The sequence below is a fragment of the Piliocolobus tephrosceles genome, chromosome 1, assembly GCF_002776525.5.
Source record: "Piliocolobus tephrosceles isolate RC106 chromosome 1, ASM277652v3, whole genome shotgun sequence".
NCBI lineage: Eukaryota > Metazoa > Chordata > Mammalia > Primates > Cercopithecidae > Piliocolobus > Piliocolobus tephrosceles.
This window is the reverse complement of record NC_045434.1, coordinates 125849419-125921507: the sequence shown is the minus strand read 5'-3', so window position 1 is coordinate 125921507 and position 72089 is coordinate 125849419.

Here is a 72089-nt window from a genome sequence, read left to right as displayed (position 1 = left end):
TGCATCTAATAATTGAAGTATAGTACATTATAGCAAAGCATTCAGACATACTGCACTTATGTCAGAGTAACTCAAAAGCTCATTCGTTCATATATCCCTTCATTTAATAACTATTCGTTGAGTGTTTGGCATACAATCTTCTGGGGTATGAATGAGGTGGCTTAAGACATGGTTTATGCAAACCAGAGCTGTGAATTTAGATGGAGATGTGCACTGACAATGTGGTGAGGTCAGTGTTGATGAAGACAGTTCTCAGGGCCTGCTACAACACCAAGGATGTGGCGATTAATTAACTAGGGAGGACTTTGGGAATATTTGGAGAAAAAAACGGTTATTGAAAGATCAGTGAGGAATCCTTGTCACACTTTCATCTGTTCAGAGTAAAAACAAGCAATGAAAACTAGGACTGCAGCCCTGCTCTGGGAATCGTATGTGGTGGGCTCATTTCCAAAATCTGGCTGCCATCATGCTCATTTCAATCATTCTGACTACAAAGCTTTGCTCTTGTGCCCATGCCTACTTTCTTCTCTTTCAGCTCTCAATGTTTAGACTCTCCTTTTCAGACACCATTTGGGAACCACTGTTCCCTGGTTCAACCTCAGCTTTTCCTTGTAGTAACCTTTCTGGCCTTTATTTTCTAACTCCACTCACCATATCTACAGGTAGAAACCACATTTGCTTTCTGCCTTACGTTGAAGCAACCTAGAACCACTCCTCTTCCTTGTGACAGGAGAAAGCAGGAGATCTGGAACACTTCTGTTTGGAGGGCGGTGGATGGAGAAGATGGGAGGAAAGCATCCTGGGCAAAGAGAAGAACATTGTTCTTTCTCACTGGGCAGAGAGTTTCAGGAATTTATACTTTGCTTGATCTGTAATAATGCGGATGGGTATACCTGACTTACAGGATATTGTGAGATTGGAATGAAGGACAACATGTAAATATACCCAGCACATAGTAAATATTCAATAAATGTTTTTTTTTTTTTATTCCCATGCCAATTTGATAAGCAGCTTCTGTCAAAGATGTCCTGTTTGCCCCCAGGAGAAGCTGTAGGAGATTCCTTTCACAAATGTGTTCGCCAGAACATCACCTAGATAACAAGACCAATGGCAATTGAAATTACATGATGATTTTGACTTAACTCTCATCTCCTGCCTCTCTCAACATATGCATGGGCAAGGATTTAATCATGAGGGTCGTTTTGACAATCTCATGCTCCGTGGGGAGCTAGCGCATTATTCCATTGGCTAAAATCTTTTAGGACTGAGAATTCCTACTGAAAAGTCTGTGTGTGTGTGTGTCACAATCCATAGGTAGAGTACTATGGTAAAGGGTAGCCAGAAAGGGAGAGAGATTAAGGATGCTGCTGATAGCTCTCAAAATTTCTGTGTAGTTTGGGTCAGAAGTAAATAGTATGTGTGGTAGTTGGCTACTAGCTAAAGTTTCAGAATGTTTTCTTTGGGATTTTGGGAATGGCACATGTCTTCTGCTTGAATAGAAATAGCCTTAGTTCATTTTAAGTCAAAGAATCATTAAATAATAGATTGCCAGGGTCTGAGGAAGGGGCATTTGAATTCAATTAATATAACTATTGTTGATGTTGGATTCACTCTTGAGCATCCCAAACAATTGGATATTCCCTCTTGAGAAAAAATATTTCATCTTTCTAAGACTCTCAGAAAATAAGAGAATGTTTTATATTGTGTCTGATTCAGCTGACTTGATGTTTCCCTCAATTTATCTTAGATTTCCTTTCTGTAGTCATGAGAACACATCTTTGTCACCTTATATGAAAACAATGTAGTTACATAAGCTGTCAGTTTATCAACATTTTTCAAGTGGCTTTTTGGTATGGAATGGGACAGGGTATGGAAACTTTGTGCAAACTCAAAGTTAATTCACCCATTACAGCATATGTAGTATGTCTATAATAAATGAAGGATACTGATTAATTATAAAATTAGTCTCATTGCTACAGCATAATTCTGTACACATAGAACAGATTCACAAGGGACGTGGAAACTTCACGTTTGATAGAACCATCGTGAAAGACTCTGAATCAAAAACAAGTATTTGTGAGCCATTGAAATTCAGAGAATTTCAAAGTTGAGTTCACTTATTTGGCTTGTAGATTACGTAAGACCAGATTTACAATTGCCTTGCCCAAATTTGGAAGTCGCTAATTGCAACTGAATTGTATAAGCTGCTCCCTATTGACTATACGTGTCCATTTTGAATGTCTTTATCTCCAAATCTCTGTGACAGGTTAGGTACCTTTCCTAAATAATTTCCTATGCAGAATTGTGTATTAAAAACAGCTTGTCAAATTGACTAAGAGGGAAACTTGATGTTGCCTGGTCCATCTCCCTACACAGACACATTTTGACACAGGGTATTTGAGTGCTAATAATGACATTAGAAGTTGTTGGAAAAAGATCTAATTCAGCATGCAGAAGTGACTTTGCTGTCATCTCCTATTTTCTGCACAATTGACAGCAGATACTTGGGGCTGAATTTTTATTTCAGGTCAAATTTCCAAGGCATGAGGCTGTCTGTTAGGAACAGATAAGACCAAAACCAATACGAGAGCACTTGTTGGAAGTGTCAGTGGTGCTGAGAATTTGAAAGGGATGCTTCAGTTTTCTGTTTAGGACATGACATAACAACATATGTTTTAGCAGCCAGAAAAACCAACCAGCAGCTCCCTGTCATTTTTCTATGGTTCCTACTGGGAAGATTTCAGAAGAGAAGTCAGATTTCTTTGGGAGAAGAGATGATTTTTTGAAAAAACGCATAGCCTCTTTTGTCATATTGTTTTCCCCTAGCCAATACTGCCTAGAATAATTCAGACAAATGTGACTAACCAGTATTATTTTAGCAGAAAGACCAATAAGCTCTAGTATATGACTTTTATAGCCAAAGAACAAATAGAGCTGTGTAACTATCTAATAAAAAAGTTGGAAATCAATAAAGTTGAGGGTTTATAAAATCATTCAGATGTGTTGACCCACTGAATTAAATGGGAAAACTCAGGTGTGTTTTAAAAGTTCCTTTGTAAATGTTCTGGGTTCGATTCTAGATAATTGATATTCTCCTGGCTGACAAGCATGGGTCCTGCTCCCTTCAGCTTGAATGTGCCAAGTTAGTGTTCACCCAATCAAGCTATAGTTAGCATCACCATTTTATTGCTAAGAGCAATTGATGCCTGGATAATCTTTTGTCATTTTAGCTTTAAATTTGAACTACTTCCACAAAAGTCAAGGGTTTGTTGTATCAATGGAACAAAAGATTCAACATCAAAGTTAAAATTTTGAACATGTTCACAATCCTAAACTTGACAAAAGTCTCTTTTCTGAACAGAATTCTTTGTACACAAAGGTATCCTGTATTTCTTAGACGCCCTCTGAACTAGAATGTAAGTGTATATTTCTCTCCTCCTTTTCTGTACCTGCTTTATTTTTATTTTATTAGTATTACTATTTAAACATTTCCTGTGGCATTTGAATTAAAATTTGTCATTTTATTTTTCTCTTCAAGGAGGAGTGATTTAAAACCCAGCCATGCACATAAAGATATTATTTGATGTATTACCTTCAAACATTCGTCATCATAGATGGTTCGTTCTTTGAAATAGAACCCTTGGGGAACCCTAAATTCCAAACCTGAAACTACCTTACAGCAGACCCGATTTGTAATTTGTAACAAAAGTGAACCCTCCTGGACTCATTAATCTCAGGAGACTCATGTCTCATATTGTTCTCATTTTCCAGCAGCCTGGCCTCCGGGTTGAGCACTTTACTTCTTTTTGCATTTCTTGTATGTAGCTGGATTTCTTTGCAATATTCTACATAAACAAAAGGTTTTACATGATTGCCACAAGGTCTTTCTATGAATAGATCTCTTTCAAGAGTTTGTGAAATTGTCATTGCTTTAGTCTATATTTATTCAACTTGCATAAGGTAAAATTATAAAGCTATGGGCCTTTTTTCTTTTAAACAGGCAGCACTTTTCCTACAACGAAGTATTGCCTTTTAAAAATAGTCTCTTTGGGAAGTCTTTGGGGAGCTGTGTACCAATTCCAGCCATTCTGCCATTGCCCAGACTTTTCAGGAAACTTCTTTATTTGAATTGCCTTTTGTGCCAGGGTGCAATTTTTAAGAAAATATTTCATTATTGTTTAAATTATCAACTCATTAATTAATAGTCACTTACCATTGTTTGCCAATAACACTATTATCCTCTTCTATTAATTATCTGGTTATTAAGAATTGACTGCCAAATGACTATTCATTCCTAAACAATAAAACCTGCCATCAAAGGAAGAATGTAATCTTTTGCATAGTAAAAAGATGGAGTCCTCATCTCCAGGTGCAGTTTTGAGAAAGAACATCCCAAAAGATTTTTATCTGTGAGATCACCACCAGAGTAGGTGAATTGCCTCCCATGGGCCTTTGTAGACCTAAAACTGTGTAAATTATTTAGATAAACTTTTTTTTCATTATTCATTTAACAACATGTCTTGTATTTTATGCAAAATACAGTATTTTTTCCCTTGGCTAATAGTTTTTATTTCACTTTCCAGTGAGCACTCAGAGATATCAGGGGATTACAAGTTACCTAGTTTTCTCAGTTTCATTGCAATTGTTTTCCATAAACCAGCTGCTCCCCAGTAGGTCCAGGTGAACACACACACACACACACACACATACACACATACACACACACACACACACGTTTTCAAAAACATTCTATTTATCAAGAAACCCTTTACTGCCTTGTAAGCCGATTTCTGCATATTCGTGTTGCTGACATCTGTGTCTTCCAATTTCCATGATCCTTTCCTCTTGTGGTAGGCCTTCTCTACATATAGGGAAAGAAAGCAGCAATCATCCGGGAAATGTTTATCATTGGAGTATCCCTGTGTTCTAGGAGCTTAACATAAGCATTTGAATGATGATTCTTTATCTATCTTTTAAGGCATTCTATGAACCCTTTAAAGAAATGATAAAGACAGAACAGGCAACTCTTTTGGGAGAAAAGCAAGATGGAACAGCCTTTATTATGTGAGGTAATGGCTTACAAAGCATTCTCCAACTAGTTAACTGACTATTCTAACTAATGCATAAAGTATAACATGACCTCTATACATTTTTTTTCTTCAGGGCCTGTTGAGAGAGGAGGGGCAAATTAATTGCTCATTCTCATATGACTGTTCCCCACTAGGTACAAGGAGGAGAAAACAGCATATAGGTGACTTATAGGCATTGCCGAGTCATCTTCTAACTAAAACTCTGAAAATCTCTGGCTGTCTTAAACACTGCTGAGCCAGGGATTAAGTCAGGAGGGATTTCTTTGTGTCTCAGATTCAATACTTGTAAACACAGAAGGGATGAGCCTAGTGAGAGAAGAAGTGTAGCTGTGTAGAGAGAGGGCAAATATCCCTGGATGAATTCCTTCTGTGCTGCACACTGTCGTTGCAACTAAGAAATTTCTTTGTTTTGAGTAGAATACCAGATACCTTTACCCTAGTATTAAATCTCTGAGAAAAACAGATTTAGTTCAAGAAACTCTATTGTCCACAGAGACTGTATAAAAGCGTAAACCTTAAACAACTGATGCCATTTGTGATTTTTAACCAGCTAGAGTGGTTTTTTTCAAAAGTTAATATTTATCTTGCCATAATATTTACCTTCACATGGTAAGTGCTGCTATTTTCCCATGACTGCAATGAAGAATTCTGGTAAGATAAACTCACCTCTATAAGATAAATGTCAGATGTTTAATGAAAATCACTGCATGAGCATCTCAGGTTTACTTTGAATTTTCTGAGGGTCTGGCCCTCCAGTAAAATTTAACTCACAAAATTTTCCAAATATAAGTCCCTGTGTTCAAATCGGGGGATTACAAGAAATGAATTTTGAGAGAGCACACACCTTACAGAAGAGATGGTTGGTCTAGGGATGCAGAGATGTGAATTCTCTATGTCTTTTTGACACTTAATGGTTGAGAGATTCTCTTGGCCTCAGTTTCATCTGTAAAATGAGCAGAGTTAACTAGGTAGTCTCCAGGATTCTGTCCCCTTGTATGATTCTATAATTCTGTGTTAATATATGACCGGGCCGAAGTCCATTGTTTATCATAAATGTCATACTCCAGTATTTCAGAAATAAGACATTGGATATAACTTCAAGGATAGAAGAGATCTGAGGTATATCATTTATTGGCAGGAAATAACAAAATATTTGAGAAAATCATATGTATATATATATATATGTATATGTATGTGTGTGTGTGTATATGTATATAAAAACACTGAGTTAGAGCTTACTCTTACTTAAACTTAGGTATTTTCCTAGAAGAAGCTGAAAAGGGATGGGATGCTTGGTTGAGGTGTGACAATTTGGGTTATAATTACAGATATTTTGTTCTATTTTCCATAAGGAGCTCTGATAGACCTCTCTTGGCTCTCTTTGATGAGATATTATAGAGTTGAAATTATAGACTAGAGTGAAGATTTTCTCATCCTCACTTCAAAGGCAAACACCCCATTTTTATCTATTTAATGTATTGTGCTTCCTTGTTGTCCTAGTCTATTCAGGCTACTCTAACAAAGTATCATAGACTGGGTGGCTTAAACAACAGAACTTTATTTCTCACAGTTCTGGAGACTGGGCAGTCCAAGATTAAGGCAGCAGCAGATTTGGTGTATGGTAAGGGTTCCCTTTCTGCTGCATAGATGTCAACTTCTTGCTACATCCTCACCTGGCAAAAGGAATGAACAAGCTCCCTGGGGCATCTTTTATAGGCACAGTAAGCACATTCATAGGGACACCTGACCTTATGACTTAATCACTTCCCTAAATAACTCACCTCTTAATACTGTTGCATTCAGGTTAGGTTTTTAATATATGAATTTAGGAGTAGGGGTGGACACAAGTATTTAGAACACAGTTTTTTTCAAATCTAATTTTAAGGTAAGAGTCTGCTTCTCTAGAGAGTTTTGACATCAGCAAGATGGCAAAACCAGACTTTCTGGAGCTCCTCTTCTGTAGAAACATTAATTTGAATAACCATTCATGCATAAAAATATCTTCACAATAACTAAAAAAACCAAGTGACAAATTATAGCACCTGGCTACAGCACAGAGATAAAAACAGATGCATTGAAAAGGGTAGAGAAGATAGTTTTACATTACGTGTGTCATCTTTACCTCAACCCCAGGCAGAACAGCATAGAGATACACTCTGCTTAGGGGAAGGACAAAAAACAGGAGTGCTGAACATTACCTTAGACTACAACACTGGACCCATGCCAGTAAAACTCAGCACTGGGCAGACCTTCTCACCAGACTATAGGCCAGTACCTACAGACTGACCCGCCAGGCCCACCCCAGCACTGGGTTAGATCTTACAGCCCTAAACTCTAGGCCTGCTTGGCAGACTTTCTGCTGCAACATTTTAGGCCGATTCCAGAGATCCTAGGCTCCAGACAGGCCCTAATGTCAGGTCAATCCCATATATTTAGTCAGTAGGCCTGGCTTAGGCTCTGGACCCATGCCAGCACCAGGCCAACCCCTGCAGCCCTAGTCATGAGCAAGCCCTGTGGCCCAGGCTCCAGATCTGGTTTAGGTCTTAGACCAGCCCAGAGTCAGGTGGGCCCACTTAGTTTCAGGCTTCAGGACTCCTCCAGTGCCAGGTTAGCAACCCTGGCTTCAGTCACCAGGTCAGCACACATGAACAAGATCCAGACCTTCTCAGTGCCAACCTATTCCTGCCTCTCTGCCCTCCAGATCAGCCCCTACAGCCCCATCCTCCAGCAAACCTAGAGTCCAGGCCTGCTCCAGCAAACCCAGAGTCCATGCCTTCCCAGTAGACCCCATCACTGGGCTAGCCCCCATAGACCCAGGCCCCAGGACCACCCCTGAAGCTCTAGGCCAACACCCACATATCCAGACTTCATGCTAGTCCCTGCAGACCCAGAGTCTAGTTCCTATTGCTCCAGTCACCAGGCCAGGCCAGCAACTGTGATCCAAGGCACTAGACCAGCCTTCTTCTGTATGCAGGCTTCATGCCTGCCCTAGGCTCAGGATAGTCCCAGTGGCCCCAGGATTCAGTGGTCCCAGGGTCCAGGACCAACTCAGTAGATCCCAGTGTTAGGCTAGCCTTTAAGGACAGAGGCCCCAGGCCTACCCAGTGGACCCAGGTGCCAGGTCCATCCCAGTGCTAGATCAGCTCTTATAGACTCAAGCTTCAGATTGGCTCCACAAATACAGTCTCTAGGCCCACTTATTTTTTTTTTTTTAGACAGAGCCTCACTCTGTGGCATAAGCTAGAGTGCAGTGGCATGATCTCAGCTCACTGCAGCCTCTGCCTTCTGGGTTCAAGGGATTCTTGTGTCTTAGCCACCCAGGTAGTTGGAATTACAGGCACATGCCACCACACCCAGCTAAGTTTTGAATTTTCAGTAAAAATGGGGTTTCACCATGTTGGCTAGGCTGGTCTTGAACTCCTGGCCTCAAATGATTTGCCTTCCTCTGCCTCCCAAAGTGTTGCAATTGCAGGCTTCTGCCACTGCGCCTGGCCTCTACTCTTATAAACCCAGGCTCTAGACCCACCTCTGTGGACCCAATCAATAGGTCCATCCGAGTGGATCAAGGCTCCAGGTCCAATACTGCAAACCTAGGTGCCAGGCCTACCTACCTGCTCACCCAGACACCAAGTCAGCCTACTCAAGGACTCCAGCAGCAAGCCTGCCTATAGATTACATCAGACAGACTGCCTAGAATTTTTAGACAGGCTTACTGGTAAAGCACTTTACCAGTAAAACAAATAAAGCCAGTCTACAAAGACTTCTTGAATATGTCCCCACTTCTTTAAATGTGCAAACACTAACATCTGGTCACAAGGATCAAGAACAGTCAGGGAAACATGATACCACCAAAGGAACAATATAAAGCACCAGTAACAGATCCTAAAGAAATGGAGATTTGTGAATTGCCTGACAAAAAAAAATTTTAAACTAATTGTCTTAAGGAAGCTCAGTTAACTTCCAGAAAATGCAGAGGAACAATTTGGCAAAATCAGGTAATCAATAAACATCTAAAATTAGAAATTTAACATAGAAATCATAAAAAATTGAACAAAAATTCTAGAGTGGAAAAATACAATGAATGAAATTAAAAATACAATAGAATGTCAACAGAATTGATCAAACAGAAGAAAATCTGTAAACTTGAAGACAGGCTGCTTGAAAGTCCACAGTCAGTGGAGGAAAGACAAAGAATAAAGAGAGCTTTCAGGACATATGAGACAGCATCAAAAGAGCAAATATTTTAATTATAGGTATACAAGAAAAAGAAGATAAAGATTAAAAACTGGAAGACTTTTTTAAAGAAAAAGTAGCAGAAAAATTTTCATATCTGGGGAATAATATAAATATCCAGGTAGAGGAAGTTCTAAGGTCTCTAATTGGATTCAATCCAAATGAGACTACACAAAGATATACTATAATCAAATTGTCAAAAATAAAAAAAACAAAGCAATAATCCTGAAAGTATAGGTTGGTGCAAAGTACAGGTTTGACTTGTACTTTGGCAAACCCTTGTACAATGGCAAAACCCACAATTACTTTTGCACCAAACTAATAGTAAGAGAAAAGAAGTATATCACATATAAGGGAGTTCCAATAAGGCTAGTAGTGGTCTTCTCAGTACAAACCTTATAGGCAAGGAGGGAGTGGGATGATATATTCAAAGTAGTGAAGAAAAAATACTGCCAAGCAAGAATAATGTGTCTAGCAAAACTGTCCTTCGGAAATGAAGAAGTGATAAAAAGTTTTCCAGACAAACAAAAGCTGAAGGAGTTTATCACAGCCAAATTTGTCTTACAAAAAAATGCTAAAAGTATTTCTTCAAGCTGAAAGGAAAAAACGCTAATTAGTAGCACAAAAACATGAAAGTATAAAACTTATTGGTAAAAGCAAGTACATAGCCTATAAAACACATTGATAAAAGTAAGTATGCAGTCAAATTCAGCATAATCTAATACTGTAGAGGTAGTTTATAGATTACTTATATTTTCAGCACAAAGGTTAAATAACAAAACTATTAAAAACAATAACACATATTAATTTATTAATGGATACACACTATAAAAAGATGCAAATTGTGGCATTGAAAAGAGAATGCAAGAGTAGATGTGGAGTAAAAATGTTGATTTTTACTTGCTTAAAGTTAAGTTTTTGTCAGATAATAATAGTGCGTATATTTTATGTAAGCTTTATGCAAACCTCAAAGCAAAAGTCTATAGTGGATACACAAAAGACAAACAGTAAGAGCTAGAGAATAACACTTTATAAATCACCTATTACAAAGGAAGACATAAGAGAGGAAGAAAGGAATAAAGGAGCTACAAAAAATAAAAATAAACAGAAAACCAGAAAATAATTCACAAAATGGCAGTAGTAAGTCCTAAGCTATTAATAATTTATTTGATTGTAAATGGGTTAAATTCTCAAATCAAAAGCATTAGAGTGGCTAAAGGAATTAAAAAAAGAAGACTGTATGCTGTCTACAAGAGACTCATTTCACTTTTAAGAATATATATACATGGAAAGTAAAGAGATATAAATGGATAATCCACACAAATGGAAACCAAAAGAGAGGAGAGTACTAAGTATATCAGACAAAATTGACTTTAAATCAAAAGCTGTAAGACAAAGAAGGTCATGATATCACAACAAAGGGCTCAATTCATCAAGAGGATATAACAATTGTAAATAAATTTTCAGCCAATATTGGAGCACCTAAATATATGAAGGAAACATTAATAGATCTGGAAAGAGACATAGACTGGAATACAGTATCCATATCTTGGCTATTGTGAATGAACATGAGAGTGCAGATATCTTTTCTGCATACTGATTTCAATTATTTTGTATATAATACCCAGAAGTAAGATTGCTGGATCATATGTCAATCCTATTTTTAGTTATCTGAGGAACTTCTGCATTGTTTTCCTTGATGCTTGTACTAATTTATATTCCCACCAATAATGCACAACAGTTGTTTCCTTTTCTTCATACCCTTGCTAATACTTATCTTTCATCTTTTGGATAGTAGTCATTCTAATAGGTGTGATGTAATATCTCATTGTGGTTTTAATATACATTACTCTGATGCTTAGCAATGATGAGCACTTTTTCATATATCCGTTGACCATTTGTATGTCTTCTTTTGAGAAATATCTATTCAGGTTCTCTAACCATTATTTCATTGGATTCTTTGTTTTATTTGTTAGTGAGTTGTTTGAATCTCTTAAATATTTTGGATATTAACCCCTTATCAGATATATGGTTTACAAATATTTTCTTCCAATACATGGATTGTCTCTTCATTCTAATATTTTTTTCTTTTTTTTTCTTTTTGTTGTGTAGAAGACTTTTAGTTGGATGCAATTCCATGTGTTTATTTTTTACATTTGTTGACTGTGCTTTTGAGATCATATTAAAAAAAAATCTTTGCCCAGAACAATGTTTTGGAGTATTTCTCCTATGTTTTCTCCTAATAAGTCTTACAGTTTTAGGTCTTATATTTACATATTTAATTCACTTTTTTAAAGTTAATTTTTGCATATGGTATGAGAAAAGGGTCAAATTTTATTCTTTGGCAGGGGAATCTCCTGTTTTCCCAAGAAAGTTTATTGGAGAGTCTGTACTTTCCCATTGTGTGTTCTTGGCACCTTTGTTGAAAATCAATTGACTGTATGTATAGATTTATTTCTGGGCTCTCTCTTCTATTCTGTTGGTCAATATATCTGTTTTCCTGTTTACCATGCTATTTTATTTACTATGGCTTTGCAGTATATTTTTCATGTCAGGTAGTATAATGCTTCCAGTTTTGCTCTTTTTTAAAAAAATCAAGATCGCTTTGGTTGTTTAGGGTCTTTTGTGGTTCTATACAAATTTTAGGATTTTTTTTCTACTTATGTAAAAATGCCATTGGAATTTTGATAAGAATTGCATTGAATCTGTAGATCACTTTGTTTGGTACAAATATTTAAAAAAATATTAATTCTTCAAATCAATGAACACAAAATACCTTTACGTTTAGCTATCTGTTCTACTCTTTGTTTCATCAGTGTTTTATATTTTTCAGTCTACAGATCCTTCAGGTTGGTAATTAAGTTTAAATGAGGTCATAAGGATGGTGCCCTGATTCAATAAGATAAGTGCCCTTGTAAAAATAAAAATAGGCCCTGAAATACACAGTGGAAAGTTCATTCTGTGTGTGTGCGTGTGTGTATGTGTGTGCATTCACTGAGGAAAGTCTATGTGAGAATGTAGTAAGAAGGTGGCTCTATGCAAGCCAGTAAGAGCACCCTCACCAGAAACAGAATTGACCAGAACTTTGATCTTGGAGTTCCATCCTCCAGAAGTGTAAAAAAAAAAAAAGAAAACAGTTTATTTTGTGTAAGCCACCAGTCTATAGTGTTTTGTTATGATAACCCAGGCAGACTAAGTTAAGAACACAAATACATATCACATGAGGGAAATAGGTGTTTATCTTGAAATAACTTTTTAGACATACGTTTTCTCTATGGTAACTAGTTTTAATTTGCATTACTCTGATGCTTAGCAATGATAAGCATTTTTTCATATATCAGTTGGCCATTTGTGCATCTTCTTTTGAGAAATGTCTATCTCAAGAAGAACTTAAATAAAAACAAAATACAGTGTGTAACTAATTATTAGCAACCACTCTGTATGTGCACATAGTATTTACATGCTGTAGTACCCAGGACTGAGTTGGTAGGAGATGGGGCTAGGAATATGAACTCTGTAGATGTGAATAGTTATAAAAAATGATGTTATCTGTCCTGTGCAAATTAGCTTACCTACAAACTTAAACTCTGAAGAGCAGTATTATCCACACCAGCACATTGTGGAAATGCAACCAAAAAAAAAAAAAAAAAAATCAGCAATAACAAAATTGGTGAGAGGTAGATGGCAAAATCTTATTATCATTTTATAGAGGAGACAAAATGTGCAGCAGAAAGGTCAAATATCTTGTTCAAAGTGACACAGAATAGCAGAGTTGAGCCTCAGAATTATTAACTTCTGTTTTCTAATCTAGTGGACTTGAGGTTATAGAATCCAACTAGGAAGGTCAAGGTATCAGTTTTGTCATGAGACAGTTATGCTACATGGGTCGCTTCTGTTCTTTTGTCCCCTCACCTGGGAACCACTTGATGACTTTAGCCTCAGCAGTTTTCCCCATTCTGGGAAACCTGAATCTGAAACTAGACACTACATTAAACGTTAGTACGTCTGACTGACTGAATTTCAGATCTCCTGAACTCTAGGCTATTCAATATTTTTATTTAATTAGAATTTCTTCATGTTCAATCTGTGTTTTCTTTGTTGGATAATGACCTTGTGATCTCTTCAGAAGAGTATAGGGGCTTCCAGTGGGGGACACCTGGAAACCTGTTCCAAGTCTAAATATTAGTAGTTTGCAGAGCCACTGAAGGGTATGTTGGGCATGATTGGTTTCCCACACTCTGCCCTGAGCCCACAGCTTTTGAGATATTGTGTTCATGTCTAGATCATTTGAAGAAATGAATTGATAAAAAGGTGAACTGATGCCTCCTGAAAATGCTATTGTAATAATTAAGTGGCTGTCTTTTTTTTTTGGTCTCTCCAACGTTTAGGCACTATTGGCCATGCCTTCCTTCACATTCTCTCTTTCATTGGTTCAGGGATCACACATTTACTTCTGCAATAGCCACTTACTCTTTTATTCAATTCTGTCTGCTACCCACCATATGTGAAGAAATTTTTGAATTCAGGGCTTTATGAAAATTACAAAATGATATTGAGAACAACAAAACTCATATTCTCAAATCAGAACTTCATGCCATTTTTTTGCTGTCAAGTTAAATTAGGCATAAATTATACAACTAAATGAAACGGGTTTGCGGTGACATTCTGGTTTCAACTTTCAGTTCTTTCTCACTGGAAATGTGATAAGAAAATTTATCCTTTTTGACTTAGTTAATAAGTGATATTTGTTCTGGTCCAGTTTGTGATTATTTTTTTTCTATATTTTGATAATTCTTTTTGTTTGTACTTTTCTATATTGAGTTTTGTTGCCTCTTTGTTTCAATGATTTTATTACTATTTCCAGATTATTTTCTAATTCTAAGTTAGGTGATCATAAAAAGTTAGAGAACTAAATCTATCTCGGTTGTTTTCCCATATGAATTCTCTGACACTACTTGCGTGTCCCACAATTTTATTTAATTCTACACTAATAACCTAGGGTTAGAACAGATAGCACCGGTTGAGGGATTCAGTAACAGAAGACTTCCCCGACTTTAGATGTCAACTTTCCCAGGTATCCTCAAGGAACCTGAAACTTTTCTCAGTTTACTACAAATTTAGGGGTTCCCACGATCCCCTCTTAGGTTTGATAATTCACTAGAATGACACAAAACTCAGGAAACTACTATACTTATCATTTTAATATTATTACAAAGGTTACAACTCGGGAACAGCCAAATGGAAGAGATTTATAGGGCAAGGTATATGGTTGGGGTGGGGCCTAGAGATTCCATGTTTATAGTTCAGTATCTCTGAAACCCTAGTCAGTGGACCTCTAACCAATTGATATTATGGCTTTTTTTTTTTTTTTTTTTTTTGACGGAGTCTCACTCTGTTGCCCAGGCTGGAGTACAGTGGCGCACTCTCCGCTCACTGCAAGCTCTGCCTCCCGGGTTCAGGCCATTCTTCTGCCTCAGCCTCCAGAGTAGCTGGACCACAGTCGCCCGCCACCTCGCCCGGCTAATATTTTGTATTTTTAGTAGAGATGGGGTTTCACCACGTTAGCCAAGATGGTCACGATCTACTGACCCCATGATCCACCCGCCTCGGCCACCCAAAGTGCTGGAATTACAGGCGTGAGCCACCGTGCCCTGCTGATATTATGGCTTTTTAAAGGAAAACTTGTTAAGCGAGTATTGTGGTAATCTAGGTAAGAGATGATGGTGATGCATACTGGGGTGAAAGAAGTGAAGGTGAAGAGGAGTGGTTATATTCAGGGAAGGTCCAAAGCATTTCCAGACATTGAGTATGAGGGAAAAAGCAGAATCAAGAGTGACTTCAAAGTTTGTGGGCTGAGAGGTTAGAAAGATGGAGTTGCCATCAATTACAGTATGAAAAGCTGCGATTGTGCAGTTTGGGGTGGGTCGGAGGGAGTGCTCATGTGGAGGAAGATCAGAGCTCAGTTTTTAATATACTGAATCTGAGAAATTAGTAACATCCAAGTCAAGTAGATACTGACACCAGTCTGGAAATAGAGGGGAGAGATGTCTGGGCTGTAGACATACTTTTGAAACTTGATGGCAAGTTAATGTCACTTAAAACTGGGACACTGAATTAAATCACTGTATTTTTAAATATCCAAAAAGAATAGAAGTCCAGGGATTTATCCCTGTGGCAGTCCAACATTGAGAAGTCAAGAAGAAGTAAAGGAAATGCATAGGAGTCTGAAAAGCAGTGACTAGTGGAGTAGGAGGAAAACCAAGGAAGCTTTGATTTCCTTTGAAGTCAGGTGAAGAGAAATGTGTTGTGGAAAGAGTGATCACCTCTTTTAAATGTTGCTTAATAGTTCCAATAAATGAGGACCAGAATTAACCACGTGATGTAAGAATGTAAATGTCATTGGTGACAATTATAAAAGCATGTTTGGTGGAGTGGTGGGTGATTGGAGTGACTTTAAAAAAGAATGGAGAAAGAAAATTAAGAGACAAGTATTTACAGTTTTGCAAATGAATTTTGTTTGCAGAGCAGTAGTTAATGAAAGGAGTGAAGTAATATATGTCAGTTTGCTTATTTTTAAGATGGGAGAGAAAATGGGACATGACTAGTGGAAGAAATGGGATAATATAGAAGATCATGGGAAGGATTCCTACAGCATTGTCTTTGACTAGGTGAGAATGGATGGAATCTCATATATGAGTGAAAGTGTTAGCTTCAGTCAGGGGCATAGATGTTCATCAAAGTGGGAAGGCAAATTCTGGTGGGTAGAAACAAATAATGGGAATCTCCTGAACTTCTCTTATGATTGCTTTAATTTTTTAGTGAAGTAAGAGACAAGAGTCTTCAGTTGAGAATAAAGATAGTGGAAGAGACACTGTGTGTATTAGTCATGGTTCTCTAAAGGGACAGAAGTAATAGGATAGACAAATATATGAAGGGGGAGTTTATTAGGATAATTGACTCATACAATGAGAAAGTGAAATCCCACGATAGGCTGTCTGCAAGCTGAGGAGCCGGGAAGCCAGTCTGAGTTCCAAAAACTCAAAAGTAGGGAAGCCAAGAGTGCATCCTTCAGTCTGTGGCCAAAGGCCCAAGAGCCCCTGCAAATCGCTGATGTAAGTCCCAGAGTCCAAAAATTGAAAAGTTTGGAGTCTGATGTTCAAGGGCAGGAAGCATCAAGCATGGGAGAAAGATGAAGGCCAGAAAACTTAGCCAGTCTAATCCTTCCATGTTCCTCTGCCTGTTTTTATCCTAGCCATGCTGACAGCTGATTAGATGGTGTCTGCCCAAATTGAGGGTGGGTGTGCCTCTCCCAGTCTGCTGACTCAAGTATTAATCTATTTTTTGCAATACTCTCACAGACACACCCAGGAACAACACTTTGCAATCTTTAATTCAGTAAAGTTCACACCTAATATTAACCATCACACTTGGGTTTCCATAAAAAAAAGAGAAAGTGTGAAGCAGTCATCTTAAGGAGTGGATGAATAAATAAACTAGGAATACATGATAAAATTGGGTGTGTAAATTTATAATAATGATGTGATATGATACATAGCATAATATATAATATAAGGTAAAATATATATTATGATTTCCTGGCAGCATTAAGTTAAGGATCCGCTTGGATTTAATGAACTATTGGTGAGATTCATCACAGTGATTGTGGATTTTGTTCCAGCTACATTCAACTGCATCAGTACAGAAGTAGAATAGAGAGAAAATTGACTTTAACCAGGATTGTGGTTTTGTTAGGGGAATACAGCAAAGCAAATGAGAAGGAGAGTAGTCCAGGGGATTTACAAAGGACCAGGAAATTTGAAGTGAATAAGAAGCAAAGTGATGACATTAGAGGTGATAGTAATTGAAAGCTGTCAGATCGTCATAATAAGAGATAATTTTGGGGTTGGGATCTAAAGGAATGAACTAGAGAGACTGGATATGGTCAGAAGAGTGTGGACCATAAAACTGTAATTACAGAGATATTTTATTACTGGTGATGATAGGGTCTTAGGAGTGACCATAGAGAGAGTTAGGGAGGAGTATAAGAAGGATGAGATCAATGGAAGACAGAAGTCCAAAGCTCTGAACGATCAAGTTATTAGAGAGGTCATTTACATAATCACTGAAAAGAAAGGCAGAATAAGTACTGGGGTGAGTGAGTGTGAGCCAGGCACTAAAACTGCTTAGAATCGAGGAGAAATGACCCAGTTGTGGGGCTGAAGGGGAGGTCATTAGATGACAGCAATAATGATGGTAGGGTGAGACAATTTACCAAGATTAAGAGCTGAAAATTTTTTCTTTCCAGAAGAGAGAAGGAGAATGATCTGAAAGCAGGAAAAATAAAAAATAAAAGCATGGGGACGACTTACCCATGCTTTCACCCAGTGGAACAAGAGTTGTGGGAAAATAACACTGGGACTATTTGAGAGGGCCACGGCGGAAGCAATGTCCCCCAGGGAAGAGCCAAATTCTAGTTAGAGCAAGAACATGAAGAGAATGATCAGAGAACAAGTTCTGATTACTAATTGGTCTTCCTAGTGCCCTTCCCTATAGTACCCAAGTGAAAAGGCCAGCATAATCTAGACATTTACAAGGCTATCATCCAAAACATTGGATAGTTCATCTGCTATTTTGTTTGTATCCATAATACGAGATGCAAAAGAATATTTATCCTTGGGACATTTTCTTCTTTCACATTCTGGCTGAAATGGGCCATGGAAATGCTGTTTATTTAGCTAAGATTTTGACTGTGCAAATGATCTTTAACTACTTAATTGTCTTCACTAGATCAAAAGCAGTAAAAGCAATCTGCATACTGGGCTGTGACTTTATAGACTTGTATATTTGGGAGGTGTTGGTAGGGCAGAAAACTAAGGCTTATAGATTACTTATTTTACCAAGGCCAGAATAGAAATTGTGAAGGAGTAACAATCTTGTAAACCTAGAAACTTCCCGAGCTGTTGAAAATAGTTTACAAACATACAAAGCAAATGGAAAGACTAGCCTTGTAAATTGTGGGTATTTGTTTATTTTTGTTAATTTCCTTTATGACATTAAATGGCTTTCATTTTGCTAGCCAGTATTTAAAATTTTAGCTTTCTTCCAATTGATATGCCATGGGCAATAAATTATGCACAGTCCTGCTAAAAACAAACTAGATTTTTAAAAAAGCAATAATTACCAAAGACCAGAATTACAGTCAACATTTAAATGGATAATATTGGCCTACAATTCTTTGCCTGCCTCTTTTACTACTAAAATTGCAATTGGTATTTACAAACTGCAAAACTTGCTCTGAATTGTTGGCTCCAGTGCGCCAAGAACTTTGAGAAAAGAACCATACTAGAATAAGCCATACTACTCTCCTACCTTTTCCCATTCCCTGTGGTCCAGGCTTCTGATTGCTCTGTGCATGATTTCTCTCATCCTACCTCAATGTGAACATGCCAGTCTTTCATCTTTCCTCTCATTGGAACATGCCTAACTCCAGTTTGCTAATTCAACACCGTGATAATTTTCTCCCACCTCTTTCTTCCTATTTTCATTCTTAATTTTGTTGGGAAGTCCTAAATAAGGAGTGTGAAAATAAAATTGGGGTGAATTATAATGTGAAAATTGCCTTTGGATACTGGATAGCACTGGCAATTTTGCATTCTGCTCATTTTTGTGAGCTTCGTGGCAGATAACACCTCTAAAATCCTGCACTTACTCATCTAAAATAGGACCTGCTGGTTGTGGTCTGCACATCCTCCTGTTTCAGGGTACTTTTACAGTTGTAATTAGCCTACAGTTGAGTAGTTTAAAATGAGGTTGTTGGCCTTTTAGCTGTTTGCTAGATAAATGTATATATCTTTTTTGCTCATCTTTCTCTATCAGGTATAAATACATACAGGAATACAAGGTATTCTTGATATCAAAGAGTTGAGAGGACTTGTATCAATTTGGAAATGTTTATAGTGAAATACTGTGATGACAGTAGCCCACAAAAAAAAATATGAGACCCCATAAAAAGAATTACACATTTTCTCATTTTCTCTTTCTTGCTTTGGCAAGGGAATTGAGGAAGCTTTATATTTACAGGGGGATGTCTTTGCCTTTATGAACCCCAGAAAAAGATTCCTTTTGTAAGCTGAGCATGAAATATTATAGCATTTGCCCTCATGTTTCCAGTGGGAATTGTGAAGTTGTAAAGAATTTTGGAAGTATTTTAATCTCCATGAAACAAACAATCCTGTGTGTCTTCATTACATTATCCTGACATCACATGAAAACTCCAATAACTAATATAGGAGTTATGGTGACATATTACAGGATAATCAAAATTTTAGTTGTCCTGAGATTGAATAACAGTAACTACACACTAAAACTACATTTGAAGTTAGCAACAAACGCTCACTTCAGAACAAGCCTAACATGGAAACTCTAAATATAAAATCATGAACTACCTAACCTCTAGCAGGGTGTGAAACCCAACTTGGGAGACCTTTTGATAGAAAACTTCAAATAAATAGAATGCTCAGAGAACAAGAATATTCCAATCAATGAGGCAGTCTTCACTATCATTTCAAACATACCATACAATAGTGACCTTTTTTCCTTGAATTCAGTGTCCATAATAGAATCGTGGTAATTAACTGTGGTCAAGGTCTCAAGGTCATCATTTTAAACATCACTCTTCACTGGAGATACTGTAGATGTATAGTTTTTTCATCCTTTCAAAGAATACTCACATTTCTATTTAATTTGATTGCCAATGAGTTTAGGACAGCTCTGTATAGCCCAATAGTATATATAAACACTGTAGAAAACTGTACTATGTCTCCATTCCTAGCTCCCCCTCTTCCATCCTTTTTAAAGAGATCATTGCTATCTACTTATTTTCTCAGTATCTACATCAAGTACCTGAGCAATGAAATTTCTATTTACAATTAATCCAGGTTTTCATGTACATTTCTATAATGACTTTCCTTTAGATAAAAAGAGCAGATTTAATTTTAGATGGAAACTCAAAGGGAAGATGAATATAATTTTGTTAAGGTAACTTTATGTGGCTTCTTCCCATATAGGGAAATCAGTAGCGACATTACAATATTTTAGTTAATCTCTTCAGTTCTCCAAAGTTAAGGGGTAGAGAGCTACAAAATGCATAAATAAGCTTAACATTATGACTATGTCATACTATTTTCCATTTATTTTTATTTGAAGATTTAATTCACCATCTTGTATAATATTTTGGATCATAGACCAAAATTTAACAGGTGTAAGAAAAATGATGGAACCACCTGACTTCATAGAGAATAATTTTTAAATTATCAAATAATTCATTCCACTCCCTCTAGATATCTACTTTTATGCTAGGTACTATGAGAATTATTCAAGGAATATAGTTGTGGCCTTTACTCCAAAGTGCATCTGTTGAGATGTAACATGTACACATAAAACAGATGATCTGTAAGTACAGATGCCAAAAGTGTCAAAAGTAATGGTGTATATCAAATTTTTAAAAAACTTTAATGAGTCACCAGGAACTCTTGTTAAAATGCAGTGATTTGATTCTGTAGGTCAGGGATAGGGCCTGAGATTCTGCATTTCTAACAAGTTTTCAGGTAAAACGATGCTGGCCAGGGACCGCACTTTGAATCGGAAGAATACAGACCAATGTTTTTCGATAGAAATATAATTTGAGCCAGAAATCTGAACCACATATGGAACTTCAAATTTTTCTAATGGCCGTATTTTAAATAGTAAAAAGAAAAAGGTAAAATTAATTTGAGAACTATTTTGGTTTAACCAAATATAGAAAAATAGGATCATTTAACATATAATCAAAATAAAAATATTGATATATTTTCCTTTTTTTTTTCATTTTAAGTCTTCAAAATCCAGTGTAGGTTTTGTAGTTACAGAACATCTCAGTCCAGACTAGCCACAACTCAAGTGTTCAATAGCCACATGTGTCTGGTGGCTCTGGATTGGACAGAACAGATAGAGATAACATGTGCCATGGAAATGCAGATAGAAAACAGAAAATCAGAGTCAGTAGAGGAGGAAACTGCAGGGAGCTTGACATTGAAAGCTGTGTAAGGTTTGCAGAGGAGGGGCTGGAATTGACAGTAGAACAACTTCAAATGAGAAAGTATCTGTTGGGTTTTGCTTATTTAGAAATTTGGTAATAATCAGACTTCAAAACTGTGAAGAGAGGTGAACAGGATTTACATTCTAGCCAGAACCCCACTAGAACCAGATAAATTCTTACCCTGCTCCTGCCTTGAACTGTAGATAAAAAGAGTGGCATCCAATTTGTTGCCATATGAGGGATGGCAGCAATTTGTGATGTTGACCTTTAATATGCAAATAGGAGGCCCACCTAGCTTTGGACAGACAGACTCACCGATGCCCAAAGATGTCACTGAAGTCTTCTTGATATTACATGAATCTATTCAGGTAACTACCAAATCCATCAAATTCCCTTGCCATTTTTAGAGAGTATATTTTTAGAAATAAATAGGTCAGAAAGTAGAATTGATGGATTCTTGGCTCTATCTATCAATTAAGGTAATGTCATTTAAAGTGAAGGTTCTCGTGAGAATTAGAGGTCACATATGTAAGGAGCAAAGGGTCTGGCACATAACAGATGACCAGCAGGTGACCGCTTCTATGACTGTACTAATTCTTGTCAGTATCATTATCATTATGTTACCATCCTTTAAACCCCACCTCCACTGAATGGCACATTGCCTGGATGGAAGAAATATTCTCAAAGGGATAGTCAAGTACTACAGCCTTACCAGCAGCAGGCAAAGCTTTCTCTCTCTCACTCTCTCGCTCTCATTTGCTAAGTTATTGAAAATGAACCCTGTAGTCTGATTACTCTCCAGCGTGAAGATTCTTAGTTCTTCTTCCTCCCCTATAAGTTGTTTCTGGGCTCAGAGGTACACAAGCTGATCCACTGACAGACATTCTCACAGGGGTTACCATACAAGGGCAATCACTTCAAGATGAATATACTATTAATAACAGTTTTAGATTTATGGTTACTGAGCTTTTCACCAACTGTTGATTGCTACTAAAAATGTGTTATTTAAGAGAGGAAATCATTGCTAAAGATCTGCGCAGAATATTTTGTAGTCTTCTTTTCTTTAAGAATATTTGTCTTATTATAGCCACAATGATGCTGGTGTGAGACAGTTTAATGAATTTCTTCCTTTCTTAACCAAATCCTGGGATAAGTTTCTTATCTATTTTCTCCTCATCTCTACCTGGTGTGTCTTACTTTCAGATCTCCAGAACTAATGCTCCTACCTTTCCAGCTTATGCTCAGAGTGACTTACTGTTAGTATTGTTATGAGTCATTGAAGAGGAATTCAAGTTACCTATTAAGTCACAGGACTATTTGGGGGAAATAGGAATTTTATACCTCATTGAAGAGCTGAGTTACAAAAACATCACTTTATGTTTACTCCATTGAACTGCCTTAGGAAATGTCATGAGGGCACAAGAATAGGGCAATTCACGACTTTCACACAGGATGAAATTCCTTTCTTCAGCATTGTTTCTATACTGTTTCAAGCAAGCAACCAAATGTCAACTGCTGTCACCATCTCTATGGAATGTTTTAATTAACCCCTTTATTGGTGAATGATTGGTCTTTCACCCACCTTCCTGGGAAGCGTTTCTCTAATAGGTGATGAAATTGGCCATTTTGTTCATCCAGCTGTCAGAGGAGCATGCTTTGCACTGAGCCGGGTTGATTCCTTACGGGTGTGGTACAGAGCTCATCAGCAGGCTATGAGACATCATCCTCTTTATTTTTGTTGAGAAGCTTGCCCGCCTGCCTCCAGATTTCCTGCTGACACACCTTCCTATCTTTTTTAACTTTCAGGTCTTACAGGTGCCAAATTTTTATTATTGTTCTAAGTCATATTTGAATAATACAGCCATCTTAGCTGGCAGTGAAGATATTTTATATGTAAGCAACCTGTTTGTGTTTTCTGTTTTCTTGTGTTTCCATATTAGATTATATATTTAGAACTATCAGAAACAGTGTGGATTGAGGACAGCTTTAAGTGAAGAAGACAACAAGGAGAAACATCATTTTTTCCCAGTTTCTTTTCAAATAATAGAAACTATGACTCAATTAGGTGCGACTCTTTCAGACAATGTGGGGGAATAGAAAAGGATTGTAAGAGATAGCCCTGGCTGTAGGGAGTGATGGGACTGGTCAATAATTGTTGAGCATTTACTGTTGACAGAACATTGTGAAAAAGAATAAAGAAGTAAAACACAAGGCATATACAAAGATCATTTATAATTAAAATGATAAAACTCTATGTGACTACCTGTTAAATGAATGACACAAGGAATTAGAGCTGTGGTTATTTAGAATGAGGAGAAAACATTGTAGGATGGACTATGACCCAAGAAGCTATACTGGGAATAATCTTTCTAAAGTGTGAATGTGACGATGGTCAGACCACCTCAACCACAGTAACAATCTCTTCAGTGCCTGTACTTTTCAAGGCCCTACTTCTGCACACTCATCTCTTGGCCTCTCTCTCTGGAACTAGATTCTCCACTTGCACTGAAAATTAGCCTGTTCTAAAGTTCTACTTTGTGTGCTCGCAGCATTTGTTATGTCATTCTTTCTACTTGGAGCATTAACAAATTGTCTCTTGCCTGGCTAGTTCTTACTAATTCTCAGAATTTTTCTGAGACATTCCCTTGACCCAATATCTGGGTGAGATGTATCCCTGGCTTTGTGTATTTACCTTATTGTAACTGCTATAGTTCCTCATTGTTCTCCCCCACCATGAGACTCAAGGCTCTGTGAGGGATGAGGACTTCATTTTGGCAGTTTTTGTCCAGGACTGTCCTGAGGTCTAGTGGGGCCACACTTTCAATGTTCTATGGGATTCTCACAGCTGGAAAAGGAACCACTGGAGCAAGGCTGGAGGGCAAGGACATTTCCCCAGCATCCTCCCTGGCCCTGCCATGAGGACCCTGAAGCATTCCTTCTTTGTATTTTCATGCGAACTCTGTATTTTAATACCTACTTTACAAAAGAAAAGTTAAGGATAGAAATGTGTAAATGTCTAACTTGAAATGATATAGAGGGTTAGTTAGGAAGCCAGAATTGAAATCCAGGTCTCTTTGGTCCTATGTGGTCATTTGGGAAAATGCTTATTTATATATTTAAAACAACTTAATAATACTGATAGTCATAATAATCTCTAAACTTTAAGTTGGTGTAATGCTAAGCACTTTGTGTGGATTAACTATTAATTTACCCATGAATACCATAAAAAAAAGGTACCATAATTATGCTTGTCTCACAGACAAGGAAACCGAGCAAAGAATTTGGCCCAAAGTCACCCAGCTAGGAAGGGGAGTCCAGGTACATAAATCCTGCCAACCTGAAGTGAGGGCTTGGGCTCCAGAGATGGATCAATTGCTTGGACTCACAGGTCACCTGCTGGAATTCCAGTCCACTGTTCATGATTTGTATAATTTGGGTAGGTTTCTTCACATCTCTGAGAGCCGGTGTCCCCAGTTGTGGTTTTGAGAATTAAATATAAAATTCTTAGCACAGACCCTGGCATAGAGTAAGTACACAATAAATGTTTGTCATTAATGGTTTTCTTAGTTACTACTATGGTTAAAAGATTGCATTTTCACCAAAGATCAACTTTTTGTTGTCTTTTTGATATTGCACAATACCTCTTCTTGGTAGCTTTATTACTTGATAAAATTTTCACTTAAATTTGATGAAAAATGTTAAAGGAATGGGACCTGCAATAATCAATCAATAATTGAATTACATTTCAAGTAAAATTTCAGAGGCCATGAATTTTGGCCATAGAGTTAGTTGGAGGGAAATATGTTGTTTTTAATTAGAGAATGTATTAACAGGTCTACATGAAGCTTTAGAGAAAAGTCTGGACAGCAGCTGCAGGTAGAAGAAACTGAGTGAGGGCCTGTGTCTTGCTCCCTACAATTGAGTTTTTGCATATGTGTTGGTGGAATTATTCAGCTGGCTTCATCATCTTGTCTGTGGCAATTGGGGCGTTGGACTCCCCTAATTTTTTATTTGACTTAATGAGATGTGTTTTGGAATTTTCTGTTTGGTCTTAGAGCTGTGTGTACCATGTCAATACAAACCAGGTAAAGTAGAAAAGTCTCAGTTCAAAATCAACTTTTATTGAGTATAAAGATCTATAAGGGGCTGTCATAATTTCAAGTGAATTTTACATTTGTTTTAATATAGGATATTATAATTTATTACCATATTAACTGGTGAAACTCTTGAATTTATATAATGAAAAGAATATAAGACTGAGACCTGTGAGACTTTCCTCTTGTTTTTGATACTGCACAGCAGTGTAAATACTATCACCTTTCTGGATCTCAGTTATCTCGGGTATAAGATGAGTGATATCGACTAAATTAGGGGTTAGTAAACTACAGCCTATGCATCAAATCCAAACTACTACCAGTTTCATAAACATGGCAACACAGCTGCTCTCATTTGTTTATGTACCATCTATGGCTCCTTTCAACTACAACAGCAAAGTTGTAATGCAAAGCCTGAAATATTTATGATCTGCTTCTTCACAGAAACAAACGTTTGCTGAGCCCTGAATTTGATGATCTCTGAGATAATTTCTAGCTCTAAGTTTTAAACATAGCTCCCCATTTACTGGATGAGTGACCTTGGCCAAATCACATAACCTCTCTCAGTTTCTTCATCTGTAAAACAGAAAGGATAATAATAAGAATTAAAAAAAACTGCACTCTAGACTAACTAAAATAATCCATATAAAGAGCATAGAACAGTCCAAGTACATTATAGAGACACACCAACATTTAGCTATCATCATCATCATCAATAATGGTACCATCATTTTCTGTTTTGTTAAAAAATAACAAGGCCAGGCACAGTGGCTCATGCCAATAATCCCAGATTTGGGGAGGCCAAGGTAGGAAGATTGCTTGACCACAGGAGTTTCCAACCAGCCTGGGCAACATAACAAGACCCTGTCTCTAAAAAAAAAAAAAAAAAAATTGCCAGGCATGGTGGCTCATGCATGTGGTCTCAGCTACTTGGGAGGCTGGTAGGTTGAAGCTGAAGTGAGCCATGATCACACCACTGCATTCCAGCCTGGGTAACAGAGCAAGATCCTTTCGGTTGCAGAAACCAAAACCAAAACCAAAAAACACATGACACCTAAAGTGATGTGTAATCTACACAGATTTATTTTGAAATGATTTTGGGCTTGTATCCCATGGCATGTTTAAGACTGTCACCAGGAATCTCTGAGACCATTTGAGATAAAGTCACTTCCACATCCTGAGCCTTCCTCTCGCTGACAATTCTGTGCATTCCCCCAGTCTCTACAGGATGGCTGGAAAGAGGCTCTGTAGTCTATGAAAACAGAGACTTCTCTAAGCCATCATAAGACCAAGTTAAGATAGAACAAAAAACCATTCTGTGGATTTAAGCAGAAAATTGCATATTCACCAAACCTCTGCAAATCCATAGCCTCCACCCCTTGCAGACAGATATGGATGATGTTACCTGAACAGTTCAGTTGGCACTGGACTTATTCTTGGATGCATTGTATCTCATCACCCTCTACAGTTAAGGTTCATTCCCCTCATGCACAAGAAAGAGTAGAGGGATGCTTCTTGGTTTCATTTTAGTTTCTTTGACTGAACAGAGCCAAGGATCTCTTGAGTATAATCGGCTACTTAAGTCAAGAACCCAGGTGTCTGGTATTTTCTTCTGTGTGCCTGTGGTTTGTAGAGAGGCTAAGACTCCTCCAGGAGCCTCCCAGAAAACAGCTCATTGCTCCTACAGAGGAAAGCAGTATCCTACCCCAACTTCCTCCCATAACAGTGGGAACTGCTAAATGCCCATCAAAGCTCTTCTCTAGAGTCGTGTTGCATCTGCCTTAGCCTGTCTGCATCAGAGTATATACCAAAGATCCTTTCCAAACAGCAAAAAGATAATAAACTCGGATATAAATGAAGTACAATAGCTAATAGATGATTGTATGTCAGGGATGCTCATTTATGTGGCTATAAAATGAATTTTGTTATAATGAATGTCAATATTTTACACTCAAGTTTCAAGAATTCACAGTTTTGAAGTGCTTCAAACCATAGGGAATAAAATGAAAGTTACTGATAGCTTGTTTTGAGAAGAGGAAGTGGAAATTGAGATAAAGAGGCCAGACAATTGGGACTCCTGAAGGAACTGGGCTCATGTTCCTGGCTATTAGTGCCATATTCAGTTTTAATCAGACAAAATCAGTGATTCAAATGTGAGTCGAGCATTATTTGCTTAATTGCTTTTAAATTTTTTTTTTTGCTCTAGACAGTTTTAATTGATGTCATGTTGAGCTATGTTTTTTTTTTTTTTTTTTTTTTCTAGAAATATACTTATGTAGACAACTCACCATGGTGGCATAAATAAGCACAAACTCTGGATCTTTAGATATACACATATGTATAATGGACTTATGTAGAATCGTATCTCCTGCTGGTTGAATGAGCACTATAGTATTTTGCTAGATGAAGGGAGACTAGAGATAATCCACTTATGAATAAAACACGTGAGATCTACCTAGCTCTTGGTCTAATCTCTGATCTGCAATGGATGTTCCCCAATTGCCTTTCTCCTTTTTCCCTGCCACTGTGGCCAATTTGCATAATGGTAAGTGGTCAGACACTAGATCCTGAGACACTATAGTAAAAACCAAGGAAACAAATAAACAAAGAAAATAGAGGATGACTGAATACCTATTGAGTTTGAGAATAGTTTTCTTATTATTTCTGATGATAATTTTCTGACTGACAGTGTACTTTGCCCACTTACTCATTCACTCAACAAAGTTTTACTACGTCCTATTGTCATTGTTCTAATCATTGATGATACAAGGAATATGGCAGATCCATTTCTCTGTCCTCACAAATTTTATAGGTCAGGAGTAAAAGCAGACACAGAGACAGATGCTTGCTAAGTGAAGAAAGAATACTTGAGACTGAAACATGTTTTTTGTGCAAGTACTTTTCAAAAGATAGAGGGTAATATAATGTTATTTCAGTGCCTTCTTTCTCTCTCCTCCGCCCTCCCCATTACATACACAATAATTCTGTTATTTCTTTTCAATACCTGATTCTACTATAAAAGTTTATTTCTGTCGCTTCTACCGTAAGAGTTTTACTGCTTCGGCTTATAGCTTTACCTATACAAATCCCATATATTTGAGTGCATGTGTGTATGAGAGAGAGAAAGACCTCTTAGGTTGTTATATTACTTTTGATTATGACTGAGTTCCAACTCCTTTCTTAAAACAGGCTTAAATTAGAGAACAGAAAAGAGAGTGGTAATGTATACCACTGGGGGTAAGAGCTGGTGAAAAAGAGTGAAGAACTCTTCTACAGAATTTGGTCTGGGGATTTCTACTTCCCTTTACACCCTATCCTTTACTTCTTTATTCCTAGGATTTTCTCTTAAGGAATTGAGGGCCCAGATGAAATCTTTCTTCTTATCTTTCAAGTTTCATTCCTAGCATAACATGTGTATTCTGAAATGACTAGACTATTGCCTTAACCACATCGTCCACTAGGGCTTCTTCTCACATGAAAGTTTAGAAAAGCCTGTACCGTGCTGAATAAGTGTCACTGGGTTCAGCCCCTTCCCTTTCAGCGGAAGTGTCAAGGACAAATGGAAACTCAAGTATCATTCTTACATCTCTATAAAACAAATTTTGCAATAATTCATATTGCCCTTTTGTGCCATGAAACTGGCTGTACAATGTTAGCCCAAGGTTGATCCAAATAACACTTTGACTGTGGGCTGTTGTCACAGTTTCATTGACCAGATCCTACATTCAAGCTGGGTGCACCAGGCTGCTTTCTGTACACAATTGTATTCAAGAGAACAGGTCTAAAGCTCTGTGGACATGGTTGTTGACCCAGTTTTTCCCCCTAATATTCCTGTGAGAAATTCTAGAGAAGAAGTACAAATGGGTCATTGTTTCAATTTTACCCCAGTTAATTCTGTAAAGAATTGCAGTAGCAGAGAAAATTTACATTAGACTGGTAGCAGTATATTGCGGTCCAAGCATATTACTCCCGATAGGTATTATTCTGGGATGGATAACACTGTCACATTGTTTTCATTGTGTTTACTCCGAGTTACAGAGAAATCTTATGTTGTTTTTTTTTTTTTTTTTTTCTTTTTGGAGAAGCTTTCAACTGGGATGTGAGTAGCTAGTAGCTTGTCCATCATAATAACTAAGAAAATAGCATTATCCTCTTTGAGAGTGGCCTTGCCTCCACGCTATGCACATCACAGTGACAATTTTATCTCTCTATGACCTCTGGAAACTGTTATTAGAAAGTGGCTACTTTCTGCAGTCATTTTTGTACACATTACATCTAAGGGGAGATAAAGTGGAAAAATTTTTTGCTTTTGTGGATTGTGACCATTAATACCTGGAGTAAATGTTACTTTCCAAGCTGAGTGACTCATGTGGACATGGTACCTGTAGCTACCTGTCTTCTGAACTTCTTCCTAACAATGCATAGCCCCAGGGCTTCTGGCTGAGGTCATCAGAGAAGAAAAGGTAGAATTAATCTTGAAATACCAATGGCTTCTGATACAGATATTTTTTACTGTTTGAAAATTTCAGGTTAGTAGTGGCAATCTTGCTGAATCTACCCCCAAAACATAGTTGATGTGAACGGACGATTGAAGCAAGAAACATGACAATTCATTTAAAAAGCCAAAGTTACAGAAAAGAGGAGAAATAAATCCAAAAGCTATAATAAATAATATGTTAAAAAGTGGTTGGGCTTCCATAAGTTTTCAACGTTGTAAATTTTAAAAAGCCAGTGACTTTACCCTGTAATGATATATAAATCAAAAGATTTCCTCTAAGTAGGAAGTTGCTACCATTAGTGACAAGAATAAAATGCCTAGTACAAACAGAGAGGTCGTGTAGTTTAATTTTTCTTTAAGAGTAAGAGTCAAAAAGCTTGAACAAAACCAGTTACAGATATTTTAACAATCTGCACATTTATAAAATACAAATGGGAACAAATTAGACCTTCCCTCCTAAATGTATTTGTAATTTGCAAATTACCTGCAAATCCATTTTTGTAGACCTTGGAAATACTTCTTTCTGACTCAGATCTTTCTAGAAGCAACACTACTGTTAGTGATTTTGAGTATTTGTAAATATTCCTTCACAATATGTTAGTGTGGTAGCTAAAATGTATACAAACCAGGCTTTGCTTTAAAGAGCCGATTCCTTCCTCAAGACCAAGTTTTCCCAAATTCCTGTACTTTCCTTTCCTCATGCATTTTATATTTGAGTCTCTTTCTCTTTTTTTCAATGCCTGGTTCTAGAACCTTGCTACTAGTTCAGCTGTCAAAATCCCTTTCAGTTCCCTCCACTTAAGACTTTGGTTTTCTTCTTATCAATACTTCCTTTCCTGCCTGGCATTAACACTCTCCTGAAGAAGATGGTAAGGACTGGAGTGGAGGTACAGGCTAAAGGCATGGGCTGGGGATTATTGAGTTCAAGTCCCCGTGCTGCAATTTTCCATTTTTATGACTTTGAAGAGTATGTGCCACTGTTTCTTCATCTATGAAATGGAGATTTAAAAATTCTTCTTTCAGGCCAGGCATGGTGGCTCATGCCTGTAATCCAGCCACTTTGGGAGGCCGAGACAGACGGATCACCTAAGGATGTTCAAGACCAGCCTGACCAACATGGAGAAACCCTGTCTCTACTAAAAATACAAAATTAGCCCAGTGTGGTGGCACGTGCCTGTAATCCCAGCTACTAGCGAGGCTGAGGCAGGAGAATCGCTTGAACCTGGGAGGTGGAGGTTGCAGCGAGCCGAGATCACGCCATTGCACTCCAGCCTGGGCAATAAGAGTGAAACTCCATCTCAAAAAAAATATATATTCTTTCAGGGTTGTGAGGATTCGGTGATACAATAAATGCACATAAAGCTCTTGGCACCATGCCTGGAAGAGAAGAAGAACTTGATAGGGAAGAGTGAGAGTAGATGTTTTCGCTGCTCTTGCTGTTATTATAGACTGCCTGAGTCCCAAGATCTTTCTTTCCATATTCTTTCTCTTGCTCTGCCCCAGCCTCGCTGATGTGACTTTATGACAGAACTTCTATGTCCTTGGTCCCTAGGATGTTCCAGCCTAGAAACGATGAACTATTAATGGTTTATATATATCTTGAAGTTCCCCACTTGGTAAAAATCCACCTTCAGGAGGAAAACTCAAACCCAGTGATTCAAGCAAGATCCAGTTGCTAAATCTTGGGGCAGCAAATCCTGCATCCCTAGTGTGAGTAGACATTTCAGAGTAGTGGCTGGATCACCTTTATCTGAAGGATTTGCTATCAACTTACGCAATTGAGAAATTGTTCCCCTTTTCTCATCCCTGTTCATCTTCTGTAAAATCCACACACCTGTGCTAAAATTGTCAGCACCATAAGCTTTATATTCAGACCTAGGTCTTTGAGCATTGAGTATTCTCTGGAAAACAACCTGGTTCTAACATCAGAGGGTAGGAGTCTGGGGACAGGGTTAGGCAAAGCCTGTCTTATAGTTTGTTGTGAGGTAAGCAAATTAAAAATTATACCACACTTTTATTAATTTTTTTGTGAACCTCTCAACCTCACTTTCTTCTAACACCTTTTTTCGTTAACTTTAATTAGGTTGGTATATTGTGTTATCTTTCAAAAGGCTCCACTTTTGGAGAATGTATTTAGAGAGAGGGACTACTCCACCTGTACCCCAATAGATGAGCTCTGGTCCGAAGACTCTCAAGATTTGAAGGGAGCTCTCTGAGCAGCACATTAGCAAAGCTTCCTGTACACCCCTCCTTCTCCCCCAGCATTCCAGAATCTGGACAAAAACAGCAACGGGTAAGCTATAGTTTTTCTAGGCTGTCCTGTGTGATTATCTTAACCCAGCCCCAGGACACCCAGGGCAGCACACCACTACCTGTTCCCACTCACACTTGCATCCTGCTGTCTTGGTTTTGTAAGTGAAAACCTAACACTTATAACAGGTATGGTAATCTTCAAAGCCCACACTAAGTAGATTTGTTATAACCTTACAGAGGATTTCCTGAATTTCTCCAGCAGTATCTTCTTCCCACAAAATTTGGAGAAGAGAAACAGCTTACCATTTTCCAGTTAGCAGAGTTTTTCAAAATCAGTAAGGCATGCATAGGGGAGGAAGAGGTGGAAGTCTCACAGTCAAATTCCTAAGTGTTGGCAGGTGTCTTAAGTTCATTTTGTGCTGCTATAACAGAATAGCTGAGACTGCTCTTGCATTGTTTATGCTTGCAGAATTAGCACCGTAAGGACACCTTGTGCCTTCCAGAGCAGTGGGTCAATCACTATGTGGGCACACTTGAGCCTTGGCTGGGACAGCTGAGGGACACTGTACCAGAATGTGGGGAACGGAGTCTTGAGGTGACACAGAGCAGTGAATGTTGAGGTCCCACAAGCACCTCTCTGGAAATCTTACCTTCAAGGTTCTAGCTTGTCTTGAAGATATCCAAAATGCCTTTGGGATTATTCTCCCATTGTCTTGATTAATAGAACAGAACTTGGCATCCTTCAATCCATATTTCATGATGCCCAAGCTGGTCAGGGTACAGCTTCTTTTTATACATTTTAGGGAGACATAACACATCAATTAATAAATGTAAGACTGACACTGGTTCAATCTGAAAGGTGGGACAACTTGAACAGGGGACTTCCAGGTCATAGGTAGATTTAAACATATTCTGATTGGCAATTGGTTGAAAGAGTTATTATCAGTAGGAAGGAATGTCTGGATTTCTATAAGGTGTTGTGGAGACCAAGTTTTATCACGCAGATGAAGCCTCCAAGTAGTGGGCTTTAGAGAGAAGACTATAAATGTTTCTTATTGGACTTAAGATTGGTGTTGATGTTAAGGCTGGACGGGTATAATAAAGCATGTCCAACCCTCACTTCCTATCATGGCCTGAACCAGTCTTTCAGGTTAAATTTTATAGTGTCTTGGCCAAAGAAGAAGTTCATTCAGATGGTTGCAGGGGGCCTTCAAATTTTATTTTTGGTTTACAAAGCTATGTAGCACCTTGAATATGTTGCTTCTTAGATACTTCTGCCAGATATCCTAGTTCATTACTCTTAATTTCTGCCTTCCACAAAGTTCTAGGACATGGACATAATTTTGCCAAGTTCTTTGCAACTATTCAACAAAGACATCCTTTACCCTAGTTTCCAATACCTTGTTCCTAATTGCCATCTGAGATCTCATCAGAATGGCCTTTACTGCTCATATTTCTACCAGCATTATGATCACAGCCACTTAAGTAATCACTGGGAAGATTTAGGCTCTCTCTAGAGCTCTTCTACCCTTCAGATTCCATTCACAGCAATCTAGGCTTTATCTAGCCTTTTTCTCCAAATTCCTCCAGCCTCTACCCTTTTCTCAGTTTTAAAGTCTCTTCCACATTTTCAAGTGCTTATATAGCAGCAGCCCCACTTCTGGTACCCATTTTCTGTTTTAGTCCATTTGTGTTGCTATAACAGAATACCTGAGTCTATGTAACTTATAAAGAATAGAAATTTATTTCGTACAATTATGGAGGCTGGGAATTCTAAGGTCAAGGGTCCCACATGTGGTGAGGTCATTTTTACTGTATAATTCCATGATGGAAGGTTGAAGGGTAAGAGAGCACAAAGAAGAGAGAAGAGGGCCGGGCACGGTGGCTCAAGCCTGTAATCCCAGCACTTTGGGAAGCCGAGACGGGGGGATCACGAGGTCAGGAGATCGAGACCATCCTGGCTAACACAGTGAAACCCCGTCTCTATTAAAAACTACAAAAAACTAGCCGGGCGACGTGGCGGCGCCTGTAGTCCCAACTACCCGGGAGGCTGAGGCAGAAGAATGGCGCGTGAACCCGGGAGGCGGAGCTTGCAGTGAGCTGAGATCCGGCCACAGCACTCCAGCCTGGGTGACAGAGCGAGACTCCGTCTCAAAAAAAAAAAAAAAAGAGAAGAGAGCTGAACTCATCCTTTTATCAGGAACCTACTCCCACAATAACTAACTCATTCCTGCAATAATAGCATTAATCTATTCATGAGAGCAGAGCCCTCATAACTTAATCACCTCTTAATGGTCCCATGTCTCTCAACACTGTTGCATTGGGTAGTAAGTTTCCAACACATGCACTTTGAGGGACACATTCAAGCTATAGCAGTAGGGAACCCTTCTATCTTGGATTAAGTACCAGTATACTACAACAGGCTAGTGGCAAGGAGTGGGAGTAAATACAGTTACAAAGGCTTGAACAAGCACTAGCAAAGGCTCAAAATTGAGAACCCTGGGCCACTTTGAGTGCTGAATTCAGTCAGGGCTTGGAATCTCATGCATAGTCCACACTATCTTTGTATCACAGGATCAAGTGCTGCGGACAAAATACACAACGTAATTCACACCATTGAAAGCACCTGTTGCTACCATAGTTGTTGACTATTACTTTCATTTACTTAAAACTATCAACATGGTTTAAAGTAAAAAGATAAGAAGATTTTTTTATTGGACTACTATTTCTTATCGTAGACAGTGGCTCAAAATAAAATATCATGGCTGCTACTTGAGCTGCATCTCTTAAACATTCATATTGAGCCCCTGAAAATATAAACTGAGGTGCCTTCCAGATTTAGCTTTCACTATTGAATTGGTAACAGTATGACTTTGCCATTGCTATTAATATTAATATATATCTATTAATCTGAGAAATACTGTGTATGGCTTTAGGGTCTTATTCGAGAAAGTAGAAGTCCTTTGTAACTTGCTCCTTTGGTTTTTTGGCATTCTGACATTTTGCTGATGAACAATTGCTCAATATGTAAAGTCTAAATGGCTGTCTTTATTCAATAAAGTATTGTATTATTGAATGAATTACAAAGAGGCAGTATCCTTTGCACATTAACTTTGAATCTACTGCTTAGAGCACAATTCTGATTTTCTTTCAGATGCTAATCACACACTGTCCAGGCAAAGTAAAGTAATTTTCTAAAAGGAATTGGAGAGACTTGGTTTGCTTTAATTTTTTCGCTTAATAATGGTTTCTTATGGTAACAGAGTAACTTTTTCTCTTATTGTTCATTATGGTAATTTGAACTCAGTTAATACTCTTCTGCTTTTGGTAAGTTAAAATATTATTGATTATAAAATAATTAATTGAAGAATAGAGTTCTTACAGCATGTGTTAATTGTAATGGTTGTTTATTCTTCTAAAGAGAATAAAGAGTTATCACATAATGCTACCAGCATAAATATACATAATATTAACTAGGCAGTTTAATATCATGGAGAGATTATCGTACTTGGGCTAGATAGGGCTATCTACCTGCTTCTTACATGGGTTTGGAATATTTACTTATTAGGTTATTTGCTTAGATGTTGAGTAAATCATTATAATTTTTATATAATCAAATTATTTAATTATAATCAAATAATTATAACCTCTTGCAATCTCAGTTTTCTCATCTATAAAATGCAAATAAAACTTGACATTGTCAACATTCCAAAGTTATTATGAGATGAAGTCAATGGGAATAGGTTTGTGAAAGTGCGTTGTTAACTATACAGTACCAGTCAGGCGCAGTGGCTCTCGCCTGTAACCTCAGCACTTTGGGAGGCCAAGGTGGGTGGGTTGCTTGAGCTTGGAAGTTCCAGACCAGCCTGGACAACATGGTGAAATCCTGTCTCTACAAAAAATACAAAAAATTAGCCAGGCATGGAGGCACATGCCCATAGTCCCAGCTACTTTAGGGGCTGAAGTGGGAGGGATCACTTGAGCCCAGGAGGTCGAGGCTGCAGTGACCCAAGAGCACAGCACTTCACTCCAGCCTGGGGGACAAAGTGAGACCATCTCAGAACAACAACAACAATATGTTAGTACTATACACATAGCAATTTATATGATCAAAATATATTAAAAATTTGTTCCCTCATTGTCAGAAAAGCTTGAAAAATGCTTCCCTGAGTTTTATTATAGAATTCCTTAAGAATTAACTTTTTGAAGCAATTTGATATAGTCTGATCTAGAATTCCAAATACTTGAATAAATTTCTCACTTTTCTGCTGAGTTTCTCTGAAACCTTAGACAAGAGTCTACATTTCCACGTTTTGATCTTTTCTCCCAGTAAAATTGGTCCTTCCTTTATCCCTTACTGAATTATGGTGACTGTAGCAGGTTTTGAGAGATAAAATCTGAAGAAGCCTGAATCTGTTAGTCATGAATGTTAATAGTTTGGAAACATAAATACTGATAAATGTTTTGGGAGCTAATGAAAGGGAGTCTGATCATCACCCTTTATTAGTCTTCTGGAGTCGGTAGTAGAAATGTCCATTCATCCTTCTCTATTAAAAGTGCTGGTTGTGGTGAAAAAATCACTGACAAGTGAAGATAATTTTCAAATCACATGTGGTGTATCAGCAAGAGCCAAGTCTTAAAAACTGACACTACAGTGGGTACTTCAAGAGTGGGAATTTAATACAGGGAGGTGGTTACACAGGTGTTGACGGAATAAAAGAGCAAACTGAAATACCAAGAAACACAAAAAAGAAAACCACAGGAAGCACCACCTCTTGGGCTGAGGGAACACAGAAAATGGATAGAACTGTCAGAGTTAGCAGCTTTGAGGAACTGGAGCTCACACCTTTGAGGAGGAGGTGGACAGAATTGTTGGGGGTAACGTGGAGGTAGCAACATGGGACTAGTTCTGAGACTGCTGAAAGAACCTAGAAGCGAACCAAACTGCTGCTGCTGAAATAAAGAGCGGTACTAAGGGCATGCTGACAGGAAGAACAAGAAATAAGAAAGAAAAAAAAAAAAAAGAAAAAAAAAAGAAGTCCCCTTACCCCTGCCACCCTTTGATTCTTTTTCTAGTGCTCCTTATCGGGGGGTCCTTATAGAAAACCCACTGGCAAAGGAAGTATGTAGTTTTCAGAGTCCCAAACCCCAACATCACAAAACAGAGTCTGGAAGACTAGATTTGGAGTTGAGAGACAGTAGCTTGATGACCAGCCCACGTGGTTTTAGAGAGAGGTAGCTGTGATAGCCTCAGGCCCGTGGACATAAACAATCTGCCTTTGCTAGAGTGACTGGAGCTCACTCATTTTTTCTTACTGTGGTGGTGATAACTTTCTACAAAATGGACCAAATCAAAAATGATTGAGCCTTGAAGCTTCAAATACTTAACAAAACAAGACAAAACAGCACTGCAAACCCCTCCCCTGAGCTTCTACTTCCTTTCAGTCTCATGATGTCTTCCCATTCCTAATCTCTCAGGAAATTGTTGAAAAGGCAAGAGAAGATAGACAGATACACTTATAAAAACATCTTAAATTGGCCTTTCTGCTTTCCTGCTTCATGCTTTGGTTTCATGCTGATGTAGTCTTAAAATGAAAGAATTTCAGAATTAGAAGTGACCTAAAATACTAGACCATTCACTTTTACAGATGAGAAACTGAGATAAAAAATATTAAATGACTTATTCAAGCATATATTTAGAATCAAAGTTTATATTGGCTTCTGGATTTCCTAATTGCCAGGTCTGACTCATTCTACCATACCTGGTTGCCAGATAGGATTATTAGCTACTTTTATGCACATTTGTTACCAATATGTATATTCATTGGCCTTAGACATTACTATGATTATCACAAACAACTGCATTATGATTAATACTATGACACCAGTTGCTGTCATTTCCAAAGAAAGTATCAAATTTATACCTATGTCTTTTTATCATGTCATTGAGTTGTTACTTTTGGCTATGATTATTATGGTATTCCAGGTTTCCACTGTTAGGAGAATTATATGTTGTGTCTAACCAGCTGAGAAAACAATGTTCATTGATATGAGAGCCTCATATGAAATATTATTTTTGTTAATTAGGGCCAGCTGGCCAAACAAATTTTGTTGCTAAATATTACAACAAATTTTGCCCTAAATGTTACTAAGAATACAATTGAACCTCTTCACACTTTAAAAATGCCACCTGAAATTCTTTTTGTGTATAGATATTTTACAAGCAGTTTTTTAGTAATGTATATTTAAAATAATTTTTGTTCTTCCTTCTAGCGAATGCATATTATGATGGTTAATTTTATGTGTCAACTTAACTGGACTAAGGGAAACCCAGATAACTGTAAAATAATGTTTCTGGGTGTTTCTGTAAGGGTCTTTCTGGCAGAGTAAAGAAGATCTACTCTTACCAGTGTGGGCTGGCATCATCCAAGCCATTGAGGGCCCAGATAGAACAAAAAGGTGGAGGAAAGGCTAATTCTCTCCCTCTCTCTTCTTGAGCTGGGGCATCCATCTTCTCCTGACCTTGGACATCAGGGCTCCTAATTTCTTAAACTTTTGCCTCTGGAACTTTTACCAGCTAACTCCGTCACCCCACCCCTTCCCTAGTTGTCAAGACTTCAGACTCAGACTAATTATACCAATGATTTTCCTGAGTCTCCAGCTTCATGCCTTTGTTCCATGCTGATGTAGTCTTAAAATAAAAGAATTTCAGAATTAGAAGTGATCTAAAATACTAGACCATTCACTTTTACAGATGAGAAACTGAAGTAAAAAATATTAAATGACTTGCTCAAGGAGCTTGCAGATGGAACATCTTGAGACTTCTTTTATTCCATAACCATGTGAGCCAATTCCCAAAGTAAATATCCTTTTAGATATCTATGTATCTACATATCTATATCTACATCTACATCTATATCTCTATCTATCTATCTATCTATCTATCTATCTATCTATCTATCTATCTCCTATTGATTCTGCTTCTCTGGAAAACCCTAATTTATATACTTTTATAAGTTACCAAAAAGAGTAGAAGAAATCTTTATAAACTCAATAAGTTATGGCATAAAAATGGTAACTGCATTTTAAAGTATTGATATGAGGTTGGGTTTCCAATCCCTATTCAATTCCCTGTTATTCAATTCAATACATTCTTATTAGTTACTTTATTACTAAGCTCTAATAATTATTAGCAAAACAATGGTAAAATACGAGCAAAATTATCTTTTTCTTGGCATATATTATGGTTCCACAAAGTCATCCACACTCAATTTTTACTTGTTATGCAAGAATTCTTCCCTATCCCATGACTGTTTAAAACTACTCATCCTCAACATGTGCATTCTTTGCCAGCCAAACATAGAGGGTGTAATGATCAGCTTCAGGGATGTTTTGTCAAAATAGATGGCCTCTGAATTGTGTATTGAAACAATGGAGGGAAGCATTTGCACAGATTCATCAGCATTTATAAGGCCCAGAAAGGTGAAATGAAATAGTATTGAATTCAAGGAACTGCGCTGGTGGCATGAAGATCCAGGCAGAGATGTCTACAGCCAACTGGATGTGGAGAACATGAGAGAGATCAAGGCTAAAGATGAAGATTTGGCAGTCAATGGTGTCATTAAAATCACCAAATTATATACAATAACCACAGAGAATGAAAAAAAAAAAATAGGTCAAAGACAGAATCCTGAGAAACACTAACATACTTGATAAACAAAAAGAAGCCAGCAAAGAGATCTACGAAAAATGATCATAGCAGTGTGGTAGGACTTTCTCCTTCATTTGCCTTAAAACAGGGTTCTTGTCACACAACCAGGAAAGATTAGGCTCACGGACACATAGGTGGGAAAAATGGAATTTATTGGGTGAAAAGGAAAAAAAAACTCAGCAAAATGAGAGAGAGTCGCATTAGCAGGCCCCCGTCTCACAGATTGAATCCCAGGTTCCCCCCCCCCGCCCCCCAACAGGAGAGGCCAGGATCCTCCCACCCTGCAAAGGGTGTGAGCTTCCCCGGGCTCCACCCAGTTCTCCCAGTGCACAGGCTGGTTGGAAATTCTCCAGGAACCCCTTTACACTTGGCTGTCTCAGCAAGAGCATCAAGAAAGTATGGCATGTCTGTGAGTAGAACTAGGGAGTACAGTAAGTCTTGCAAATGGACCCTAGTCAATTATTGTACTGCACAGGAGTATCTGGAACGCTATATCCGAGCAGCATAGGGAGAAAAGTAGAGGCCAAAGACCTTCTTACTAAAGCAAGAGAAAAATTAGGAGAACTGACCCGGTTAGCACAGGTAGTTCTGAAGAGGATGGCAGGGTGTGTTAAACATAGTAAATGGAGAGTAGAATATTCTCTCAGCTAATTCTGGGAATTCAGTCTGTGGGATTGTTTGAGCCAAAAAAAATAAAAATAAAAAATAAAAATCCTGATATCAGTAAATATTCGAGAGTCAAGTGACCGAGTTACTATCCTTGAGAATTTCATTCTCATGTGACAAAACTCCAGCAGATAGGCAAGGCTATAGGAATAAGCTATGGCTCTGGGAAACTTTGCAAAAATTGGGCGGGACCTCAGCACCTCAACCAGTGAACTAAGGGACCTGAAAGAGGCTCATTTTTGGACAAGCAAGTGGGGGCCAACACAGGGAAGCTAATCAGCATTGAGAGGCCTGATATTGGGTCTTAAGCTCAGTTTTAATAACAGGCCTGGTGGGAAAAGAGGGCTAAAACTTTGTTGTCTGTATGCTCAGTGCAACACTGTGAACATTTGTTTACTGTAGACTTTACCAGTAAGCTTTTAAAACACGAATTCACTGCAATCTAGTTAATAACCAAATTGATAACATTGTATTTTACTACTACCGAATTTGCTGAGGTATGACTTTTATAATCCTCTTTTTGCTCAAAAACTATTTTTTGAAAGAAACACATGTAAAGAAAATAAGCCTGAAGGCTTTAATAAAATTATTGAATTCATGAAGGTAAAAGGCATTGCACATTACTCTTTTTAGGTATAATTTTCTTAATTATCCTCAGAGATAACCAGGTTTATACTTAGAAAAAAAAAGAGAAATCAAGTTCCAGTGAAAACAGAATTTTTTTTAAAAAAAGAAAACATAGCCTACTAAATGTATTCAAGTAGAATAGGTATATTAATTTAAGATAAATCATTTTGATTACAAATATTGTCAATGCGAAAGAAAATTAAATCTTGGGACCCCAAGCTCATTAAGCCGAAGGAAAAATTTAAGCTGGGAACTGGGTCATGCAAACCTGCCTCCCACTTTTTGGTTCCTAAATAAGATGCCTATAAGATGAAAAGCTATATGCCTCCCCAATATTTTGCCCACAAGGAAATTCCTAGTGAGCTCCAAGATCTTTACCCTAAGGTGTTTCTGTTACAATTTTACCATGGCGATTCTGTTAAAATTTTACTATTTTACCATGGCAATGTAAATTGATAGCCCACCAGACACAAATGTGTATCCCCTGCCCCTACTTTGTCTATGTTATCTTATGTAAAAATGCAGATTCCCTGGGCCAGACAAAGGCATGAATGACTATTTTTTCCTATCCCCCTCTTACATGAAAATTGTGTACTTCTCAGTATCCCCTCATTTCCTTTTTAAATTTGGAGCCCTCAAAATTATCTTCAGAGAAATACATAGACCTGTCTCCCAGGCACACATCCTTAACTTTGGCAAATAAACCTCCTAAAATGATTGAGACTTGTCTTTTCATTTTTCTCGATTGACAGCAATTAAAATCTGATGTATTAGAGTTGGGAGGAAATTAGCTTTTTAAAAAGCCAAATAAATAAGAGTTTACTCTTTGAACAAGGAAACCCTTGGGTAACAAGAGAGTACTTTGAAGCCAACCTGTTTATATTACAAGTGTTGTCCAAGTTTGTCCTAAAAGACAGGAGAAAAATTGATTTTATCTTGCCTGTTATACCCACAACAAATACAAATATCATTATTAAATCTCTTAGATGTACTAAGAAAAGTATACATTTGTATTTAAATGTCAAAAAGGAATCCAGCCTCTCCCCCAAAATTAGTCATTTCTTTGACTTTCAAAAAAAGCAAAACAAAGGGTGCATGAGAAGATGTACTAATAGTTATGACAATGTAAATCATTAAAACAATCTGTGGAATATTGACATATGCTTTGGTTTGTAAAGATTTTTTATTTTATAAAATTGAAGAATGTCTAGAAGTATAATTTGATGGTATAAAAATGAAGTCTGTGAAGCAGAGATACCTCCCTTGACTACTATCTATCTGTCTGCTTTCTGTATATGTACTGATGTCTGCCATATACTCATGGAAAAAATATCCTTTGAGTCACATTTTACTTTATATAACAGGTTCAAAATAAGGGAAAAAAAGCATCAGCAGCCAACTACACAAGGAACAACAGTATTGTGTTATTACATTGAAGCTCTCTTGGGTCCCAGTGGTTCAAGGACCAATGGTGCTTCCATTAGAAAGCTCTGCCTTTCTTGCCTGTGTTGAATATGGCAGTTCAGCTTCATCTTTATTCATAATTTAAAAACTAACAATCACACAAGTGAGGTCCTTAATTTCTGAAAAACAATGTTCTTTTAAATCATTTTTTAAGAGTATGAGAATTAAAAGATGAAACTCTTTATAGGTACATTTATGGTGTTAAGAATATAAAACAGTGTCATTCTATATTATTAGTGCCAGCTTCATTCACTCATTCATGCATTCACTGAAAAAATTATTTATATTTTATTTTATTTTATTTTTTTGAGGCAGAGTTTTGTTCTTGTTGCGCAGGCTGGAGTGCAATGGCATGATCTTGGCTCACTGCAACCTCTGCCTTCCAGGTTCAAGCGATTCTCCTGTCTCAGCCTCCCACGTAGCTGGGATTACAGGTGCCTGCCTGCCACCGCACCCAGGTAATTTTTTGTATTTTTAGTAGAAATGGGGTTTCACCATGTTGGCAGGGCTGGTCTTGAACTCCTGACCTCAGGTGATACACCCCCTTCAACCTCCCAAAGTGCTGGGATTACAGGCATGAGCTCTTGCTCCTGGCCAAAAATTATTTATGAAATGTACAACATGATCTACTTTTAAATACCAAGAATATAGCAGTGAACACAACAGAATAAAACATCTGCAATAAGAGAGTTTACATTATAGAAAGGAAAAATAAATAGTAAGGTAAGTAAATCAAAAAGTACATAAGAAGATGACAAGCACCTTGGAAAGAACGAAAATGGGAGTAGAGGAGGGGTTTCTTAGGAATTGTGAAGGATAAGGGTCTGGCTCCAGTTTTCTTTTTCTTTAAATTTATTTTTTATTTCAATAGGTTTTTGGGGGAACAGGTGGTGTTTGATTACACGAGTAAGTTATTGCGTGGTGATTCCTGAGATTTTGGTGCACCCATCACCCAAATAGTGTACACTGTATTTGATGTGTAGTCTTCTATCCCGCACCCCTCTTTCAGCCTGTCTCCTGAGTCCGTAAGTCTATTGTATCATTCTTATGGCTTTGTGTCTACATAGCTTAGCCCCAACTTATAAGTGAGAACATATGATGTTTGGTTTTGTGTTGCGGGGAGTCAGGGACCCCAAACAGAGGGATTGACTGAAGCCGCAGCAGAAGAACATAAATTGTGAAGATTTCATGGACATTTATTAGTTCCCCAAATTAATACTTTTATAATTTCTTATGCCTGTCTTTACTGCAATCTCTGAACATAAATTGTGAAGATTTCATGGACACTTATCACTTCCCCAGTCAATACCCTCGTGATTCCTATGCCTATCTTTACTTTAATCTCTTAATCTTGTCATCTTCGCAAGCTGAGGAGGATGTACGTCACCTCAGGACCCTGTGATGACTGTGTTAATTGCACAAACTGTTTGTAGAGCATGTGTGTTTGAACAATATGAAATCTGGGCACCTTGAAAAAGGAATAGGATAACAGCAATGTTCAGGGAACAAGGGAGATAAGACTTTAAACTCTGACTGCCAGTGAGACAGACGGAACAGAGCCATATCTCTCTTCTTTCAAAAGCAAATAGGAGAACTATCGCTGAATTCTTTTTCTCAGCAAGGAACATCCCTGAGAAAGAGAATGCACCCTGAGGGTAGGTCTATGAACGGCCCCCTTGGAGGCATCCATCTTTTATGGTCGAAGCCAAAGGGATGAAATAAGCCCCAGTTTCCTGTAGTGCTCCCAGGCTTATTAGGATGAAGAAATTCCTGCCTAATAAATTTTGGTCAGACAGGTTGTCTGCTCTCAAACCATGTCTCCTGATAAGATGTTATCAATGACAATGTGTGCCCGAAATTTCATTAGCAATTTTAATTTCACCCCATCCTGTGGTCCTGTGATCTTGCCCTGCCTCCATTTGCTTTGTGATATTTTATTACCTTGTGAAGTATGTGATCTCTGTGACCTACACCCTGTTCATACACTCCCTGCCTTTTTGAAAATTGCTAATAAAAATTTGCTGGTTTTACTGCTCAGGAGCATCAGAGAACCTGCCAACATGTGATGTCTCCCCCGGACACCCGGCTTTGAAATTTCCCTCTCTTGTACTCTTTCCTTTTATTTCTCAGACCAGTCTACACTTAGGGAAATAGAAAAGAACTCACGTTAAATATTGGAGGTGGGGTTTCCCTGATAGTTTTGGTTTTCCATTCCTGAGTTACTTCACTTGGAAAAATGATCTCCAATTCCATCCAGGTTTCTGCAAATGCCATTATTTTGTTCCCTTTAATGGCTGAGTAGTATTCCATGGTATACATACCGTATTTTCTTTATCCACTCATTGATTGATGGGCATTTGGGATGGTTCCATATTTTTGCAATTGTAAATTGTGCTGCTATAAACATGAATGTGGAAGTACATTTTTCATATAATGACTTGTTTTCCTCTGGGTAGACACCTAGTAGTTGGATGGCTGGATCAAATAGTAGATCTACTTTTAGTTCTTTAAGGAATCTCCACACTGTTTTCTATAGTGGTTGTACTAGTTTACATTCCCACCAACAGTGTAAAAGTGTTCCCTTTTCACCATATCCATGTCAACACCTGTTATATTTTTATTATGGCCATTCCAGTAGGAGTAAGGTGACATCTCGTGGTTTTGATTTGAATTTCCCTGTTAATTAGTGATGTTGAGCATTTTTCCATATACCCATCGAGCATTTGTATATCTTCTTTTGAGAATTGTCTATTCATGTCCTTAGCTCACTTTTTATGGGATTGTTTGGTTTTTTCTTGCTGATTTGTTTGAGTTCTTTGTGGATTCTGGATATTAGTCCTTTGTCAAATGTATAGATTTTAAAGATTTTCTCCTGTGAGTTGTCTGTTAACTCTGCTGATTATTTCCTTTGCTGTGCAGGATCTTTTTAGTTTAATTAAATCTCATCTATTTCTCTTTCTTTTTGTTGCCTTTGCTTTTGGGTTCTTGGTCATGAAGTCTTTGTCTAAGCCAATGTCTAGAAAAGTTTTTCCAATGTTATATTCTACAATTTGTATGCTTTCAGGTCTTATATTTAAGTCCTTGATTCATCTTGAGTTGATTTTTGTATAAGGTGAGAGATAAGGATACAGTTTCATTCTTCTATGTGTGGCTTGCCAATTATCCCAGCACCATTTGTTGAATAGTGTGTCCTTTCCCCACTTTATGTTCTTGTTTGCTTTCTCGAATATCAGTTGGCTGTAAGTATTTGGTTTTACTCCTGTGTTCTCTATTCTGTTTCATTGGTCTATATGCCTATTTTTATAGCAGTGCCATGCTGTTTTGGTGACTATGGCCTTATAGTATAGTTTGAAGTCAGGTAATCAGATGCCTCCAGATTTGTTCTTTTTGCTTAGCCTTGCTTTGGCTATGCAGGCTCCTTTTTGGTTCCATGTGAATTTTAGGATTGTCTTTTCTAGTTCTGTGAAAATAATGGTGGTATTTTTATGAGAATTGCAGTGAATCTGTGGATTGTTTTTGGCAGTAAGGTCATCTTCACAATATTGACTTCACCCATCCCAAACACATGGGATGTGTTTTCATTTGTTTGTGTCATCTATGATTTCTTTTTGCAGCTGCTGTAAAAGGGGCTGGGTTCTTGATTTGATTCTCAGCTTGGTCACTGTTGTACAGCACAGCTACTAATTTGTGTACACTAATTTTGTATCCTGAAACTGTGCAGAATTCATTTATCAGTTCTAGGAGCTTTCTGGAAAAGCCTTTAGGGTTTTCTAGGTATGTGATCATATTATCAGCAAACAGCAACAATTTGACTTCCTCTTTATGGATTTGAATGCCCTTTATTTCTCTCTCGTCTGATTGTTCTGGCTAGGACTTCCCAGTACTATGTTGAATAGAACAGGTGAAAGTGGGCATCCTTGTCTTGTTCCAGTTCTCAGGGGGAATGCTTTCAACGTTTCCCCATTTGGTATAATGTTGGCTGTGTGTTTGTCATAGATGGCTTTTATCAATTTAAGGTATATCCTTCTGTGCTGATTTTGTTAAAGGTTTTAATCATGAAGCGATGCTGGATTTTGTCTAATGCTTTTTCTGCACCTATGGAGATGATCATGTAATTTTTGTTTTTAATTCGGTTTATGTGGTGTATCATATTTGTTGACTTGCATATGTTAAATGATCCCTGCACCCCTGGTATGAAGCCCATTTGATCATTGTGGATTATGTTTTTGATATGCTGTTGGATTTGATTAACTAGTATTTTTTAAGGATTTTTGCGTCTATGTTCATTAGGGATATTAGTTTGTAGTTTTCTTTTTTTGTTATGTTCTTCCCTGATTTGTTATTAGGGTGATACTGGCTTCATAGATTGATTTAGGGAGGATTCCCTCTTTCTTTATCCTGTAGAAAAGTGTCAATAGGATTGGTACCAATTCTTCTTTGAATGTCTGATAGAATTCAGCTGTGAATCCATCTGGTCCTGTACTTTTTTGGTTGGCAAGTTTTTTTTTTTATTATCATTTCAGTCGTGCGGCTTGTTATTGATCTCTTCAGAGTTTCTATATCTTCTTGGTTTAATCTAGGAGGGTCGTATCTTGCCAGGAATTTATCTGTCCCATCTAGGTTTTCTAGTTTATATGCATAAAGGTGTTCATAGTAGCCTTGAATAATCTTTTGCATTTCTGTGGTATCAGTAGTAATATTTCTTGTTTCATTTCTAATAGAGCTTATCTGGATCTTCTCTCTTCTTTTCTTGGTTAATCTTGCTAATGGTCTATCAATTTTATTTATATTTTCAAAGAACCAGCTTTTTGTTTCATTTATCTTTTTTTGTTTGTTTGTTTCCAATTCATTTAGTTCTGCTCTGATCTTCCTTATTTGTTTTCTTCTTCTGGGTTTGGGTATGGATTGTTCTTGTTTCTCCAGTTCCGTGAGATGTGACCTTAGATTGTCTGTTTGTTCTCTTTCAGACTTTTTGTTGTGGGCACTTAATGCTATGAACTTTCCTCTTAGCACTGCTTTTGCCATATCCCAGAGGTTTTGATAGGTTTTGTCACTATTATCGTTTAGTTCAAAGAATTTTTAAATTTCCATCTTCATTTCATTATTAACCCAATAATCATTCAGCAGTAGGTTATTTAATGTCCATGTATCTGCATGGTTTTGAGGTGTCCTTTGGAGTTAATTTTTAATTTTATTTCACTGTGGTCACAGAGAGTACTTGACATAATTTTGATCTTCTTACATTTATGGAGACTTGTTTTATGGCCTATCATTGGGTCTATTTTTGAGAATATTCCATGTGCTGATAAATAGAATTTATATTCTATAATTGTTGGGTACAATGTTCTGTAAGTATCTGTTAAATCTGCTTGTTGTAGGGTATAGTTTAAGTCTATTTTTTTCTTTGTTGACTTTCTGTCTTGATTACCTGTCTAGTGGAATATTAAAGTCTCCCACTTTTATTGCGTTGATGTCAATCTCATTTGTTTGGTCTAGTAGTAATTGTTTTATAGATTTGGGAGCTCTAGTGTTAGGTGCATATATATTTAAGATTGTGATATTTCCTGTTGGACTAGTCATTTTATCATTATATAATGTCCCTTTGACTTTTTTAACTGCTGTTGCTTTAAAGTTTGTTTTGTCTGACATAAGAATAGCTGCTTCTGCTTTCTTTTGGTGTCCATTTGCATTGAATATCTTTTTCCACCACTGTACTGTAAGTTTATATGAATCCTTATGTGTCAGGCGAGTCTGAAGACAGCAGAAACTTGGTTGATGAATTCGTATTGTTCTGCCATTCTGTATCTTTTAAATGAAACCTTTAGGCCATTTACATTCAATGTTAGTATTGAGATGTAAGATACTATTCTATTTATTGTGCTATTTGTCGCTTGAATAGCTTGTTTTTTGTTTGTCTGTTTATTTTTTCATTGTGTTACTGTTATATAGGTCCTGTGAGATTTATGCTTTAAGGAGATTCTACTTTGGGGTACTTTGAAGATTTGTTTCAAGATTTAGAGCTCTTTTTAGCAGTTTTTATAGTGCTGCCTTGGCAGTGGTGAATTCTCTCAGCATTTGTTTGTCAGAAAAGATTGCATCTTTCTTTCATTTATAAAGCTTAGTTTTGCTGGATATAAAATTCTTTCTGATAATTGTCTTGTTTCAGGAGGCTAAATATAGGACCCCAATCCCTTCTAACTTGTAGGGTTTCTGCTGAGAAATCTGCTGTTAATCTGATAGGTTTTCCTTTATAAGTTACCTGATGCTTTTGCCTCACAGCTCTTGAGATTCTTTCCTTTGTCTCAACTTTAGATAACCTGATGACTATGTGCCTAAGTGACGATCTGTTTGCCATGAATTTTCCAGGTGTTCTTTGAGCTTCTTGTATTTGGATGTCTAGATTTCTAGCGAGGCTTGGGAAATTTTATTTGATTATTCCCTCAAATATGTTTTCCAAACTTTTAGATTTCTCTTTTTCCTTGGGAACACCAACTATTTTTAGGTTTAAATGGTTAACATACTCCAAACTTCTTGGTGGCTTTGTTCATTTTTTTTTTCATTGTCTCTGACAGACTGGGTTAATTTGAAAGCCTTATCTTCAAGCTCCAAAGTTCTTTCTTCTGCTTATTTCATTCTATTGTTGAGACTTTCCAGTGCATTTTGCATTTCTCTGTGTCCTTGATTTCCAGATGTTGTGATTGTTTTTTATTTATGCTATATATTTCACTGAATATTTTTCCTTTCATATACTATATTACGTTTCTGATTTCTTTAAGTTGGACTTCACCTTTCTCTGGTGCCTCCATAATTAGCTTAATAACTGACCTTCTGAATTCTTTTTCTGGCAATTTAGATATTTTTATCTTGGTTTGGATCCATTGCTGGTAAGTTGGTGCTATCTTTTGGGGGTGTTAAAGAACCTTGTTTTGTCATATTACCAGAATTGTTTTTCTACGTTTTTCTCATTTGGGTATACTATGTCATTGTATTTGTATATGTCAGAGGGAAGATCTGGAGTTCAAGGGCTGCTGTTCCGATTCTTTTGTTCCACATGGTGTTCTCTTGATGTGATGTTCTCTGCCTTTCCCTGGGGTTGGGGCTTCCTGAGAGCCAAACTTCAGTGATTGCTTTTGCTCTTTTGGGTCTAGCCACCCAACAGAGCTACTGGGCTTCAGGTTAGTACTGGGGAGTGTCTGCAAAGAGTCCTGTGATGTGATCCATCTTCAGGTCTTTCACCTGTGGATGTCAGCACCTGCTCCGGTGAGGATAGCAGGGTAGTGAAGTGGACTCTGTGAGGGCCCCTGGTTGTGTTTTTGTTTAATGTGCTGGTTTTTTGTTGGTTGGCCTCCAGCAAGGAGGTGGTGCTTTCAAGAGTGCACCAACTGTGGTACTATAGGAAAGATGCAGAATTGCCCTAGGGTTACCTGGTTGAGTATTCAGGTTTCACAGGCAGTGGGCAGGGCCTTAGAGCTCCCGAGATGATGTCCTTTTGTTTTCAGCAACCAGGGGCTGGGGGAGGTAGAGAAAGACCACCAGGTGGGGCAGGAATAAACCTGTCTGAGCTCAGCCTCTCCTTGGGTGGGGCTTGCTGCGGCTGCTGTAGGGTATGGGGGTATAGTTCCCAGGCCAATGGAATCATGTTTCCAGGAGGATATGGCTGCCTCTGCTGAGTCATACAGGTCTCCGGGGAAGTGGAGGAAAGCCAGCAGTAACAGGCCTCACCCTGCTCCCACACAGCCTTTAGTCTTAAAGGCCAGTGTCACTCCCACTGTGCTCCCCCAACAGCACTGAGTGTATTTCCAGGCAGCCAGTGACTAAATGACTGGGGCTGAGGACTTGCCCTATACCACCAGCCTCCCCGTTGAGAAAGCAAGCAGAATCACAGTTTTTCAGTATCTCAGGGGGCCTACAGCCGTGATCCAGTTCTTTCAAAGGGTCTGTGTATTCTTTCAGCTTTTCCGATATGTTTCTGTAGTAGTTCTTGGAGCAAAAGTTCATGATGTGTCTCCACACACTGCTCTGTCTGTCCCAAGTGGGAGCTGCAAGCAAGTCCTGCCTCCTATTGGACATCTTAATCCTCTATTACCTGGCTCCAGTTTTAAATAGAAACATGAAAAAAAAATTTTGACTGAGATTTGATAAAAGGAGATAAGCAAAAACAAACAAACAAGCAAAACAAACAAAATAGAAACAAAAACAACCCAAAAATGCAGATACCTGGAGAAAGGGCAAAGTCCCTGAAATGTGTGTTTTTGCTGTGTCTGAAAAACAGTTAGTAGGCTAATGTGACTGAAATGGAGTTTTGGGGAAATGGAAGAATAGGAGGAATAGGAGACCAGGACAGAGATATAAGGCAAATCATGTACATTTTTATGCTCAGTGTATTAATGATAGATTGAGGGGACACTGGCAAAAACAAGAAAGCTAGTTAGGATGTTGTAATAATCTGAGTGACAAATGATGGTTCCATAATGGTGGTGAGTTGTTAGATACAGGATGTATTTGATAGTAGGGCCAATGGGATTTCCTGACAGATCAGATAAGGGATAAAGCAAAGTATTTGTTGTAAGCAACTGGAACAATGAGTGGAAATTTACTAAAATGGGGAAAATTGAGTGGAGCACTTGGGAAAGGGGAGAGACATTGGGGTTATTTGGGGTGGGGAGAATGCTGTTTGAAATCTCTATTAAGCAGAATAATGAAGATGTGAAGTAATCCCTTTGTATATGTCCTCTTGATGAGGTCCAGGCTGGACATATAAATTGGAAATTATCAATATTTTATTAATATTTAAAGCAATAATACTGAATAAGGCAACCAAAAAGAGGGGTTATATAAAGAGAAGTGGCCCAAGAACCAGGGCATTCCACCCTTTAGATATTAGATTGACCAAAGCAAAGCAGGCTAAGGAGAAGTAGTCAGTGAAGTAAAGGTAAATAAGTAAGTCAAGTGAAGATAACTTTTTCAGGAAAAGAGAATGATTGACTTGTCAAGTTCTGCTAAGAGCTCATGTATGGTGAGGATGGAGAATTGACTATTGAATTTAGCAACATGTAGTAGAAATTTCCACTGCATAATAATTTCTCCAGATCTAGGAAATCAGATGTTGTGCTTAAATACCCCTATTTGGCCATTCCCAGGTTGTTACAACATGAGACTGTTGTGGTGGTATATTTTAGGAATGGTTAGAGTTTTTCCTATTGATCATGATAACATGTTTCCTCAAAGTCAAATGTTTCATAGTAAATTGTCTCTCCGTATATTTACTTTGTTACAACTTTGTATGCTATAACTAATGTAAAATAAATTGCATAGCGAGTATAAAATTTTATGGGTTTTGACATATATACCTGTGTGCAACCATCACTACGATCAAGATAATGAACCTATCTATTGTCCCAAATGTTTTCTCGCACCCATTTGCAGTCTATCTTCCTTCTATGCCCAGCAATCAATGCCACTATAAATTAGTCTTTACCCAAATATTTACCATTTCTAGGGATCACAAGTCCTTTGCATAGATCTGAATTTCCATCTGATAGCACTTTTCTTCTAGTCTGAAGAACTTCCTTTAACATTCCTTATCATGCCTGTCTGTTGGTGACACACTCTCTCAACTTTTGTTTCCCTGAAAAAGTCTTAATCTTCCTTTTTGAAAGATATTTTCACTGGGTATTGAATTCTAGATTGGAAATTTTATTTTTCTTTTAGCACATTCAGGATTCCATTCCATTATATTTTGGCTTGCATTATTTTTGAGAAGTCTATGATCATTTTTATGCTTATTGCTTTCTATGTAGTGTACGTTTTCTTCTTTGGCTCTCCTTAAGATTTTCTTTTCATCACTGGATTTCAACAATTTGATTGTGATGTGCTTTGTTGTGAGTCTTTTGATGTTTTTCCTGCTCAGGGTTCTTTGAGGTTTTGGATCTCTGGGTCTATATTTCTCATCAAATTTGAAAAGATTTCTGTCAGTATTTCTCCAAATATTTTGCTGACTCTCTCCTTCTGGGACTAAAATTACAAAAAAAAAAAAAAAAAAAAAAAAATTAGAATGCTTAATATTACCCCACACGTCGCTGATGCTATTTGTTTTGTTTATCTTTCTTTTCTCTCTCTATGCTATTTCTCTCTTTCTGATTGCTATGCATTTAAGTTTACTGATCTTTTCTTCTGTAGTATATAATCTGTTGTAAATCTCATTCTGTGACATTTTTGAGGCTTTTTTAGCTTTGCAAATTCTGCTTAGTTCTTTTTATATATTTTTTATTTATCTCCTCATTATGTTAATGCTTTCCTATAAATCCTTGAACATATTTATAATAGCTATTTAATGTCTTCGTTAATTTCATCTGAATTGTCATTTATGGGTCTGGTCTAATGACATAATTTCCCCCCTGGCTATGGAACATTATTCTGTTTCCTTGCATATCTAGTCTTTTTTTGAGGTTTTAAAAAATTTTTATTTTTAATTGATCATGAATATGTACAATTACTAATTGAAAACAAACAATATTACTCACAAGAAATAATACTACTCACAACAAATAATATGTACAGTTATTAATTGACAATTAATTGACAATTAATGACAATGAATATGTACAGTTATTAATTGACAATTGACAATAACTGTAATATTTATGGGGATACATAGTGATATCTAGAATACATGTAATGTATAATAGTGATCAAATCACTGTAATTAGCATGTCTATCATCTCAAACATTTATCATTTATTTGTCTTGAGAATGTTCAATAGCATCCTTCTAGCTTTTTAAAACTATATAATATATTAACTATAGCCATCCTACAGTGCTATAGAACACCAGTCTTTTTAAATTGAATGTTGTATACTTTGAATATCAAGTTGTTGTATACTTGCATTTTGTTGTCCTTCTTTAGAGAGTGTGGAACTTCATTTCAACAGTCAGTTAAGTTTTTTACAATTTAGCTTGACTTTTTACACTTCAAAAAATCTTACTTAGGGTAGGTCTAGAGTAACCTTTAATATAAAATTAGTAATAGTTAGCTATACTGCTAAATTGTCACCACTGTGGGATCTCCGCAGAATGCCCTGGTAGTTTAGTGAAGTTTCTGCTTTGAGTGATGTGAACTCAAATGTCTCCCCGTCCTCTGTGAGTTGAGGGGATTGTTCAGTTTATCTTTGTCAGGCCCTGTGGAGTTTTACGCCACACACACAGTTTAGAATTCAGCAACCAACTAAAGGGAAGCCCATGCATATTTATAGAGCTCTTTTTCGGCGTGACTCTCCTGTCTCCATGATTTTGCTCTGCAATTCCAGCTGCTTCAGACTTCTCAAACTCTGATGAATCTCCTCAACTCAGTCATCCTATCATACTCTGCTTGGGTCCTTTTTTCTTGCATTGTGGTTTAGAAAGTTCCCCTAGCCAGAGAGCCAGGGTAATCTTAACATTTACCTCCTTTTCTCCCCTTCTCCCTGGGATCAGAGACCTGCTCTGCCTGTTGCCCAATGTCTGAAAACAGTTGTTTTGCACATTTTGTTTAGTTTCCAGCAGTTTATGACAAGAAAAGTTGTTAATTTATATGAACTGGAAATTTCGATTTCCTCTTTTTCAAAATAAATCATTGACATTTAATTTTAAATTTCACCATTAAAGCCGAAATAAATCTCATCACTAAGATAGCATGCCTTTGAAACATCTCAATTTCGATCTTAGTCACTTTTTCAAAATAATTAATAGACTTTTAGAGCAGTTTTGAATTTACGGAAATTGGTTTGTGTTTACATTTAGGTCTATGAGTTAGTTTTTTAAATAGGTGTCAGTTTGTTGTCTACATTCATATTTTTGCTTGAGAATGTCCAGATACTTCAGCAATGTTTTTTGTCAATACCACACTTTAGCTTTATAGGAATTCTTAGTGTGTATGTGTCTAACTGTGTATTCTATATAGCAATATAGTGAGTCAGACAGTGTTGGGCCTCTGAATTTTTTCTTCTCCTTCAATATTATCATGGCTATCCCAGGCTCTTTGCATTTCTATATAAACTTTAGAATCAGTTTGTCAATATTCATAAAATAACCTGCTGTGATTTTCATTAAAATTGTGTTGAATCTATAGACCATTTTGGGAAGAACTGACATCTTTACGATATTGAGTCTTCCTATCCATGAACATGGGGTATGTCTTCATTTATTTAGATCTTCCTTGATTTTTTAATCCAAGTTTTGCAGTTTTTCTTATATAGATCTTGTACATATTTTGTTAGATGCATATCTAATTAATAAACTGATTTATTTATTTTGGTGTTATTGTAAAAAGTGTTGTGTTTTAATTTTAAATTCCAGTTGTTCATTGCTGGCATATAAGAAATCAATTGCCTTTTGTATATTAACATTTTTCCTACAACTTTGCTTTAATTGCTTTCAGTTCAGGAGATTTTTGTTGATTCTGTGGAATTTTCTACATAGACAGTCATATCTTCTGTGGACAAAGACAGCTTTATTTCCTTCCCAATCTTTATAGCTTTTTTTTTTTTTTTTTTTTTTTTCTTGTCTTATTGCATTAAGTAGAAGGTTGAATAGAAGAGGTGAGAGGGGATATCCTTGACTTGTTGCTGACATTAGGAGGAAAATATCTAGTTTATCTCCATTAAATATAAGGTTAGTTGTAGGTTTTTTGTAGATGTTCTTTATCAAATTGGGGATGTTCCTGTCATTCCTAGTTTGCTAAGAGTTTTGTCATGAAGGAGTGTTGTATTTTTTTTCAAATGCGTTTTCTGCATTTATGATATGGTCATATAATTTTTCTTATTTAGCCTGTTGATATGATAGATTTTATTAATTGATTTAATTAATCCTGTTTTCACATTGAAGCCTTGATTTTCTCACATTCTGTGGAAATTAATTCTTGCTTTGTAGTCACTTGCCTTGGATACTTAAAGTGCTCTCCATGTCAACAAATACATTGTATGTCATTTTTGTGAGTACACATCCATTGATGGTATACACTGTAAGTAGTGCCTTATTATTGGACTTTAAGTTTTTTCTAATGTCTTTATTATTATAAACAATGCTGAACTGAACATTTTTACACATTTTTACTTTTGTCTGTTAATTTTCTTAGAATTTATTTATAACATTTATTTTTAGGTCAAATGATATAAACGATTTTAAAGATTTTGAGGAATATTGCCAGAAATTGTTTTCCAGGAATGATACATAATTTGGGATCCCATTAGCTAATGTGTTTTATAAGGAAATAAATTGAATCTTCCAATTTTGGTTTCTAAACAACCTTCCCTATGTGTCTCCCAACCACATGGTCACTAACTAATAATTTAAGTGTCTACTATATGGAGAACACTGCTGTGAATTGGAAATTGAAAAAGATATAATTCTTGTCTTCCAGTGGCTTACAATCACTTGGACAAAATCAACATATACGTATACAGTTAACCTTTGAACAACATGGGCTTGAACTGTGCTAGTTTAATTATATATGGATTTTTCTCCACCTTTGCCAATCCCAAGACAGCAAACCAACTCTTTCTCTTCCTCCTTCTCCTCAGCCTACTCAACATTAGGAAGACAAGGATGAAGACCTTTATGATGATCCACTTTCCCTTAGTAAATATATTCTCTCTTCCTTATAATTTTCTTAATAACATTTTCTTTCCTCTAGCTTATTTTAAGAACACAGTATATAATACATGGAATATACAAATATGTGTTAATTCATTGCTTATATTATCAATAAAACTCCAGTCACAGTAGGCTATTAGTAGTTAAGTTTTTGGAGAGTCAAAAGTTGTATGTGGATATTTGAAAGCACAGTTGTTTGTGGCCCTAACCCTCCAGTTGTTCAAGGGTCAACATATACACGGCCCAGGTATACCACCAAGGCGTTCCAGGTTCCCAGAACTCTCTTTGAAGGTAGGACTATTGTAATAAAATATCATCATTTATCAAAGAAGTTGGGGCCTCCAATGTTGTCATGTAGTGTTTTGCACTCTGTTGGAAACAACTTACTCAAATATTCACGAGGGGTATTGAGAAGACTGACTATAATGGACTGTGTAAGATTGGTTCAAAGCACTTAGGTGCACTCCCAATAAATGTACAGTGGGGCTGCTATGGTTCAAAGCACTTAGGTGCCCTCCCAATAAATGTACAGTGGGGCTGCTACATGAAAATAACAAGAGATGAGACAAAGACATGTCTGTTTTATAAAATTAAGCTTGTTGATACTTGAGTTCCAGGAGTTAGGAAAGGGTAACCTACCTGTAATCACAGTCATTTTAGGTAATATGAGAAACTTAAGTTATAAAATATATTTATTAAATTATGAATTAATATAAAGATTTCAAAAATAGAAGCCTTTCCTTCCTAAATGACTCTGCTCACACAAATTGTTATCAGTTTCTAATGATAACTAACTTATACCTGTAAATTGAAAATTGCATAACAGAAATCTACAACCCAGTGAGTTGAATGTATTTTATTTGTAAAAATGCATTTTATACATAAAAAAAATTTCCTGCTCAGTGAGCAAGGAAAAAACTTAGGGGTATTTAGGAGTCAGAAAATCTGCTTCTCTCCTACATGTCATAATTGTAATACAGTACAAAGAATAAATGGTAAATGAGACAATGATAGATGTGCATGGTCTGAATTATATGTGGAACCTCAAATATAAACACATCATATTATTTTGTGCCTGGATTATCCCCCCCCCCCCCCCAGCCCAGAGAAGGGAGCCTATTTTTATAAGGTAAATTGAAGAAGAAAAATTGAAGATACTTACAAATAAATAAAAGTGCATGTGGAATTCAGATATGCAAATGATAACAATTCCTTTTGTATACACTGTGGATGGAAGAGGAGAGTACCTGATCACAGCTGGAATTTATGCTGAGATCTTAGACAGTGTAACATTAGTGGCCACCCTCAGCTCAGCCACACCACAGCTGTTCACTTTACAGAGCCTGCCACCTCCTCCTCCTTTCCACACCCTCACCCCACCACACACACAGTAACCCTTCACACTAGCTTGCTTTCTTTATTTTTTTAAAAAGGCAGAAATGAAGCCAAAACCTTTTTGTGTAAAGAAAAACACTATAAATAAGAAGGAAAACCTGAAGCAGCTGCCTTAAAAAAGTTGCTTTAAATATTGTAATTTATTTTCCTCCAAACCACTTTTTTTTCCAAATGACTTCAAAACACTTACTATGCATTTCAAAGGCAGTCATTATCTATTGTGCATATTGGAGCAGTTGATATGACCCTAATGTTTTAATGGATAAAAACTTTTGTATTGTTTAATTTTCTTTTTCTTGTGCTTGATTTTTGCATTTTGTTGAAATAAATGTGTATCTAATTATGCTGCCAGAAGAGTATCATGATCTGCAAAATTTACAGAAAGTATCTAGTATTAAAAAATATTCCCAGTTACTATTATATAACTGATTTGTGACTAGAAGCAAAATCATATTTGTTTTCATGGTGTAGTGAGCTAAACAGTACCCTCCAATGTACTAATTCTGGGACCTCGGAATATTACTTTATATGGCTAAGTGATTGATTAAATTAAAGATCTTGAGAGAGTGTGTTTATCCTGGATTATTCTGGTGAGCACTAAATACCACCACATGTATCTTTCCAAGAGACAGAGAGAGAGACAGATGAATTTTTGAAGAGGAGGAGGCAATGTGATCATAAAGGCAGAGACTAGAGTTGTGTGGCTACAGGCCAAGGAACTCCTGAAGCCACCAGAAGCTGGGAGAGGCAAAGAAGAGATTCTCTCCCAGATCCTTCAGAGGGAGAATAAGCCTGCTGACATATTGATTTTAGATTTCTGGCCTCTGGAGCTTTGAAAGAGTTAATTTCTGTGGTAGAGCTTGTGGTAATTTGTTATCGGAGGGCTAGGAAACTAATATATATGGATTCCTGGAAATAAATACGTTATTAGCTAAATTTCAGATTCCCTAGAAAACAGAGCCATAGAAAACAGTGTAGATGCTTATGTGGGAGGTGCAAGTAGGGTAAGGAGAAAGGGAAGTGAGGAATGGAGGAATTTGAAGCTGATACAGTTTGGATCTTTGTCCCCTCCAAATCTCATGTTGAATGTGACCCCCAGTGTGGAAGATAGGGCCTAATGGGAGGTGTTGGGGTTCTGGGGGCAGATCACTTGTGAATGGCTTGGTGCTCTTCCCATGGTAACTAGTGAGCTCTTGTGCTATTAGTTACTGCAGCATCTGATTGTTAAAAAGAATCTAGGACCCTGTCTCCTTTCCTTTGCCCCCTCTCTTGCCATGGGACACTCCTGCTCCCCCTTTGCCTCCTGCCATGAGTAAAAGCTTCCTGAAGGCTTGCCAGAAGCCAAGCAGATGCTAGTGCCATGCTTGCACAGGCTGCAAAACCGTGAGCCAAATAAACCTCTTCTCTTCATAAATTACAGTCTCAAGCATTCCTTTATAGCAATACGAAACAGACAAGCAATGTGATATGATTGGTTACCATACTGACTACTGCTTATGACCAACTGCTATGAGATACATGTTGCTCAGCAGATGAACTAGCTAAACACTGGGACTTCTGTGGAAGGCTGGGTGGAGGAATCTTCAGTAGCTCATGGAAAGGTGAAAGGAAGGAAACTTTATCTGTTTGGCTTCATCCTGTCTCCTGTTTCCCATGGTTAAGTTCCAATGACAACAATTCAGTTTTGAATTAAGTGATCCAGCCCCTCAGTGATGGACTGGAAAACCAGATTCTGCACTTTAAGGTGTGGTATTTCATACATATGCACAAGTGGAGGGCAAATCGGCATTCATAGGCTTGGCATGTGAGGCATGAAAGCCATTCAGTTTCAATACTTCAGTCTGGTGTAAGAGTGGTTATGGATAGCTGATATCCTTGGCAGCCAGGTCAGAGCAACAGGGGAGAAAATCTCAGCAGCAGGCGAAGTTTGTGTCTGATACTCTCTGCAGCCTGGAACAAACTGCTGGGATTCATGATCATTATGGGGAGTGATAGAAACACAACTGAGATAAATTTGGCATTTAGACTGAAATCTGAGAAAGCTATATTTAAGATACCTTCCAGCATAATAGGACATTAAATACAAATTGTCATTAACTGATAGAGATCATAAGTCAACATGCATTGTTTTTCTAAGTTCTACCATATATTACATTATTGTCATTAAATGATAGTGGCATACTGATTTGTGTTTTTCAAATTTTTTCATTGTGGTAAATGTACATAACATAAAATTTATAATTTTAATCATTTTAGTGTACAGTTCCATAGAATTCAATACATTTATAATATTGTACAATCATCATCACCATCCATTTCCATAACTCTTTTCATATTGTATAACAGAAATTCTATATCTATTAAACAATAACTCTTCATTCTCTCCTCTCTCCAACCTCTTGGCAGAACTCTTGATAACCACCAATCTGATTACAGTGGTGGACCATCTGGAGCGGCTGCTGCCATCAGGCTGGTTGCAGTGGGGAGGCACCACTGGTGACGGCAGGAGCAGCTATGGGAGCAGTAGTGGCGGTAGTGGGACCCCTTTGTCCTGTGTCCCCTGTGACCTGCCATCCTCTCCACCCTTACATGGCAGGGCAAGACCTAAGGCCGGAGCCTCCACCACGGCCACAACCCCTCTCCCTGCTGCATCCCGGGAGCCCACAAACACCAAGAGCATAGGGAGGCCCGGGTTCTCAGCTGCAACTTGGCTGCCCCTGCGCCTGGGAGGGTGAGGTTCCTGCCGGCTTCTAGCCCCTACGGGCACAAAGGCACAGCCAAAGCCACACCCGGGACTCTTGGAGCTGGCCCTGAGAGCGTAGGCTTCGTTTGTGCAGGGTTAGTCAGGGCCACCACGCTACCTGCACCTTGCCTGCGGCCACTGTGGGGAAAATCCAGTGAAGAGGTGGGCAGTCCCCCAGAGCGCACTGCCCTGGGATCAACCACAATGAGGCCAGGCGGAGTTGCCCGCAGGTGAGGGAGCCATGCGGTGGGGCACAGAGGGACAGGTGGAGAGGAGCCCTAAGGTCGAGATGAGCCTGCGGTGGTGCCACACTCCATGGAGCCGGCAGGATCTGGGGGCAGGCAGGAACTTCACTCTCGCAGGCGCAGCTGCAGCCAGCTAAGTTGCAGCTGTGTATCTGGGTGGGCCTCCTTGTGCTGTTGGGGGCCAGAAGCAGGCAGGATCCCTGCTCTTCAGGGCGCAGCTGCAGCCCCCGGCTGCGGGTATGGACTCAGGCATCACTGCACTCTTGGTGGCCCTGGAAGGTCTCCCCATTTCCCCCAAAGGCTCAGAGGTGTCTGCTCCTATTGCTTGGCCTCTCCCCACCCCCAGCACCCACTCTAATCTTGGAGCAAGGTTGAGGCCAAGACTGGGCTCTGTTGCAGCCCGGCTGGATGTGCGTATGCTTGGGGCAACTCTGACACACCAGTCCCCTGACACCTTGGCCCCCTCCAGACTTTAGGCACTGACGATCACAGGAGGGAGGCCCTGGGGGAGCTGAGGGCAGCTCCGTATTGGCCCGCAGGTGCCCTTTGCCACAAACAGCCTGGGCGTCATGAACCACAGCAAGAGGCAGAAAGGCTCCTGGATGGAAGGGGGTGGGTCCCTCCTGAAGCCTTACCTGCCACTCAGGGAAGACCTGAAGCCTGGGGGCTGGACTGCCGGTCCTGTGGACTGGAGTGGGAACTCGGTGCTTTTTCCGGGCCTGCTCATAGCCCCCTGTGGACCAATAGGCACACTCTTCCTCCCCGCTGAGGTCCATATAAAGCTCCAGACTCAGGCAGACCAGAAAAGATGTTAGGACTGCAAAAAGGAGCTGTTCACTCTGGGGTCTCCTCTCTGCTGAGAGCCGGGAGACCATGGGACAACCTTCCTGCAGAGAAGAGCGACCTTCTCTGCCCAGAGCTGAACACTTGTCTGGACACCCTGGCTACAGAGAGGAGCAGCCCACTGCTGGTCTCCTTTGAACTGTCCTCAATAAAGCTCCTCTTTGTCTTGCTCACCCTCCACTTGTCTGTGTACCTCATTCTTCCTGGATACAGGACAAGAACTCAGGACTCCTGGAATGGTGGAGCTAAAAAAAGCTGTAACACAATTCTGAAACATGTCCCTTGCTCCATGTGTTGTGTGCAACAAGGATAGAAGAGAGAAGGGGAGAAGAGCTGTGGCCCTTTGGGGAGTCCAGACCTAGCAGTTTCCCCAGTCAGAGCTCTGATGCCCTTTTAGGGCTTGGTGGTTCCTGGCATTTCCAAGCTTCTGGGTGTCACCACATTCCCCGGTGTCAGCCATGGAAGCTGCTTATGGTATGCCTGGTCCAGCTGCGGCCTCACAGGGAGCCAATGCCTATGCCCGGCCTGTGCACAGTGGCTGGACCCCATGCTCACTCACTCACACACCCCTCAACGCCCTGCTTGCCCTTGGCAGGCGTGGAATCCAGGCTGGGAGCATAAGCCAAGCTCAGCCTGCTGGGCCGAATGTGATCAGTGGGTCAGAACAAAACTTGGACAAAGGCACCACTAGTTACAGAGGCTTCCAGCTGGTGAAGCAACACCCCAAAAAGCCTGTGACATTTTTACTTTTTGTCTCTATGATTTAACTATTCAAAATACCTTATATTAGTGGAATCATACAGTATTTACCTTTTGTGACTGGATGATTTCACTTAGCATAATGTCCTCAAGGTTTCATTCATCAGGTAGCATATATAAGAATTTTCTTTCTTTTATTATTATTATTATTTTTTTGAGACAGAGTCTCACTTTGTCACCCAGGCTGCAGTGCAGTGGCACAATCTTGGCTCACTGCAACCTCTGCCTCCTGGGTTGAAACAATTCTCCCACGTCAGCCTCCCAAGTAGCTGGGACTACAGGCACACACCAATGTGCCTTGCTAATTTTTTTTTTTTTTTTGTATTTTTAGTAGAGATGGGGTTTCACCATGTTGACCAGGCTGATCTTGAACCTTGGACCTCAAGTGATCCACCTGCCTTGGCCTCCCAAAGTGCTGGGATTACAGCTTTTAATTCATGTGGGCATATATCCAGAAGTGGAATTTCTGGATTATGTGGAATCTTAGTCCATTTGTGCTACTATAACAAAATACCATAGCTGGGTAATTATAATGAACAGAAATTCATTAGTTCACAATTCTGAAGGCAGGGAAGTTCAGGATCTAGAGGCCAACACTTGGTGAGGACCTTCTTGCAGGATCGTCCCATGGCAGAAGGACAAAGACAGAATGAGGGAGAGCAAGAGATCAAACTCACAGCCTCAAGCCCTCTTATACTTGGCATTAATCAATTTATGAGGGTGGAGCACTCATAATCTAAACATCTCCTATTTGATCTTACCTCCCAACACTGTTGCATTGGAGATTAAGTTTCCAGCACATGTTTTTGGGGACACATTCAAAACACAATATATGGTAATTTCATTTTTAACTTTTTCAGGAACCAGCATACTGGTTTTGGCAGATACGGGATTCTTGGTTGACAAGTTTTTTCTTTTTGCATTTTGCCTATATTGGCCCACTGCCTTCCAGCTTCCAAATTTGTGATGAGAAATCTGGTGATAAGCTTATTGAGGATCCCTTGTATACGATAAATCACTTCTGTCTTTTGGCTTTCGAGATTCTTTCTTTGTGTTTGTCTTTTGAGAGTTTGATTATAGTGTGTCTCAGTGTGGGTCTCTTTAAGTTCATATTATTTGGAATTTATTCATTTTCTTGAATGTTTATGTTCATTTATTTCATAAAATTTGAAAAGTTTTCTGCCATTATTTTCAGATATGCTCTCTGACCTTTCTCTTTCTTCTCCTCTTTTGACTCTCATAATGCATATGTTGGCCCACTTACTGGTGTCCCATAGATCCCTTAAGAAAGGCATTAGCTGTTTAAATGCCCTGAAAGTCACTTCGGCTGGAAGGGGAGAGACTTGTAACAATGAGGGATGATGGAAAAACAATAGCTGCCTGCTTATTTGTACACACCTCTGTGATCAGGAGCAGCAACCAATGAACAGAGCACAGATTCCTAACATTTGGAGGACAGGGTCCTTTTTTTACCCACTCTGGCTTCCCTAAACTGTGTGCAGGTTGCTCTAGAAACAGTGCACAGTTGCCTGCCACGGAGCTGGGATGGGGAATGAGTAGCTGCTCCTTTGCTAAAACTGACCAAAAGTAACCACAATTTACCATCCAAGCCTGATCCTGGAAGCCAACAGACCCCAAAATTCCAAAATATTTACATCAGACAGATTCTGCCAAAGCAAATGTTGTCTAAGTGGGAAGACAGATTCTTGGTGCTTCCTACTCTTCCATCTTTCCAGAATTCTCTCACTGGTAGATGTTTAACAACCAATATCCTAAAAATGTGTGGACTGTCATACGTACATGAGTTTATTATAAATTTCACTGATATAAAAGATGTGTAGCACATAATTTACAAATAATAATTAGATATACTCTTTGTTATACATTTCATACAGGTAATTGATTCTCACCAAATGCTTTCTTTGATTTTTGCCAACTCTTGTAGAATTATTGCAATCTATGGCCACAATTGATAAATTAATGCAGTCCTGACATAAATGTTAGTTGATATTTTTGTTTACATCCATAAGTAATACAAAATAAAACAATAAAGACGTATGTTGGAAATTCACTCCTTTATTAATGACAAAAATGACTTCTTCACTGAATGGGATAATAGCTTTCAAATATTCAGTGAATAGTCTCACAATTTTTTGTGCTATTCACAATGTAACAGTGATAAATATGGCACACATTTAAATTTAGCCTTCATGATTAAAGTTTTCCCCAGAATTCTCTTAAATATAGACAATCAACAAAGCAATAAATAAAGCCATGATTTATAGTGTTTGCCAATTTTAGTGGTATAAATACTCTCATCATGGCGAATTTCACACTACCAATGTGATGTCACTGAACATGGAGTTGTAACACAGTATTGTACAGTATTTTTGCCACAGAGATTAAATAGACATAAACGCAAGATTATAGATAATAGTAAAATAAAATAATTGGGAAGTGATGCAGTTTGAGTATTTATTATCATTTTAATATAATTTATTATATTTTATTTAGTTTATCTATATACACACAAAGCTTTTATAATTTAATTCTTAATATTGTCTGTGTTTAACCACTAGATTGCAAAATTCCTAAAAATTTCAGTTAATTCTAGCTATATTTTGACATACATAATGGTGCTAAACAAATGTAACATATTCTTATTAAGAATAATGATAAAAAGGTCCAATTCAAGTATGCTAAAAAAAAAAACCAGATATTTGGCTTTGGCTCTTCAGAATGAAAAAAAGTGAGTCACATTGAAACAAAAATTTGAATTCTACTTGCTTCACACACATCGAGAAAAATTGACACCTAGAATTTCCCTTATCTGTGGTAAAACATAAAAGACATTTTTAGATTCTCTGAAAGTAATTATAACCTTTTATTCAGTAAGTTTAATAAGAGTGGTCATTTATTATAAAATGGGTAGGAGAGTGTAGGAAGATCAAATTATAGCTTTTGGTTTTGGTGTCGTAAGGACACATCTCCTAATTGCATCACAGATTTGCTTACTTTTTATTATCAATATATTTACATTGGTTAACACTTCTAGTAATTGCTTATATTTCTACAGATTTCTAACATGTTGAAACTCTTATTGGTTTAACAAATACTGATTGAATGCTTGTTAAGTATAGTATGCTATTTCATTTAGTAATAACAATAAGTTTTGTGGAATAGGCAGAAATTTTAACCTCCTTTATACTTGCAGAAACCAAGGCCCAAAGTGGCTCAGTGATTTTTCCCCAAAGTCACAGATTAGAACTTAAGAAGAACCTTGAGCAACTGGTTCAACGTTTCTTCTCAGTATCAGGCTGGGTCTGCATAAAAGTTCACCTATGAAAAAAGGCTAAATTTTGAAAGAAGATCCAGTGTCCCATTTTGTTCAGCTAGTAAAGTTCATTTATTAAATTGTTTAATTTTTTAACAAATATTTATTGAACTCATATTGTTCCCTGGGCACTGTTCTAGACCCTATGGTTAGAGCTCTGGTTATTCAAAATCATTAGTTGAGATGAAAATAATATCATGCTTGTCAGAAAAAAAAAAAAAAAAAAAAAAAGATCAGTTGCTCTGTAAAGTCATTAAAACTTTTGAATCTTTGTAGGGTGATAATTTGTATCAAATTCTGCACTGGAATTCTAATAGTTTCTATGATACAACTGGAATTTAGTGTTATAGTAAGGTAGATTGTGCTGAATTATGGAGTGTTATATGCCAACGTAAACATTTTCTTATTAACTTTAATTATACTATTTTTTTCTGATAAAAAACGATGCCATCAGCCAGACTAATGAAGAAAAAAGGGAGAAGACCCAAGTAAATAAAATCAGAGATGAAAAAGAAGACATTACAATTGATATTGCAGAAATCCAAAGGATCATTATTGGCTGCTATGAGCATCTATATGCCAATAAATTGGAAAATCCAGTGGAAATGAATAAATTTCTAAACACATACTACCTACTAAGACTGAACCACGAAGAAATACAAAACCTAAGCAGACTAACAGCGAGAAACAAGACGGAAACCATAATAAAATATCTTTCAGTAAAGAAAAGCCCAGAATCTGATGGATTTACTGCTGAATTCTACCAAACACCTAAAGAAGAACTAACGCCAATACTACTCAACTATTCTGAAGAATAGAGGAAGACGAACTCCAAACTCATTCGACAAGGCCAGTATTACCCTGATACCAAAACCAGACAAAGATAAAACAACAAAAAAGAAAACAACAGGCCAATATCTCTGATGAATAAAGATCCAAAAATCCACAACAAAACACCAACAAACTAAATTTAATGGTATATTAAAAAGATCACTCATCATAATCAAGTGGGTTTTTTCCCTGGGATACAACGATGGTTCAACATATGCAAATAAATCAGTGTTATACATTATATCAACAGAATGAAGAACAAAGATCATGTAATCATTTTAATTGATGCTGGAAAATCACTTGATAAAATTCAACATCCTTCATAATTAAAAAATCAAAAAAACTGAGTGTAGAAGGAACATACTGCAACATAATAAAAGGTGCATATTACAGACTCATAACTAGTGTCATACAGACGAGGGAAAAGCTGAAAGCATTTTCTCTAAGATCTGCAAGACAAGCATGCCCGCTTTCACCACTGTTGGTCAGCATAGTACTGGAAGTTGTAGCTATAGCAATTAGACAAGAGAAAGAAATAAAGGGCACTCAAATTGGAAAGGAAGAAGTCAAATTATCCTTGTTTGTAGATAATGCAATTATATATTTGGAAAAACCTAAAGACTCCATCAAAAACTATTAGAGCTAATAAGCAAATTCAGTAAATTTGCAAGATACAAAATCAACCTACAAAAATCAGTAGCATTTCTATATGACAACAGTGAGCAATCTGAAAAATAAAAAGTAATCCCACTTACAATAGCCACAAAGAAAATTAAATACCTGGGAATTAACCAAATAAGTGAAAGATCTCTACAATGACAACTGTAACATACTGATGCAAGAAATTGAAGAGGACACAACAAAATGGAAAGACATTCCACGTTCATCAATTGGAAAAGTCAATGTTATTAAAATGTCCATACTACGAAAACAAATCTAGAGATTCAGTGTAATCCTTATGAAAATACCAATAACATTCTTCACAGAAATAGAATAAACAATTCTAAAATTTATATCAAACCACAAAAGACCCAGAATAGCCAAAGTTATTCTGTGAAAAATTAACAAACCTAAAGGAATCATATTACCTGACTTAAAACTATACTACAGACTATACTCACCAAAACAGCATGACACTGGCATAAAAACATACACATAGACCAATGAAACAAGATAGAGAGCCCAGAAACAAGTTCATACACCTACAGCACTCATTTTCAACAAAGGTCCCAAGAATACACTGGGGAAAAAGATAGTTTCCAATAAATGGTGCTGGAAATACTGGATATCCATATATAGAAGAATGAAAGTAGACCCTTGTGTCTTGCTATATACAAAAACCAAATGAAAAATGAAATAAGGACTTAAATCTAATACTTCAAACTATGAAACTACTGAAAGAAAACATTGAGAAAACTCTCCAAGATATTGAACTGGGAAAAGACTCCTTGAGTAATACCCACAAGCCCAGAAAAAAAAAAAAAAAAAATGGGAAAATGGGATCACATCAAGTTAAAAAGCTTCTGCACAGCAAAGGGAACAATCAAGTGAAGAGACAACCCACAGAATGGAAGAAAATATTTGCAAACTACCTGTATGACAACTACAGAATGGAAGAAAATATTTGCAAGCTACCTGTATTAGTACATTTTCACACTGCTGATAAAGACATACCCGAGATTGGAAAGAAAAAGTTTTAATGGACTTGCAGTTCCACATGGCTGGGAGGCCTCACAATCATGGTGGAGGGAAAGGAGAAGCAAGTCACCTTTTACATGGATTGTGGCAGGCAAGGAGAGAGCTTGTGCAGGGAAACTCCTATTTTTAAAACCATCAGTTCTCGTGAGACATATTCACTATCACAAGAACAGCATAGGAAAGACCTGACCCGATAATTCAGTTATCTCCCACCAGGTCCCTTCCACAGCATGTGGGAATTATGGGAGCTACAAGATGAGATTCGGGTGGGGACACAGAGCCAAACTATATCATTCTGCCTCTGGCCCCTCCCAAATCTCATGTCTTCACATTTCAAAACCAATCATGCCTTTGCAACAGTCCCCCAAAGTCTTAACTCATTTCAGCATTAACTCAAAAGTCCACAGTCCAAAGTTTCATCTGAGACAAGGCAAGTCCCTCCACCTATGAGCCTGTAAAATCAAAAGCAAATTAGTTACTTCCTAGATACAATGGGGGCACAGGCAGTGGGTACAAGCATTTCTCCCATTCCAAATGGGAGAAATTGGCCAAAACAGAGGGGTTACAGGCCCCATGCAAGTCTGAAATCCAGCAGGGCAGTCAAATCTTAAAGCTCCAAATGATCTGCATTGACTGACTCCATGTCTCACATCTAGGTCATGCTGAAGCAAGAGGTGGGTTCCCATAGTCTTGGGAAGCCCTGCCCCTGTGGCTTTGTAGGTTATAGCCCTACTCCTGGCCGCTTTCACAGGCTGGCATTGAGTGTCTGTGGCATTTCCAGGTGCACAGTGCAAGCTATCAGTGGATTTATCTTTCTGGGTCTGGAGGAAGGTGACCCTCTTCTCACAGCTCCACTAAGTGGTTCCCCAGTAGGGACTCTGTGTGGGGGTTCCAACCCCACATTTCCCTTCTTCACTGCACTAGCAGAGGTTCTCCGTGAGGGCCCCCATCCCTGCAGCAAACTTCTGCCTGAGCATCCAGGCATTTCCATACCGCCTCTGAAATCTAGGCAAAGGTTCCCAAACCCCAGTTCTTGACTTCTGTGCACCCGCAGGCTCCATACCACATGGAAACTGTCAAGACTTGGGGCTTTCACCCTCTTAAGCAACAGCCCCAGCTGTACCTTGGCCCCTTTTAGCTGTGGCTGGAGCAACTGAAACACAGGGTACCAAGATCCTAGGCTGCACAGAGCAGGAGTCCCTAGGCTCTGCCCAAGAACCATTTTTCTCTCCTAGGTCTCCAAATCTGTGATGGGAGGGGCTGCTGTGAAGACCTCTGACACACCCTGAAGACATTTTTCCCATTGTCTTGGTGATTAACATTCAGCTTCTCATTATTTATGCAAATTTCTGTAGCCAGTTTGAATTTATTCTCAGAAAATGGGATTTTCTTTTCTATCTCATTGTCAGGCTGCAAATTTTCTGAACTTTTATGCTTTTCTTCTCTTATAAAATCAAATGTCTTTAGCAGCACCCAAGCCACCTCTTGAATGCTTTGCTGCTTAGAAATTTCTTCTACCAGATACCCTAAATCATCTCTCTCAAGTTTAAAGTTACACAAATCTCTAGGGCAGGGGTAAAATGCCACCAGTCTCTTTGTTAAAACATAACAAGAGTCAGCTTTGCTCCAGTTCCCAAGTTCCTTATCTCCATCTGAGACCACCTCAGCTTGGATTTTATTGTCCATATCATTATCAGCATTTTGGGCAAAGCCATTTAACAAGTCTCTAGGAGGTTCCAAACTTTCCCACATTTTCCATTCTTCTTCTGAGCCCCCACAAACTGTTTCAACCTCTGCCTGTTACTCAGTTCCAAAGTCACTTCCACATTTTCAAGTATCTTTTCAGCAATTCCCCACTCTATTGGTACAAATTTACTGTATTAGTTCATTTTCCTGCTGCTGATAAAGACATACCCAAGACTGAGAAGAAAAGAGGTTTAGTTGTACTTATAGTTCCACATGACTGGGAGGGCTCACAATCATGGCAGAAGGCAAGAAGGAGCAAGTAACATCTTACATGGATGGTGGCAGGCAAAGAGAGCACTTGTTCAGGGAAACTCCCATTATTAAAACCATTAGATCTCATGAGACTTCTTCACTATTACAAGAACAGCACAGGAATGACCTGCCCCCATGATTCAATTATCTCCCACAGGGTTTCTCTCACAACACATGGGAATTATGAGAGCTACAAGATGAGATTTGGGTGGGCAGACAGAGACAAACCATATCACTACCAACCTGATAAGGGATTAATAACCAGAATATATAAGGAGCTCAAACAACTCTATAGGAACACTCTAGGAATTTATTACTATAAATTCCAATAATCTAATTAAAAATGGACAAACTATTTGAATAGACAATTCTCAAAAGAAGACATACAAGTGGCAAATAGGCATATGAAAAGGTGCTCAGCAGCACTGATCATCAGAGAAATGCAAATCAAAACTACAATGACATATAATCTCACCCTGGTTAAAATGGCTTTCATCCAAAAGACAGGCGATAATAAATGCTGGTCTTGTACACTGTTGGTGGGAATGTAAATTAGTACAACCACTAAGGAGAACAGTTCGGATGTTCCTCACAAAACTAAAAATAGAGCTACCATATGATACAGCAGTCCCACTGCTGGCTATATACCCTGAAGAAAGGAAATCAGTATTTTGAAGAGATATCTGCACTCCCATGTTTTTTTGCAGCACCCTTGACAATAGTCAAGATTTTGGAGCAATGTAGATTTTCATCAGCAGATGAATAGATGAAGAAAATGTGGCACTTATTACATAATAAAGTACTATTCAGCCATAAAAAAAGAATGAGATCTTGTCATTTGCCACAACATGGGTGGAACTGGAGGTCATTATGTTAAGTGAAATTAAGTCAGGCATAGAAAATCGAACATCACATGTTCTCATTTGTTTGTGGGATATAAAAATCAGAACAATTGAACACATGGAGACAGAGAGTAGGGGGGTGGGGAGGGGAGGTGGAGATGGTTAGTGGTCAATAAATAAATAGAAAGAATGAATAAGGTCTGGTATTTGATAGTACAACAGGGTGACTATAGTCAAAATAACTGTACATTTTAAAATAACTAAAAGAGTATAATTGAATAGTTTATACTACTAAGGATCTATTCTTGATGAAATGGATACTACATTTACCCTGATGTGATTATTACATGTTGCATGCCTGTATCAAGATATCACATGTACCCCCCAAACTGGTCACGGTGGCTCACATCTATAATCCCAGCACTTTGGGAGTCCGAGGTGGGCGGATCACCTGAGGTCAGGAGTTTGAGACCAACCTGGCTAACATGGCAAAATGTTGTCTTTACTAAAAATACAAAAATTAGCCAGGCATGGTGGCGAATACCTGTAATCCCAGCTCTTTGGGAGGCTGAGGCAAGAGAATCACTTGAACATGGGAGGCAGAAGTTTCAGTGAGCTGCGATCATGCCACAGCACTCCAGCCTGGGTGACAGAGGGAGACTTGGCCTCAAAAAAAAAAAAAAAAAATTTACCCCATAAATATGTATGTCTACTATCTATGAATCCACAGAAATTGAAAATGAGCAAATAAAAATAAAAGCGAATTATGCCATATGCTTATGGTTGAAAATTGTATAAATGTAGAAGTAATAACAAGAACAAATCAGCTTTTTTACCCTAACATCTATATGTGATCCCATTGTTAATATTTTAATGTTTCCTTTTATAAACACAATACATACACACATATATATATATATACATTATGTAATTGTGTAAATGTCATTTTATATATATATAATTCATTTATATAAAGTCATGCATCACATAATGTCTCAGTCAATGATGAATTAAATATAAACTGGTTCTATAAGATTACAGCAAAGCTGAAAAATTCCTA